Source organism: Coptis chinensis, chromosome 2 (genome assembly GCF_015680905.1).
Source record: "Coptis chinensis isolate HL-2020 chromosome 2, ASM1568090v1, whole genome shotgun sequence".
Lineage (NCBI taxonomy): Eukaryota > Viridiplantae > Streptophyta > Magnoliopsida > Ranunculales > Ranunculaceae > Coptis > Coptis chinensis.
This window is the reverse complement of record NC_141457.1, coordinates 91708506-91779906: the sequence shown is the minus strand read 5'-3', so window position 1 is coordinate 91779906 and position 71401 is coordinate 91708506. Positions and strand designations below refer to the sequence as shown.

The following is a 71401-nucleotide window of genomic DNA, read 5'->3' as shown; positions in this document are numbered from 1 at the left end:
TGTACACAATATCCCCTATAAAGAAAACAGTTAAAAGAAATAAAAAATTAGACCTATCACGTAAACACCCTAATCACACACGGATAAGTTGTTCTTACTCCCTATCCAGCACATAGAACCAACAACACCTAATTACAAAGTCACGAACTCAAGTGGGCTCTTCTTTGAACCCAATTTTTCCAAAACCTATCACACGGTTGAGAAAAGAAATATATATAAAGTAAGTACTATCAACAATGCTAACATTGCTAATGAGGCCTCCACAATCGGGTACCACTTTGCTAACATAGCTCCCTGCCGCTTCAACCGCTTGTGGTTCAGGAGTTGGCTGTAAAAACTTCGGTGTAATGAAATTCGACTGAAGTCGATGGTGAAGAGGTGTGGAGTCCATCAGCCCCTTCTTGATATCAACCTGCAATTCTCTAATTGGGATAGCAGACCAGAATTTTTGATATACTCCTTGCATGATTCCTTCCCTACACATTACCTCTTCTTCCCCTCCATTTTTCCCAATTCCTCCGGCTTGGCCACTGGTTGCTTTATTCTTGGCGTTTCTTTTAGGTTGTTGGTTGCTGGACCTGCCCATTCCTCCCCTAGAATCAAGCATCTGTCTCCGATCTGCACCAGTTTTCCCTTCTAACAATTGTGTTTCACTGGGCAGTCTACAGATGGTTGTCTCCCTATCGAATTTGAGGATGTAAGCCTGGTCGCACCCTTCATATAGTCTCTCACCCAGTGTGTCAATAAAAAAAGGAAAAACCAAATGGCTTATTAGGGAGGAGTGGAGGACAAAGTAGAGTGTTACCTTGCGATCATCGGCAAAGCGAGAACAATAGAAGATGCTTAAGAAGGAGATTAGAATAAAATAGTGATGTTAACTCTCTTGATTGACTACAAATCTCTTTAATATCCATAAATAGTGGTTGAAATGGCTAATGTACCTTCACGAATTTCTCGGTAGCAAGCATTATCGACCATAGCTATGAGAAGTAAAAGCGGTCCGTTGTAGACACAACTCTAGCCTTGCATTGCCATATCTTGATCATCCGCCAAGGACTTGATGATTTGGAATGCTCAGACCGATCCCGCCCAACGCCTCACAGCTTGACATATGTGTTTTTTTGTGTGTATTTGAGGGAGACCACGCTAATTTCCCATCTAGTGGGGGCGGAATCCTAATTGGCTCTCATGTGTGTGTGTGTGTGTGTGTGTGTGTGTGTGAGTGTGTGTTAATACTACTTAACCCATAAAAAAAAGCTCCTCGTAGACATACATTCAATCCATGATCCAAAACATTCCAATTAGCACTCTTTGTAGGGCATCAATAGATTTCCATAAAATGATATTCATTGAGTAAAAACGAATGGAATTATACCCGAATCAGCAGAGTACTCGAAAAACTTTCCTTTAGTTGAGAAAACAATCAAAGAAGAACTGAGATCTCATGAGCTTTCTTTAGTAACCCGGACCTTCTTTTTGATCGAAAACATAACTTGTCTCCGTTAATCTTGTTCTCAATCCTCTTCAAACCTGAACCCTACCTTTTCCCATACTTATTTTGTTTTTCTCTGCAAGAAATCGAGAAAGGTAGATTGATTGATTTGTAGTACTTAACAATTTCCTATTATTTGGATTGGAAAATAAATTTCAAAACACATGACAAGTTGAAAATTGGATTTACAATAGATTTCGGGTTGTAATATAAAAATCACTTCTAATGAAACAATGAAATGGCTAGAGGTATAACAATCACATATTGTGGATAGTCATAAATACTAATATCTATGGAGCTGATAAATTACACCATGAGAAAAATAACGTGAATTTGGTAGGCACTTTACCTTGGTTATTTAAGTGGATTTACAATAGATTTCAGGATGTAACACAAAAACTACTTCTCATGAAACAAAGACAATGGCTAATGGTATAACAATCACAGAATCTGGATAATCCAACCACATTAATATCTAACGGCCTGAAAATAAGTTACGTCAGGAGATAAAGAACATGAATTTGGTAGGCACTTTAATTACCTTGGTTATCTTGCGTGTTAAGCTCTAATGGACGTCTCTGATCCATTGTTTACCTCAGTTATATTTTATATCACACGGCCGGACTCCGTGGACATCTCGACCCATTGTTAAACACGCATATCCGATAAATATTAAATAATCTCGACAGGAAATATTTATTGCATGAAAATGCCGTTCAGGTTGGATTTATTTAGACTAATTAATTCGAAGGTTTACTATTATGTTGAATTACCAAATAAATAAATATATTCAGATGCACATATGGAATTTCCGATAAACTAAAAGGTATATCATTCATGTACTAAGTGAGGAAAGATTTAACATGGTGTGTAGAACCATTTGAGTAAATGGGTGAAGGAGGGTGTCCTCTTGGTAATGGTATCTGCCGAGATTTTTAGAGCAAATTAATATTTACTCTAAAGTGAACCATTGAGCATGTTAGGTACTGCTTGAAGTTTTTGCAAGCTCAATAGTGTGTATGAACTCTGGAGTAGTGATAGATGCACTATATTCAGTGTAATGTGTTTTATCACCAACAATGAACTTATGAACCACCTCATCATCCACCTCAACAAAACAACACCCCGGGGAATTCTTAACTCCTCTCTTCTTCATGGTTTTTCTCAATGTCTTGGTATCTTCCCATCGTCTGGCTATGTACCTTCGGTGGTAGGAGCACTATTTGCAAGCCTAAACTAAGAGTCATATATAGCTCATGTTTCCTACTGAAAATTTTTCTTTCTAAAAGAAATTTTGATATACATAAAAACTATCATAAATGCCGCAATAAACAATGAACTAAACCATCTAACTGTGAAAGGAGAAGAAAACACAGTAAAAATGCCTCACCTATGTTAATTGAAAAGATAAAAGCATCTCGCAGCCACCAAAGAGGAGTGACGAATCATTCCATTGGACGATAATTTGTCAATTTCGACATTCTTAACCTTGCAAGTTGCTGCATACCTAACACCTAAATAAGAAATTAAAATTACAAAACCCAAGTCCTACCAACATGTTCTGTTATTTCTATATTTATGAATTTTATTAAATGAATTATAACAACATATGTTTTAATAAATCAATGTCTCAAATTAAATCCATAATGGAAATAATTATTTAAATGTAAAATCTAAACAACCAGCGATAAATAATTATCGAGTAAGATAAGTTTTAAACGTATTTAGTGGCACACCACTTCTCACTTCAAGAACAGGGCATCTAGCATTTGAGCTGTTTTCATCCGTGGTGTGTTGGGTTGCACATTAAAGAAGAGAAGAGCATTCCCTTTAAGTGGTTTGACGGCATAATCTGTCCTTGCACACACTCAGACCATGTATCTTCCTTCGGTTGGCTGTTTGTAGATGTGAGAATATATGATTGTGTCATTCAGAAATTATAATTGGAATAATAGCTAATAAGTAAATAGTAGTGTTGAGGAATATCCTTCCAATCACATACCTCTGATTCTGGGAAGAAAGTCTTGCCACCATGAGAGACATTTGATAGATACAAGACTACTTGTTGCCATCAATGACTTGTCAAATCCCAGTCTAGCTATATCGCCATAGTAATCAAGATGCTCTCTAGTATCTTCATGAACATAATGCATAATTTGCACAGGCTCACTATTCTCGTAAAAGTATACTTAACATCTTTTCATATGTACATGTACACGATCAAAGGCAACAACGATATAACAAAATGAAATTGAGGCCTAGAATCTAAAAAGAGAGAGACGTAAGCACAATACCCTTAGGAAGAAAAGTCCACCCTGAAATACGGTCCTCAATCCTCGCTACAATATCATCCTTGACAACGAGAATAAAATTAAATAGTCTATCAATTAAAAATGTGATACTGAAAACGCAAAGAGTGTATAAGAACTTGATAATCCAAGAAGCAAACACTACGTTTAAAAACACAAAACCAATGGAAATATAAGTTCGAACGAATAAGATGTCAAATTGTCTTATACCATAGTAATTGGTTGTTTCTCTTTACTTTGTTCATCTATTTTTCAGTATAAGAAGACAAAGTATATTTTTTTAGTATTGATTAAAAACGACTAAATAAAGGACCAATCGGCCTATAACACATAGGAGGGAAGATACCAAAATGAAGGTCGATCAAACAATCACTAATTCACTATAGTCCAAGTGAAGTTCTTACAGATGGATATTCATTTGATTACTTCGTGCAAGAGGTGAAAAACTAAACACAGGTAAGCAAGTTCAATTCTCTTGGAATCCAAAGTAGAATTTTAGAATCTAAAATATGAATCCATTATAACAGATACTACATCGTAATAGGCAGTTAAGACATGACATACCTAGAACTTTTACGTTCAGCTACCACTAAAAAGGCTACTCCTAGTAGAAGTGGTAGAATTATTCCAAGTATTTCCGCTGGAACAGCTATGTACGTTTTCGATTTTCTATTCACTCATGATCGGGCCTGATAGGTGGGGAATTGAGTTCGACAATTTTCCGTTTTTTTTTTTTTTTTTTTGACTTTGTGAGAGAGTTTGGGGTTTTTGTTGGGGTTTGATTCGGGCACAAAAAAAAAAGTAGATGAATTTTTTTTAGCTCTCCCTATTTTATCGTAATTAGTTTTGCCCACGTGGACACTCTCAAAACTCTTCCTCAATTGATGAGGGGAGAGCTATAAATATATATATATATATATATATATATATATATATATATATAATGATAGAAATGACATACGCAATCTAAAAGCAGACTTGCAGATTGCTTTAAGGGTTGATTTTTGATAGATATTATCTCTCTACCATGGATAGTATCTCTACAAAAAAATCAGGCCAATCGGATGTGTCTAATCTTGTCAAAAGAGTGTTAAAATTCAGGACCGTCGGATAAATTTCGAACTTGAACTCAATTTTTTGTAGGGTTATCAATTGTATCAATTACCCAAACTCCAATCCTTCATGCGAAAGTTGAATGGGATATGAAAGGGATATTTAGTAGTCGAATGTTTTGTTTTTTTATTAGGTTTTGGTAGTTTGAAGTCGACGGGTTTTTTTTTAAGAATCAATATTTTGTGTTTGTATTGATTTAGATTACAATTACTATTAAATTGAAATCAATTTTAAATATCAGTATATATAGATCTCAAATATTACCAGGCAAGTTGCGGGTGCGTTGCGGAAATGCGGAATGGAGCTCTTATCCTTTTCCAAGGAATCCGAGTTCGAGACAGTATACATGCTCACCAAAAAAATAAAATTGTAACTGACACGATTCGAACCCACAACCTTCATTGACAGGAATGGTTGGACTCAACCGGACTGACAAATACACTTAAGCGCTTGAACCATGATCTAGTATATCTAATAACAAGTGAGACGAAGTACAAAGCAAAAATTAAAAAGTAATTAAAATAGGCTACATAAGAAGCAATTTTTTGTCTTCTCAAAAAGCTATATTTTTGTCTTTCTAGCTTTATGTTTTTTTAACTTCAGGAGAATGGCAAATGTGCTTTTTGCTTTTGTCCTTCTAAAAAGTCAGGAAGTGGCTTTTGGAGGTGTTGCCAAACTCCCCCTAAATCAGAATCGGAATTTGAAGCTTTATCATACATGTTTTTTTTTTTTACTTTATGCAGTCAGCTACACGAACCCAACAGAGCAATTGAAGTGTAAGATATGGGAGAAACAATATATGACAGTATTGTCTGAATTGAAGTATATGAGAGGATGAATCATAATAATAACCAAATGAACCTGTCATCCAAATACATACTAAGAAAACCAAATTTATAAGGAATAGACTTCCAAACTAAAACTAGCCATGCAGCCCAACCTATGGTCGGGACTACTATTTTTAAACCCATCAGAAGGGCCTGTTAATTTTTCAATTTTTTTTTTTTTTTTTTGGATTGGGCTTTTGTTCACTTATAAATTTAAGGCCAATTAATTTGGGTCTCTTTAATTTTTAAAAACTTTTGTTGGGCTTTTGTTAATGAATTTAGATTACGTAAAAATGTAAGTGCGTACCACTTAAGAGTTCGGGACTTTTTTCTGTGAACAATTAATCATTTCATACCCAATATGTCATCCAAAAGCATCTCCCAATGCTGATCACACGATCCAACTGTGTCAGATACTTGACAAAATAGTAAAATCGTAACAAATAACTGGTGCAATGATCTACTGTTAGACCATTTTTATGCTTCTTTAATCGTCGAGTGCCATTCACTGTTACATGGTAGCAATCCACGCGCATGACATGCTGATTTGAAGTCTGCATAAGTTTTACCATTCACAGTCCTTATATCTTCAAAACTCTGTGGACATTTTACTATATTGAGAAGTATTCGCAAGTAAAACCTTTCACCTTGCGTTGGTTGTGCATAATATATCCTGCCAATCTTGATGCCATTATGAGCTCTTTCTGTCCAAATCTGCAAAAAAATATGACAATGTTAAAGATTACTTTAATTTTTGTTTCCGATCTATCAAAATTATAACTCATACCTTTGTATCTTTGTGCCACACAAATTCTAATGGGAAGTCATCATAAGTTAACTGTCGAGCTTTTTCACTTTTCTGATTAGTAAGCATCCATTAATGGCTGTAACACATCATTCACAAAACTGTGCCAAAGATTTTCACAATAGTTTCCTTCCTTTCGTTACCTTCTCTACAATGGTTGGCCGATCGAGTTGCATACTTGCATGCATGATCTTAAAAGAGCATGTGTAGTGCGTACTTGATTTTTACACTTTGTTATCACGCTTTTCTCGAACTCTAATTATTATGCTCATAGATGATATATCTTTTAATTTGGCGATGATTCCATGTGGAATGGATGAATGGTGTCCACTTGAATATGGTACATGTGAAGAAAGTATTGCGTCCGTCACCAATAACGAAGGGGATCAAAACTGTTGGAAGGGTGAATGTATGTACACTGGGATCAACATATATAACGAACGGTTGTTTATGGTATGTGGCCCTATCCCTACTTTCAATTCAATCCATCAATTTCTCAATCGTCCTTCATGTCTTAATCGATTCAATACATCAATTTCTCAATCGTCTTTCATGTCTCAATTAAGAAGAACCAATTCTACCTATAGTGTCATACAAACTACTAAACTTTCACATACACTAACGCATTGTATGTATGTAGTGCAACTTATAATAAACAGAGAAACGTGTTTCTTAGATTTAGTTGAGCTTCTCTTTCGGCCAACTGATTTCTAAATGCAGACGTCTTAACGCCTGGCATCAAACATAGAGTACAAATGATTGCTTGTTGTTTAGCATACACACTTGGAGCCTCCACCACTAAGTTCCTCTTTCAAGATATTTTACCTCATATGGTAGGTTAATCAATTTCAATCTATTTTCCATGATTTTTTGACAATCTTTGTCCCATACTATTCTTATATATCACTAAATACTTAGGGACTCTACAATTGAGTTCTTCATATAAATATTATATATGTTCACCATCCCATTATTCCATTTCTTGTTAACATGGCTTAACGATGTCCGTGACCAGTCCTATTGCGGCAATAATAAAAGTACACATACTCCATATATGTTTCAAGTGAGCATACCCTACACTTGTAAGGAGGTGACAAACTGACAATGAAAGTGGTCTTAAAAGGTACCTGAGAACCCTTCAAAGTTTTGTCACAAGACTCTATCCATTTAGTGATCTAACTTCCAACAGAACTATATTGTACATAAAAACACATAACAATATACATATAGATTGCCTATGCTCTAATTCTAGTGAATTCATAGTGTGCATGTTCAGGCTTGTAAATACCACTTTAGTGGACTAATAGTACGTTACGTACCTCAGATTGTACATTCACTCTATAGTCCTAATTGAATCGAGATTTGGTGTTAATAGTCCAATGTATTTTCCTCCAACAATTCTTGTCACACGCACCTGCAAGCAATTTCTAAGCATTAGTTTGATCCTTTCTAAAGACCAATATCCTGAATATCAAGAAATTCATCATCAACTATTGAACTCAATAAAAAAAAAACTGAAATAGTCAGTAGCAATTAAACTCTAATTACTCAATTCAATCCAAAAAAATAAAAGAAGAGAGAGAGAGAGAGAGAGAGAGAGAGACCATTATGACATGCCGAAGATCGCTATCTCTTCTCAGTAACCCCAATCAAACACTTTACTCAAACCGATATACAATATCTAGTAGTCTGTACTAAACTTAATTATGTGTAAGCTACTGCAACACGCAGGAATTTGTTTAAATATGAACGAAGTGAGTAAACATGAAGATGCAAGTAAACATCCTAAGTATGAACACTACTACAGATAAGCACATTAGCCACGGTTGATAAAATGGTATATACCACTGTTTTGCCAAAAACAGTGGCTAATAGGCACTTACCACGGTAAAGATGGCTGATCTAATTTTGGTATAAGCATATACCACTAGTATTGCGAAACAGTGGTATATATTATGCCATATACCACGGAACAAGCTAATATAGTTAAATTTTGGTTTTGATATTCGTATACCCCACCGTTTCTAAAAAATAGGTGGTTAATATTTTGCCCAAAAAAAGTATTCCGTGGATAAAGCCAATATACCATAACCCCACTCGCTAAAAAAAATAAAAATTGGAAGAAGTTGAAAAAATCGTCTCGCGCTGAAACTCACTCTTTTCAACTTCGTTCAAGATCTCTTTTCTAACTTTTATCGGTCTCTTTTCAATTAGCTAGGGTTTATCAAGTATTGATATCTCTCTCCCCAATTTTGGCTCAAAGGTATTTGCTATTCTCAAGTATGGTAGCTGGTCATTCAATTTATACTAGTAGTAGTTGTATAAATAAATATATTTGTACCAAAAGCATGTAATTGAAATATTCACCGTGTTATATTATTATTATTATTATTATTATTATTATTATTATTATTATTATTATTATTATTATTATTATTATTATTTAATTGATTAGTAGGAAATTATGTTGGAGTTTCGTGCCGGTAAAATGATTATGGACGGAACTAGAGTTGTTCCTGATACTCGTAAAGGTCTTGTTTGCATAGCAAGGGTACGTTTTTTTTTTTTTTTTGGGTTAGTTGAAATGTAGTCCGTGGTTTGTATTTGTAAACTATTTGTGTTTGTAATCTGAGGGTGAGGAAGGGTTGGTGCATTTTCAATGGCTTGATCGGACACTAAATGTAGTTGAGGATGTATCCTTTTTTCAAGTCCCCAAACACATGGCATTCACACACTAAAACTATAGGAGCATATGGGAAGCACAGATTGAAGTAAGGATGGTGATCGGAACTTTAGCTATCACCATGACTCACTTTTGCTCCTTTATTTGGGATAACTCAGTAGATGTTGAACTATATATATATATATATTCTTTTAGTTTATAGTAGAGCTATTTAGTTTGCCTTGATGTAAAAATGTCCGCGAGGATCGGATCATATTTCGATGAAGCGGTTTTGAAAAGGTATTCCGCTTGTTGAAAATTTCTTAATTAGTCATTTACTTACTCTTATCTGTGGCTTTTCATCTTTGCAATTTCCAAATGTGCTTTTTATTCAGATCGATTGAATCATCCGGGAGGGTATTTCTTTTGAAGTTCAACACGCATAATAGGAGGTTCTTCTTTTGGATGCAAGTAAGTTGTGTTGGGTCATATTGCTTCGTTCATACATTTGTATTTGTATTGCCCTTTTTGTACCTTTTGAGATTCTCAACCGCCTTGTTTTGTTTGTCCATTGAGTAAATCAGAGCCAAAAAGCCGATGGTGATCACCAAATTTGCGTCTCGATTAACCATCACATGAATCAACCATTAGGTAGATGGTATTTATATCTCTTCTAGTAATTTGAAGCTTTCATACTTTTAAGTTCATGCTTATCTATTGGCAATTTTGAAAAAAAAAAAAACTGTTTATGTGATGTAGTGGTGAAGGAGAGCACGAGGCTTCAAAGGTGCCTCTACCGAATTGTCGGATGGCGTGGTGAAGATGACATATCCTCGAGGTATTCTCATTGACATATATGTCTATGTGATGTGAGTGATTGTTGGTTTGGAGAAACTTACTTGTTTGCGGTTAGAAGCTTGAATAAGCATCGATAGTTCTATTTTTGATGGGTTAATTGTTGACGTTTGTTGTTTAGGTCATCTGCAAGACTGCAAAGAATATTGCAAAGCCCATTATAGCTGAGCAAATTCCAAAATATAAAATTGATTCAGTGGAGTTTGAAGAACTTACTTTGGGCTGCCTGCCTCCAACTTTTCAAGGTTAGTGATGCTACTCTTTAATTGGTAGTTTCTGCTGATAAATCATCTTATTTGTATTGGGTTTTATGATGGGTCATCGTGAATGCTAGTTTGGGCTCTCAAATTAGAGTGTGGGTTGAATTAGAATATGGGTTGAATTAGGAGTAAATACCATAAGAGCGTGCACTACCTTAAGATATGATAAAACCACCAAAACCACAGCCCCAAGAAGAGCTTTTGGAAATATCCGGCTTGGATTTTGTACCTCCCCTGCCAATGTACTTGCTTTATCCCAGTAATTTAAGTTCCAAAACATACTATTAAAGTATCTCCTCCAATCCACCTTACTGAAATCAACAACTAGCCATTTTTTAGGCCTTATTCGAGGAATTGAAAGAAGTCCCATTACTAAAAATGGCAAAAGCGAGAAGGCGGCAAGGGAAACAGCTGTAAACCCAACAATATTGAGTCCTCTGTAATTCAATACTAATTATTTCCCCATTGTTATCCACTTTTTGTGTGATTGTTTTGCTGATATTTGATTCAACAGGTTGCATTTATTCCTTATATTACAGCTGGGGATCCCAATCTAAAGACAACAGCAGAAGCACTCAAAGTGTTGGACTCATGTGGTTCTGATATAATTGAACTAGGAGTGCCATACTCTGATCCTTTGGCAGACGGTCCAGTTATTCAGGTTTTATTTTTTTATTTTTTTTCCTTTTATGTTATCATTTGTAAGATTTTTTTTTTTTAAAATTGTTTACTAGGCTGCTGCAACGCGTGCTTTAGCGAAAGGGACCAATCTTAATGCAATATTTTTCATGTTAAAAGAGGTAAGTACATACGTTTGTATTCCGAAGGGTTTTAATGTGTTTGGTTTCAGTTTAGTAATTCTTGATATGTCCATTAAACTTCTATTCAACGAGTATGACTGCTTTGCTGTGATGTTCTAATATGGTGATGTAGCTGCCTCCCCCTCGTCATCTCTCTCGTCTACAAATTTTAATGCATGTTCAATCCAAAGGTCTCTCGCTCCTTCTATTTAATATGCCACTTTATCAATTTCATTTTGTTTAGAATCAAAGCAGCGACGTCATCGTTTTGAGATGTGTTTGGTCACCACTTGCTTTGAACCGTTTGATTTCTGTAAAGGTAAAATAGTTCTTGTATGTTCCTTCAAAGGATTTTATTCAAGGTTAGTTATTTTTGTTTAGCTATCATGAATGGAGAAACTGACTTCTAGGTTTCCTTAAATCTTTGGATTGAAGTGAATATATGTATAATTTTTTTTTTGTTTATCCGAATTGAAGCAAAATGCCATAACGTTCCAATAACTCGACCTAGGTTTTTTGTGAATTGGATTGGGATTTGGTTATGCAATGAATTATTGGTATACAACTTTGTGATTATTTTGAACTTAATTGGAATGTGATTTAGTAAGATTCTTTTTCCACATCTACTTCTTTGTCTCTTATCTGTTTCTAATGCTCACCATCTTTATGATAAAAAGTCCTATTAGTCATAGTTATTTTGCTTTGCTTGCTTTTCAACACTAATACTTACAAAAATAAACACACAATCATATCCACTGGCAATTATATATATATACAAAGAGTTTGTTCTTGTTCTTTTAATTGGTAGCTAGGCCAATGATTGTAATTGGGTATAATTTGCCTATTGTATGTTAAGGTAGTTTTAATGACTTTGTATGTAGCAGATGAAAGTGTTTTGTATAATTACTGTAGATTTGTTGATTTAGATTCAAAATTTAAGGTTTATAGTTTTAAGAATCGAAGATGCACCTTGCGTACTTTTTCATTCTTTATATTAGAGTTTCCACTTTGCCTCAATTTCTAAATTGGTTTTTTTGTTGCTGCATCAAGCTTCTCAACTCTCTAGTCTTTTTCGTTAAATTCTTCTATGAAAATGTCAATGATATGAACTGTTTGTTTGTCTATTTTGTTGCTTTTACTTAGTGCTATGACCTGTTTTTTGTTCTTTTCTAAGTACCTAATGTTGTGTTCCATATTGCAATTACAAGAATCACTTTTCGGATGGTAGAGTTACTTTATTTTGGCTATATATTGCACGTGTTAGCTGATATTCTTCATTTGATGGTATTCCATGAATTTGACACTTTGAATATGATACATATTAAACCCCACATAAACCTCTATGGCTCTATGACCATATAATATCTACTCTTTAGCAAGTTACATAACTAATTAGAAGTGAGCCACTATTTTGCCCATCATCTGACACAATTAGAGGATCTATTTTCAAGAATTGTTAACAACATGAGTAACATGGTTGGGCGTGTTCAGGTTGTCCAAGGTTCACACCATCAGAAGTGCTTGTTGGTGTGGCTTAGGAAGTATGAGGATTACTATTATGATGTTGTTGGTCAATGCTAAGGAGATGAATGTGTTTAAGGTATTGTCATTTTCCTCAAATACTCGAAACATTTTATCTGAATCTTAGATTCTTAGTTATGCATCCAATTGGCAGAATTTCTCTACTTATTTATGAACTGTACATTCTATTATTATTATGAGCGTGGTTCAGTTCACATGATATTTAATTGCAGATTACAGAGGCAATCTTTTAAAGCACGAGGCTAGTTATACTTGTTTTTTTCTTTCTATATTTCGATATTTCCATTGTACATTTACTTCACTTTAGTGTTTGTGTTTCTTTTAGTTATTATGTCATTATGAAACTTGGCATTCAACTTATCGACGAAGACATTTGATAGGAAAAAGGTTGAGTTTTACTCTTGGTGTCCGAGTTTACGCCAATCTAATTAATCGATAACAAGCCATATTTAGTTTTTGGTCTATGCTTTGGTAGAAAAAAGTGATATCCCCATTGATCCTTTTGTTTTTGTGTGGAATTATAGCATGCATTTATTGTTGACAGGTAGTAGTATGTATGGTTGTCTTCTTTTAGTTTTCTTTTGGGTTGTTGGATTTCTTAGTATCTAAGTATTTCAAAGCACAGAAGTAAGCTCCAATGGACCTTTGATTTCATAAGGTAATCTATCTACTTGGGGTACTGCAAGAGCTGAATTTGGAAAACTTATTGGGTGTTTATTTAACATGGGATCAGTTTGTTTGTAACAAACCTTGCTCACTTAGGACTAATAACTTTGGCTGATTTATATTGTTTAGGAATACGTTTGTATTTTAATTTCTTTTGTTGGCAGCTTTGTTGGTTGTTCGTGAACATTTGGATGTGGACAAAATGGTTATGGTAAATTATTGTTTACTTCTATTTTGGTGACCTATTTACTTTATTTTGTTTAAACTAATGTTGCATTGGGTTGGTATGTTTTTCAGGTGGCTCAAGTTCAACTCAGTGGAGCATACTCTTTCAGTTGTCAGGTGTTGGATAACCTACATCATAAAGGTTAGTTTATATATACATGTCCTAGTGTTGCTCATAATTCTTACCCAATCAAAGACTGACTTTGCTAGAAGCTTATAACTACTTCAGTCGCTTAAGTATTTAACTCATAGCTGATTGGTCATTGGTAGTGTGTTAGTTCTCTGATTTATGGTGGTATTTCTAGTTCAGTTTTTTTTGTACCAAGGAGATATTCATTTTCTTTGTGTTTTCATTTTTCAACACTTCCACAATTTACAAGTGCCTTTACAAGTAAGTTCCCCATCATATTTGACAAGTGTTGTTTTTTTTATTACTTGTCTTCCTTTCTCTTGCATATATATTTGAGAAATTTCATAAAAAAAAACATTCTATATGGCCATTATGTACAATGTACTGAAGGTGAGGTTTGTACTGGGCATGGTTACTTAGAGCTCCTTAAGATTGATAAGCGACTACACCTTAGTTGTTTCGTTCTTACTTTTCAGTTATGACCTTTGATGGGATCATGTTTTGTACATGTGGACAATCACTTGTACTGCATTTGCGTTTAAACTAAGGTTCACTAATTCACTTGTATGTATATCTTAATTGGACTTATTACATGGGATAGATGGTTGCGCAAACGAAGTGCTCTCTCTCTCTCTCTCCCCATATACATGTTCCCCTTATAAAGGTATTAGTGACCCATGCCAAGCACTACAGACATTGTATTTTAGTCCAAATAGGACAATATATTTCTTTATACATTTCAACCTTGAGATGGAGTAGACTATTGCGAAGTACTAGTGCAAGGTTGCATATTGAGGTGGTAGTTGCATTATTTTTCATTACATTACTTGTCGATTACATAGGGCACGCATTACCCCCCGGTGATCTGAGAGTGGGTATTATGTAACGAAGTTTATGACGACGGAAATAATGGAAGCTTGTTTAGATAAATTTTTTTAGGGTATTTTAGACTTTGGTCCTACGCATAGTTGGTTTATTATCTCTATTTTGTGTTACTCTTTATTATTTAGTTATTATATACTTTTTTATCTTTGATCGTGCAGATGACAAATCTATCACTCAAAGATACATACACACAAGAGGAACTTGATGTTGTTCGACTTAAAATTCTTAGATTCATCCAGCATAATGGAGCGTTCGAGACAAGTGTCGAGTCTTAGCTAGGTTTTGACCCTTTTCCAGTTAAGGTGTGGTGCTTGGTCTCACCATTTTTTTTTTTTTTTTTTTTTTTTGATATTTTAGATAGAACAAATAGATTGTTTTTTTTTATTGATGCAACAAGTTAGGTCATTATTATTTTGATATAACAAGTAAATTTGGATGTTTCTTTCATTATTGATGACTCAAAAAAGTTCAAAATTCTTTTAGCAATTCAATGTCTTTGTGTTAGATGTGTAAATTTATTTCTTTTGTTTGTGTTGCACTATGAATTGTTTATTTGAGCAATGTGTTTTTAAATCCAATTGTGGATATATATGGTGAAAATGGGCAGGTGCGAGGTTGAATGAATATGATTAGAATCAAATAATTAGGAGTTTTTATTTAAAAAAAAAAAAAAAAAAAAACTATAAACCACGGTTTGATAAGAACCGAGGTATAAGCAATTTATATAACCCACGGTTTGTAATGACTATACACCACGGTTTGATAAGAACCGAGGTATAATCAGTTTATATAACCCACGGTTTGTATCCAACCGTCGTATCTATCATCACTATTTCCCACGGTTTGTAAATATAAGAGCAAACTTTTCGGACTATTAACCACGGTTTGTAAATCCTAATACCACTGTTTTACTCAAAACTGTGGTATATAAGAGCTACTTTCCCCACGGTTTTGTTAGAAGTATTTGTCACGGTGGTTGTTACCACGGTATGAAAACAGTGGCTAAAGGCTTTTTACCACTTAAGAATAAAAATATGATTGGTATATTCTTCAGTAGTAGTGGAATTTAATCTAAATTCATCATATGAACCATCTGATTAGCATTTTATGTTTCTTTTGGTCATCAATAGAACATGGTTCATACATAGCATAATAATACAACATTTAGCATTTGAGCACTTAATATAAGATATGATGATGTCTACGCATATAATTTCAGAGAGTACCTTTTTCCAAGACTCCCTTTTATACTGATTTGCATACCGTTGCACAATCCTCTGATGTACTATTTTTGCACCCAATCATCCCCTAACAAATTCTTAGCCTCTGCAAAAAAAAAAAGTTAAGAACCTTTATCTATAACATGTATTTATTATACAAACTCCTAAGTCAATTATCAATGACTGTCTCACACCTTCTCATAGATCTGACCTAACCATATAGTGAACAATTGGGTCAAGGCTGGATCTCTATATTGCTTAGAGTTTCCATCAAGATTAGTCTGAAGAGCATGCATTATCCTTATTGTTACCTATGCCAATTGGGATTTCTTTTCACCTCACTTTTCAAACTCTTGGAAAAGTTGCTTCAGCGTTGATTGATAGCTGCACACATTTAATGTAAGGTCAGTTACATCATGCATGATATCTCATACCTAACAAACTCCCACCAGAAAGATGTAAATCTACTTGAGAATGCAAGAACATAATAACATGAAGGAGAGATAAAAAGCTTTTGTAATGAAGGATTATAAGCTCCCGGCCTTGATCTTTCTCTTTCCTCATAAAATAAACCATCAAAATATAAAAAGAAATACAAACACAGTAGATATCATGTTGTATTGTAGTGACCAAAGTTTTCCATATTAAGGCAAACATGAGCTAGATGTTCATAAAAAATAAAATTATATTAGCCTAAACCTTCAATGCAGATTGCCATTTCGTAATGAAACTATAAAAAGAGACATGCTAAATCATGAAACATCAACCATGTATTTGCATTAAATGACACATGATGAGATGAAAGATTTTGCCAACGGAACATTTAGTATAGTACTCCAATCAAACTTATACTCAAACAGAAACTTCACATAATTAATGACATAGCTTGTCAAAGGATGTACAGTCCCATCAAGAACAACAATTTTTGTACCATCTTTCTCAACTGCTTCTTCAAAATCCCTAAAGGTCTCTTGGGCTGTCTGTGCTAACTTCTTTGTCTAATAAAATTACATTTGAATATTTATTTCAAATATATTTTCTTCCATTTTTAGTAGAAGCACGTCATTCATGAAAATCATTGGATCAAATCGCAACAACACGGTCAAAACAAAACTTATTGAGACAATTTTTAGTTGAGGAAAAAAAATGTAACACTGAAAAGAACAAAATCAAAATTTTGTTTGACGTTGAACAAAAAAATTAAAAACAAATTGGGAGTTTAACATAATCTTTGGCTTCCTAGACACTGCATCTTCCTGGACTGCAAACAACATTTTCATAAACACCACTGTATCTTCTTGGACCTTCAAGAACTGTGGGTGTGGATTATCTCAATAGAGTAGAATTCAGTTGAACACGTTGCACAACCTATGAAGTGAGAAGTTCTGTATCCTAATGTATTTTGTGAGCTTATATAAACTTTATAATTTTTATTGCTAGTCTAGGCCAATCATTCTCCCCTACAGAACCCAAGGTTTAGACAGCTCCAATTGGGAATAACACCTAGAATGCATCGAACACATAACACAACTCTTTAAATCAGTTGTGATTTTTCTTCAAAAATTCATCTCTTGCAGCAATTTCATCGTCAGGCTCTTTGAAAATGCTCCCATATATGGAGTTTAGGTGAAAAGTATTGTTTGAATGTAATGCACTCACATAATCAATTAAGATTCAAGTGTGATTAGCTATTTAATCCATCAATCAAAAACTCTACAGAATATTCCACTCCAAAATCAAAAGTTATTCTATGAAAGGTGCAGTTGGAATTCGATAACAATACTAAATAAAAACATTTGAATTTAAAAACCCAACATGCAAATTTGAAGATACAAATAAAATTACGATAGTAGTAATAATAAAAACATAGAATTATGGGGATTTACCTGTTGAAGATGGAGCAAAAAGATAGATTGTAAGTTTACTTATAAATTTTGGGGATTTACCTGTTGTTTCGTTCTAAAACTCCCGGATCCCTAAATAATAGCACTTTCTAATCCCTACAATCATTCTCTTTCATCAGTTTTCCATTTTATTTATCAGTATCATGTATTCATGCATTAAAGTGAGAAAGAAATTTGATGATGTTCCTTGAAAGCTTCCATAAACTGTCTCCGGATCCAACATCATCATCCCCCTTCTATCTCTCGAATGTGCTCACTCACCAAGGGTTTCTTTTATTGTTTTTTTCTTTGGTTTTTAATTACTTGCTTACCCCTGATGTACAATTCAAAAAAGGCGTGTATTTGTGGTTTTTTTTTAACACACGTGAAAAAACAAAATAGATTTGTTTAAAATTACAAAATATAGACCAATTTCAGGGGTATTTTGGTAAACAAGAAAGTAAATATTTTCTAAATACGGGTTTTTTTTAAAAATATGCTAACGTGGCTCACTATGAGCATCCTGGGAGAATGGATATTAATGTAGGTAGGATTTTAAGTAATAAAAATATTTTTGTTCACGTCTTTAATTTTTGTAAAGTCCTGAATTATTATTAAGGGTATTTTTGTAAATTTCATATTAAATCTAGGGTCGTTTATGTAAATTGGTCGTCGGGTTTATATTTTAAATGTACGTAACTTACTGAAACTTAACTCCGACTGATAAGTCACGTTAGGTAAGCGACCCATATGCGAAAATTTGACAAAATGCCGGTTAGCGGTTTTCGCGCTGCGTTCGGGCACGAGTTAACTAATGCCTTTACACGCATGAGTGGAGTTATTGTTATAGCCTGCGGTGAGATAGAATGTAGGAAATTAAATTTAAGCGGAAGGGGCCGGAAAAATAATCACGACGCGAAGTCTAATTATGCTTTAAGCCTAATTGGGATATATTGGGCTTGAGCCTTAATAACTTAAACAAAAAATTGGCCCAACCAAACAAATCGCACCAAACAAACAAAAATCACACAAACCCAATTCTCCTTCTTCCCCAATTTCGCTATTACTGAAAACCTAGGAGAGAGAAAATTCATTCTCCCAAATTCGATCGATCCAAACAAAAAAATTCAAACACCCAATCACTAACAACACTCAAATCAAGTGTGGGGATTCAAAATTTAGTGGAATTTGCGTCGTAATTTCGCGAAAGGTGAGTTTAAATTCGTTTCAAATAAATAGTTAGATTCAATTTCGATAGCTTGAGGGTGTATTGCTGAAATTGATGTATTGGAGTAATAGTTACCTTAAACCTTTTGTGGATATGTGTATATACATCTCGGTTGTTTAGAAAGTGGATTTTGTATATATATATGGTTGTTGGAAGGGTATTATGAAATGTCCAGGTTTTATGACAGGTTTTAGGGTTTACGAATGTCGATTAAACAAAGGAAACTCTGCCGAAATTTCGGTAGAATTGGGATAGCGACCGCCTTGAGATTCACTCCTAGTCTTCGGAATGTGTGTTGGGTCTCGGGGTGTGACAAATTTTTTTTCCTGAAATAGAAAGGAAAATGAGGAGCACACCTCAAAGCTTAAAATTATGTTACTCAATCTAGTATTGGTTTTTGGGTTTTATTATTGTTTTTTTATTTATGCGATGAATAAGAATTAGTTAGATTTTTAGAGACTTGTTGTTGCTTTTATTATTTTGGGTTTTATGTTCTTTTTAGTTTGAGTACTCTTAGTAATTTTAATTATAGTTTACTTAAGTAATAAAATTGGATGTGGTCAATATGAAAACCCTTAACTAAAAAGTAAGACTTGAAAAAAATAAAATAAAATAAATAAATAAAAAATAAAAAGAATGCTTTGAATCTCTAGGCCAGGCTCAAAAGTCAAAACATCCACAAAGGTTGATGTCAAACGTTGGCAAAAAAAATCAAACAGTTGTCCCTCGTTTAGAGTTTTAGAAAGAGAATGGACAAACTTGTCTACAAACATCAACTTTTCATTGGTCCAATCAATTTTTAGGCAGAAAAACACATTTTTCGGACCGCAAAACTACCAATCAAGAATTTATGTTTTATGGACAGCAAACTGTTGTCTGTCTACAAATTTGTTCTGTTTTAAGAACACTTGAATGATTATTATAATTATCAATTTATCATAAGTAAGCAAACTTGATTAAAGTCGTTAAAATGTGTAAAGAGAAATAAGTGTTGCACGATAACTGTGTTGATAAATTAAGGTTTTCATACCTACCTAAGAAATTGATAGGTGCATTGTATAAAGTAGAAACACATTTCCAGCACACCTATATATCTGTGATCACATTGGATTCTTTATAAACTCCAAATCTCCAATATATGATTGTAGGGCTGGAAACATGATGATACAATCTTTAAAAGTGGTATTTTTAAGTATAATTTCTCTCATGCCGACCAATCTTAAATCTTCAAAGTATATCATTGGTGTCTCAGTTTTCAATTGCTGGTGCACTTTTGGGCTTTTGGCAATGAAATTCAAGCCCAATCGGACGGGTTCTAGACCCGGTCCGGCCCATGTTTAGCCTAATGTTCTCTCTCTTTCTTCTCCATCACTTTCAGTCCTTTCCTCTTTTCTCACTTCCATCACCAAAAAGTTTCAATCTTTCACTTTCCATAACACCTTCAATGGAAGCACAGACGTTAAACTGCATGTTTTCTTCAAACCAAACAAGACCATTGTTCCAAACACTCACGAAATCATCAAACCAGTGTTCATTCCAATCTCAAAACCGTGTTTTCTACAAGCCCTTTTGTTCAAAGCTTGTTTCACAAAGGGTAGGTGTTCAAAATATTAGAGTACAACAGTGTAGAAACAATGTTGGAAATTTTGACAATGGTGTTTCTTTTGATGGAGTTAGGAGAAAGAGGTTAGCTGTTTTTGTTTCTGGTGGTGGATCAAACTTCAAGTCTATTCATGAGGGTTGTGTTGAGGGATTAGTTCATGGTCATGTTGCTGTTTTGGTCACTAACAAACCTGGTAACTTTATTGGAGTTTGTTGTTTTTGTTCATGGACTACTACTGCTTAATTTTGGAATGCTGTCGTTTTGTTATAGGGATCCCTTGTTATATTGGAAAAAAAATTTATAAGAAGCAGCTCTTAATTGAAAGAGTTGTATATCTAGCACCCGATTAGAAGACACTTTTAGGTATCATTCCATCAAGTTCACTGTTTAAGTTTTCCAAGGCAAAAAATGTTTACGGATGCCACTTTTTCAGAGTTGTCCTTTTGCATATCTCGTATTGATGAATGAGGTTGATATGAATGTTTTTTGTTTTGTAGTGTATAATCTTTCAGTTACTTCTGTGATCTAGGATTCAATCTGACATAGGGATCTTGTAGTATCATATAAGGTAGTCTACGACTCTGAGAGGGGAGCAGGTTTAATAGTTTAGCTTGGTGAATGTGGCTTACTAGTTGCTGCTTATTATACTTTGGCTGTTCTTTGATAAGTGGAAAAAGAAGCTGATTTCCCCTTTTTATTCATAATTTCCACCATATGGAGAAACCAATATCAGACATATCTGTTGAGAAGAGACAACTTTTACTCAAATATTTTTGTCGTTTGCAATTTGCACATGTTTGAACCAAATATTGGTTATTGCACAATGTGCTAGAAGATAGAAACCTAATTAAATAAAGGGTTATTTATCCATTTTCCTGAATGCAGTCTTGTTCTACCCATGTTTGATGTAAATCTGAATGGTTTATGGGTTTTTTTCATTGGAAATTTAGTTTCATGATTTTTACTGATAATTTGACTGATGAATATTGATAAGAGAGAAGGAAAAGAGGATCCTAACTGAAATTGCTTCCTGTGAGATAGTTTCCGTCATGGACTAGTTCTTTTTTGTTTAATGTTGAATTTATTTATTAAGTGGGCATTGTGTCAATGTCTTATTATCAGACTGCTAACTTGTATTGGTTGAATATTGAGGTATTATGATCATGTTGCTAATCAGAGTGGCATACAGATAATGTATGCATCTTATACTTTTTTATTGATAGATTTTAGTAGATGTCAATCTCCTATCACTTTACAAATGATGAATGGCATCTTCTAGCAACTTCACTGGCATGTGATGGATTTGATCAATTTAAGTTGAGGATCTATAGTTTGAACAATTTATAAAAAATAGGTGTTGTGGAGAAATGAGACAGGGTTGTTCCTGAATGATTTTTTCACATATATATTATCTCTGTTTAGTAGATCAATTGTCAAAATAATAATTTAAAGAAAAAATAAATAAACAAACAAACAAACATTAATGTTGCATTTTTGGCTTTGTTGTTATAACTTAGTTGTGTACTATGAATTTAAATGCAATACAATATAAACAACAGGGAGTCAGGGATTATATAAGGTGATAGGTTATATATATATATATATATATATATATATATAGATAATAAAGGAGGGGCAGATGGGACAACACTTCTGATTTATGTTTTCACTACAGATTGTGGAGGTGCTGAGTATGCAAGACAAAATGGTATCCCAGTTATCTCCTTTCCCAAAACCTCCAGTGTACCTATGGGCCTATCTTCAGTTGACCTTGTGACTGCTCTGAGGTGAGCTTCCTCTCTTGTGAATAAGATTTCATTTGGTTTGCTTCTATCTGTGTTTGCATCTCTGAAGTCTGAAGATGAGCTTCTGATATTAACTATAACTTCTAAAATATCATTGAATAAAACGTAAGGATGAGCTTCTGATATTAACTATAACTTCTAAAATATCATTGAATAAAACGTAAGGTTTGTGTTACACTCTATAGGTATATGACATCCAAGACTGAACTCCAGAGAAAACATCAAAATTTGATTAGATGAGAGTTGGTTATATTCAGAAAAATAAAATTGCATGTTCCAGATAAAGCTTCAAAACATTTTTTTTGGCTTGATATATTTATTGATTAGTGGATACTTTCATTGAGTTGTGCTCCCCCCACCCACACACACACACAATTTTTTGTCATCCTCCCAAAGGGTGCATTTCCTCTTCTAGGGAGAAACTCTCCTCTTTCAGCTTTGGCCTTGTTTTGTCTTTTGTTTTTTAGTAAGAAGCTAGGGGTTAGGCAGACCCCAACCTGTGTTGATCAAAGTACTCAATTACATGTTTGCCAAGTCTTCCTCTATTACATTGTTTAACTTTAGGTCTAAAGGGACTGGAAATACAAAGTGAAATCCTCACTACTATTACATATTCTAGGCAAATAGTCTGCCTGGCTGCCGGCCTTCTCTAAGTGTGTAGTTGTTGTTGTTGCTGCTGCTGCTGCTGCTGTTCCTTTGCAATAAATTCTTTACTTGTCAAAACAAGACATTTAGATGTTTTGATACTTATCATTTAGTAGCTGATCTTTTTGAGATGACTCCTTATCTTCTTCTGTAAATAGGAGCTTTGAGGTTGATATTATTCTACTAGCTGGATTCTTGAAGCTCTTGCCAGTTGAGTTAATTCGAGCCTATCCGAGATCCATATTAAATATTCATCCTTCTCTTCTTCCGGCATTTGGGGGTAAAGGCTACTATGGTATGAAGGTGCATAAGTCTGTTATTGCCTCTGGAGCTAGGTATAGCGAAATCATTTATATTTTTATTAGCTTACACCCTTATTATCTTTATCTCTGTTCAGTTGTCTATGCAAATGGTGTTTTCTTTGTCAATTTAGAAATAGCTCTGAAGGTGTTGGTCGCTATTCACTAGGAAATAGACTGAGTGAGCGTCTTAATGTCACCAGCTAAGTGGGAATTCGGGTCTGGATAAGCGAAATTTTAATGTTTTGAAACTTATCTTTGAAAATTAATATAAGTGGAACATTCGATCTTGCACTTTGTTTCCTCTCTAGATGGCACATATTTTGTAATTGGAGAAGTTAAATGCTAGATATTACAGGTTAACTGTCCTAGGTTATTCGAAGACCTTCAGTAGCCACTTTGTTCTAAGATAAGAGAGAATTATGTCAATTTATCTCTCGTGCCAATGTTTATTTTGCATGGAAGTTGGGGTTTAAAAGCAGCATATTATTGTTGAATGTATATTTTCCTGCTGTTACTCTTTTTACCAGCATGAAAGTTTCCGGTTAATTTAATGTTTTTTAGTGCTTTTAGTGAAAGTATGATATAGCCTTTGTCCGTAATAGTTGAGCGCCTGATTGTTGAAACTTAATGGTTTTGATCAGAAAACTTCCAATTTTATACTCTCATTTAAATTCCTGGTGTCGATGCCACATACTGTGCTGCGCAACGTAGAAGTTGGACATGCATCAGATATCAATTTTGTGGCAAACTGGCAATGATGATGCAGTAGAAAAAATAACCTACTACAGAGCTAAGTTTCATTGACACGGATACGCGTGTCCATGTCTGACACGGTGAAATACCATAAATTAAGGTATACCACATACAATATGTGTGTGTCGTGTCCATGTAAGATCGCTATGGAGAGAATGACTGAAAAATAAATTATGCCCCCCCCCCTCCGGTGTTTCGAGTAACAGAGAGCAGGTAGATGTAGATATTCTTGTGCATTGCAAGGGTAATCTTGCAGTATTATTTCATCACTCCAAGAAAGTTTTGAGAGTAGAGAGAAAATCAGCATTCCTTCGTCCAGAATTCTTATTCTACTTATGTCTTTATGGTATATCTTGTGAAATGTCTTACTTCATTTCAATTTTTCATGACATTCCATGCCCTATTCAATTGGTCCTTTCTGTTTTTTCCTGTGAAACTGTTTCTTTCTGTTTTCCTTTTCGTCCTTTCTATTTTTCTTTTCTTTTTTCACTAAAGATTTCATCAGTTTACTTTATGGCCATCACCTCTTAGAATAGAACCAAACACACTCAGAAATTTTGTGACAAAGTTTTATTGGGTTGTCTTATATCTAGAGATCACTCATCATGAAATATTTGAATGAGATTTGGAGTGATTTTATAGAAATTGAAATGACTTGTAGATAAATAAGAAATTCTTTTGCTAAATAATGCCATTCAAAGTAATGTTTTCCTTTATAGATAGGTTTTTATATTGCATAATACTAAGAATAAACCTTATAAATCATTGGTGGAAAGAAGGTTTGACTGCAGCAGATGAAGAAATTCAAATCCTGGGATTCGGAAATTGTTTGGGGGTCAGTATCGATCCTCATCAAGGGTGTGGTTGATCTTTTGTAGGACCTTGTTACTGGCCTGGTGGCAGTGCCTTGGTTTTGTGTTGTTTTTTTTATTTTCTTTCTTCGCTTATTTTTCACCTGTCTATTTGCTGGTATGATAGGATTATGTATTGTAATAGGCTATATAGGCGTCCTAGGGTATATGGGTCTTGGTCCTTGGAAATTAGTTTCTGGCTAATCTTCATGGTGTAATTTGTGTTGATGTAATTTAATCATTTATATTAATTGAATATATTTTATTGATTATAAAAAAATCATATATTAACTGTTCAAATTAGAGGCTTTGATTAACTCTAGACTAAATTGCGAGTCACCCTACCCTGTTTTACCCTTTTTTCTCATTTCCTGTATAATTTAATTTTAAACTTGTGATAGAACAAAAAACTGTGATAATGATAGATACTTATAAGTTACTCTGGCTGTTCTTTTTCGTTATCTGTACCTAAAGATGGCTACATCACATTTTGTCAGGTATTCAGGTCCAACCATCCACTTTGTGGATGAACATTATGATACTGGCCGTATCCTTGCTCAAAGTGTTGTACCAGTGCTTGCACATGACACTGCAGAAGAGTTGGCTGCGAGGGTCCTACACGAGGTAATAGGTTTGCTTATGATAAGTTTATAACCAGTCATTTGGTAGTTAAAACGAAGTTATCAGTATGATTGTTGAATATGCAATAGAAATGTGAGTCATTGGCTGATTAAAGTGACTAACAAGTGCAACTGTGTTGCTTAGAAAGCCAACTGGCTACTTTAGTAAGATGCACAGCCCAGAGATGGTAATTTGAACTTTTTGAAGTATTTTGTATACTTATTTTGGTCCATGAAAAAATATTCTTTTAGGAACATCGATTGTATGTGGAGGTGACTTCAGCTTTATGCGAAGAACGTATAGTTTGGAGAGAAGACGGGGTACCTCTCATCCAAAGCAAAGCAAATCCAAAGCAGTACTACTGATTCAGTGTCTGCAACTTGTCTGTGAGCATAGATCAATCTTGTCACCTTGAGTTTCCTGCTGATATTCAAGTGGTTGTGCAACTGCCTCGATTGAATCACTTGGTGCTTGAAGACTATGACAAACCTTTCAGCCAGAGGAGTACTGAGCTTGTTAGGAACACCCAGTTGGGCTGTTTGCCTACTTGAAGATGTCTGAATTCAACATGAGTAGAAAATCCAAGTCTGCATTTTGCGTGCTGACCGTTATTATCCTTCAGTACCACGAGCAGCTTAGCCATCTAATTAGTTGGGTTAATTTTCCCTCATTGCCATGTTGGATTATTTTACTTGCTGACGATTTTCATCTCCGAAGTTCAAGATCCCCACAGTTCTGCATCAAGCTGCTCTCGAGTAATTGTTCTGCTCCTTTGAATTACTTGGTTAAGACACCTCACCGTCTTTCTCTACTATATTACGAATCAGGAAAAGATTGAAGATACGAATTACTGTTCTTATCTATATAAGCTTGTATTAGTATGGTTCTGCACCAATGAATTTTGCCCTTAATTTAATTGGCTTGAGAATGAAACTTTTTTTCCTATTTGAATTTTTTTAAGAGTTAAGACCCACATGAATTGTTACAATTGGTGAAAATTGATCAGATGTAGATAAACCGTTTTCTTCTTTTTATTCTTTTATGTGTGTTTGTGTTCAGTTTGAATTTTCAAGTAGTTGAGTTTATTTGTTCTTATTTTTCAGTAAGGTTGTATGAGGTTAAGGGCTACCCTTTGTATACAATAAACTGCAAGGAGTTGTACAACTCTAATAGGTTCCTGGGTAACAAATATACTAGGCTACTTTTTATCGCTTGCGTCTAAAGTCTACACGAAAAAGTTTATCTTTTATTGAAGGCAGAATGGTAAGGGCATCCCAACGCGGTGTAACATTTACAGGCCGTCTTCAAAAACCCTCGCCCAATGGGGATGTTAGACTACGTATGCGACAGTTTTCAATTTCAATTTTTTTTTATGAGAATTATGCTTTCGGTTTACACATTCACTTGATAAAACACTTGCTACCGGAAGAGTGTAAACCAACACACAAAAGGCTTTATGTGGAGCCTGTGTAGAGGTTTAAACCAAAAATAAAGCGGAGATGGTTTAACCCCCTGCCCTTTTGAAAAAAAAAAAAATTCCATTCGTTTTTTGGGGAAAATTATGTTGAAACCGATAAAGCGGTTTCGGGTTTAATTTCCAGATACATTCGATTCGATTCGGGTTGAAAAAATTATGTTGATGTAGTTAAGTTACTTATTGCTTTTGAAATTTAAAGACTGCTTAAAACTGACCTAGCCCGGATCGTGTTATAAGTTTTTAGTGCTAGATGACTTCTTTTTAGACTTTTATCAATCCAAAGTTTGTAAGCTACAAAAGCAAGTAAATCATGATTATTCTACATTATTGATCACATAATTAACCTAACACAAAAGGATCGTATACGGATTTGAGTGATTATCAACACCCCCCCTACCCTTAGGTGCCTTTTTAGTGTGCCTTTTTTCATGTAGTTGATTCTTTAATGATATCCCGCCCAATTTTGAATATTTACGTGTGAAAACCTTTTGGTATAATTCTTTACCTATTAATTAGTTCCAATTATGTTATTATGTTTTTTTTACTATGGACAAATTTTTATTAAACTACATACTCTACTAAGTACAATTTATATAGGAAAACAAACGTGCTTATCTCTATAAATAGTTTTAATCAAATATCAACATACAACCATTTCATAATATTCTTCCACCCAAACAAAAAAATAAAACCCCAAATCACTTAGTTACCCGAAGAAAAAATTAACCCCCAAATTCATATCTCGTAGCAATGACGATCATCTCTGGTAATCTCTTTTTCTAACTAATTTTTTATTTTTAATTAATCTTTTATTTTTCTAATTTTTTCTTTCATCTTTAGTCAACACAAACAACAAATATAAAAATGTCAAATATGGGTGCAAAAAACATTTAAGACTTTGGAATCGTGCACTACACGTGAAAGAAATTGTGCAAAGCAAATAAAGATGGAGGAGGGAAAAAAGGAGGAGAGGAAGAAAAATTCCAAAAACAAAAAGATAGATTATATATTTAAAAACTCGAGAGATCTTATTTCATAAACCCATAGAAAAGGTGGAAATAATGGGAAAAAGGAGGCAAAGAAAGGAAGATAAGAAATGAGATTCAAGATGAATGATAAACCATATTTCACAATTTGTTTTCATCTTAATAATAATGTTTTGTCATATAAACTCTTTTTCATTGTAATCATTTAATTTTAAACTATTTGCGAGCTAATCAATAACAAATATATACTTTGATACTTTTGTTTTTGGTTTTCGTTTGACAATTTGTACACGCAAATATGGATTAACTTGTTCAAATTGATATTATAAAAACCTCTCATCCAAATATAATTTTCAATTGAAGCATGCCTGTGCGGCACAACAATGCTTATTCTTTTCAACCTCTCTAGTTATCTTACTATTATCCAAGCAAACATATATTGTATTTAAAGATTCAAATATATAATTATATAAAATATCAAGATAATTTAAGAAATGTGAGGTCGAAAGATTCCTCTCAACTCTCAAATGTTATTGAAGTATTCGTCTTGTTTTATTGGAAATAGAGGTTCCATAATCTAATCCATTCCTCGATGTAGCAGTTTTCAATATGAGAGAGTGGTGGAAAAAAGAAATGATAAATGATATCTTTTTTGGAAGTCCATAACATTACAATTTGTATATTGCAAATATGAACTTTAGCAATTATCAATTAGATTTATTTTACATAATGGGTTTAATACAATTAATTTAGTCCAAAAATAATGGTACTTGCTATGGGCACAACCTATTTTGTGTTGGGCGGACTCAAAAAAAAAATTATTATTTTACAAAATTGTCATTGACAAAAAAATTTGTAATTTGTGTTGGGCACCCCCCATCTACCTCAAAGGTAACTTGTTGCAACCTCCTATTGTCCTTATCCTAAAAGACCCCACTTCCAAAAAAATAAACTAACACGGGTTAAATCCAGTTATCAATGACCCATCCTTCAGATGTTACCATTGTTTGTATTAGTTTTCTATTGAACTCTACTTCAAATAAAGAGTTTGCTGGAATGTAGAAATATTCATGCTTTTTTGTTTTCCATCTTGTCACGCCCATGATGTGATATGATGTTGATGTAAGACAAAGTAACTAATAAAAACACAGTTTTAAGTTCAAGAACTCTCACAACTTTCACCTCTTTCACGTAAGTATATTCACCCATTACACCATAGGCTCTATTTATAATGATCAACCATTTCTAGAGTCACGTTGATTTTAGAAATCCGAACTAGAGTTAGAAACAACTTCCAAAACACACTTGACTTTGGGTTATAGCTCCAGATTACTAATTTGAATTTGGGCGGTAACTGTTTCTCAAAATAATAAGACTGAGAAGAGTCCTCGAGATACAAGTGATAACAATTAGAAAAGGAAGTCGCCAAGAAAATAAGTACAGTATCCAGGTTTCTAAAATCATCCTTTAAGAAAAATCTAGTGACAATGTTTTCTCTCGATTTTATGAAAGACTAATGATACACGTAATATTCACTATCCAAAAAAAAGATATATGTATTACACGTTTTTCAATTAGGGAAACAAATATATATATATATATATATATATATATATATATATATATATATATATATATATATATATATATATATATATATACAATCCCGATCTTAGAAGTACGTACTTAACTTAGTAATTAACGGACTAAACCTTACAGAATATCCACGAGATTTAGTAATCCAAAAACACTGAAAAAACCCCACCGTAATCTCTCTCTCTTATTTCTCGAAATCTCTCTTTCCAAAATTTATCTCTTTCCAAAATTTCTCTCACATACTTTTCTCTCTCCATTAACTATTCTCACTCTCGACCAAATTAAATAAACAATAAAAAATGTCTCGTTATCCTCTCTCACTTCAATACCTCTTGTTACTCTTTACCTCACTTCTATTTTTTTTTTTCCTCTCCTTGAAGTAGAAACAACCTCTGAGTTGAGTAACAATGGAGATTGCGCGAACAGTAAAAAACATGTCACCTCATGAGTTCATCAAAGCTTATTCTTCTCACCTCAAGAGATCCGGCAAGGTATCTATCTATATACTATTTTCTTTTAATTTTATACTCAAGTAGCTTCCGAAAGATCTATGGTGGACGCAAGAGGAATGGAAGCCATCCACCACATTTCTGCAAGAGCAGCAGTGGGATTACTCGTCACATCCTGCAAGAGCTTGAGAAGATGAAAATTGTTGATGTTGATCCTAAGGGGTGAGTTATTTGATCACACCTTCCTTTTATTTTTATTTTTATTTTTTTTTTTCTGTTTATTCAGGGTAAAAGGGAAAAGTATGTTAGGAAGGATTCTCTTCACAAATTTGATGGGCCCTACATGGAATGTAGTTCCCTCAGATATACACTTAAAATTCGAGTGACTATGGTCGTGGCCTCGTTCTAAGGTTACTAAATCATTTAAGATCAAACTAAATTGTTGAGATAAATAACTATCTTCATTGGTAAGGAGCTACTCCTGCATTAGGAAGCATTTATCGACTTGTAAACAAGGTTTGCATTGCCTTTTTAAGAAATTCAAGAACCCATGTATGTTGAGAGGATGGATTGTACCTCTTTAACTCCTTAACTTAGCATTTGATTGCAGCTCGTATTTTTTGTTTTCCTTTTAATGGTCATGGTTTGGAATACGCATCAGACTTAGAAGCGTTCAAAGCAAAGTGTATCTTTAAGTAGACATCCTATGCCAATTGAACCTTTTAGACTTTTAGCACTATTGAAAAACTAATATTGGTCATTGATTTTTTTGGTAACAGTGGGAGGAGAATCACTTCTAGCGGACGTCGTGATCTTGACCAAGTTGCAGGGAGGATTGTTGTTGCTCCAGCTCCTTGAGCAATTCATCTTAGTTACTATCATCAAGAATGGTGTTTTAATACTTTGAGTTTCAGATTTTATTGTCGAATGAAAATGTGAGTCTAGAAACTTGATTGCTTTCTCTTGTAGTAAACACACTAGAAGAAATTGTTTTTTTGGCTTGACATAATTGATTTAAAGTGATGAAAATAGAGGTAAATGTAAGAAAATAGGTATAATTTGAAGAGGGGGTACACTATGATCTATTTTGCTGTCATAAACAGATCATAGTCCTTGCACGAGGACAAGGTCAACTTATGCACCAGTTAGATAATCTCAGCAATTTTGTTCATGAGAGCTGGGGTGAAAGAAACTAGGAAGTAAGAACAGACAGGAGAAGCAGAATAGCTGATTTTGAATTCATTGGAATTCCTTTTATTCTAACATTAGCAGTTGGTGGGGTGGGAATGTTACTATATAAGAGTTGAGCTCTCTTGCAATAGCAGTTGAATATCTCTTCGCTTGTAATGAAGAATGTATTCAATTGCATTTTTGTAGTTTTTGTATTTCATTTTAGATATTTTTTCCCAAGTCAAAATCTGCTTGGGAACTATATCGATTGTTTGTGATTTTGAAAGACAAATCACATCTCTTGCAACCATTGCAACCCTGTAAATTCATCCATTAAAGAAAGCAAGTTACAGACCATCTTTTCAACAAGTCACAGACCATCTTTTCAGCAAGTCACATGACTAACCACTTCACATACGTTCAATTACAACCCTTGAATGAAATAAATGTACGAGACTAGTTACATTGGCCTCTCAAAATAAAATTGCAGTTGCAATCATCCATTACTAAAAAAAAAAGATAACAATATCTATTACGACTAGCGCGGTTTTCTTGAAATCTGCTACTAACTTCTGGTGTCATTAAAGTTCCTCGTATGAAATATATACCACCACCATCGTGAGTACTTCATGCATATCAATGCAAAGCTCCATCACCTAATATCAAACAAAAATTCAACAGCTAAGATATACAACACTAAAAGGTAAAAAAACAATTCAAAAAATCGGTGTTTACCCGAGCCAGAATAAGAACCATCGTTACTATTAGAATTTGTATTAGTTTCATCATCGTCGTCACATGAAGAAGTTTGTGAAGTTTTTTCGCTGCAAGGCAATTAACATTACAAAGAATATGTGAAATGCACTTTTAGAATTAAAAATAAAGGAAAAATAAAGTGGACAATTACTTACCCATTATTAAGCATTGGACAATTCCTTTTGTCATGAGACACTCCAACCTTATTACAACCATTGCATCGCCTACCTTTATTCTGTTTTCCCTTCCTAAGTGCTTTCTCTTTTCCCCTTTTAATCCTTTTTCTGCACACTTTTGCCCTTGCTTGACTCGGTTCCTTGTAATTGTTTTCCAAATTCGAACTCTTATTTTCATAAAGACTACATTTATCACGTGTTGCTGCTACACTTGTGCCACAATCAACTAACTTCTTAATCTCTTCAAGTGCACCATCTAAAGCATCAGTATATACTTTAATTGCTTCTTTACTTCTAAGAGCTTTATCAACTACAACGGTAGACATTTGAATAAGTTCATTCCTCTTCATGAGGTATAGTTTATCATCTTGTATCTCCATTCCACCATCATCAATGACTGTCTCTGATTTTCCAACTTTACACCATCTCTTTAAAATGTATTGGTTCGGCAATTTATCAAAATCATGCATTTTGTTCAAATATCCCAATACATGTCTACAAATGACCCCCGAGCTTTCAAACATCTTGCAACTGCATGAAGCAAAATCCAAATTTTTTTTATAACAAATTTCCAGCACTCTATACTTTTCCACCATTTTCTTCCCCAAGATTTTCCTTTCAACTTTATAAATACAACAACTGTCATTGTCACCAAGAAGCTCAAATCTATAATTCAAGCTCTCCCACAACTCATCTTGAAATTTAAAAAATATCTCAAGTGTATAAACATCAGCCATGTGTACCAAAAAATTATGGGGCATTTTCAATTTAGGTTTCTCAATCATATCTTTGTTATATGCCATTAATTCTTCATGGCGTTGGTGCATAAGTCCCCTACCAAACTGAATCATAAAATCTACTAAAGAATTTTCCTTGGAAACATACCTCTTGTAGAATGAATGAGCGCTTTCCGCTCGTTGACTACTTGACATACCAGCAGAGAAAATATGATTCACATATGCAGGCACCCATTGTGAACGAATATCGTACAATGACTGTAACCATTTATTTTCATGTAAACCACTCCTCTCAACAAGATCAGTCCATTTGGAGTCAAACTCGTCCTTTGTCTTACATCTCCATATGCAACTTGAGAACTCACTGTAGTACTCAATATACTTAATTGTATCTAATCTCTTTGAGAATTTTGTCAATATGTGTCAATTGCAATACCTGTGACACAATACCCATATTTAATATGCCAAAAGAAAGAAAAATAAAACAAAACAAAAATTACAATACCTGTGATAAGTATTTGGAAGAGCTAAAGAAATGGCTTTTGTCATTGCTGTATCCTGATCTGTTATAATCATCTTCAGCGCATCACTCGGCATAGCTTTTAAAAATTGGTCGAATAACCAACCAAACGTAACTGCAGTCTCATCACATAAAAATGCACAAGCAAATAAAACGGTCTGGCCATGATTATTAACCCCATATAATGGTGCGAAAATCAATCCATATCGATTGGTTTTATACGTAGTATCAAAAATAACCACGTCTCCAAAAAACTTGTATGCTCGCCTAGAGGTTGCATCTGTCCAAAAACAATGAGTAATCCTTTGTTCAACATCTGCCTCAATTTTAAAAGTGAAATAAGGATTCTTTGCTTGTTCCAATTTTAAGTACTCGTGAAACATATCTCCATCGTGGCCCTTCACCGCATTACGCTTGTTCCTTTTCTGGTTATATAAATCCCTCTGTATAAAACCAATGTTTTCTATCCCACCTGACTGCACACCAAGCAAGTTGAATTGTTGATGTTGTGGTATATTAACCATGGCAAGTTGTTGCGTTAAACATTTTTGGGCAGTAGAAAAGCCACGGTGAGATCTTAGAAAGTGTACTCTACTCGGTGTTGACAACGAGTGAGTATGCCCCTCAATAAATACACTAACTACAAATGCACCAGATTTTGTCTTTGTTACTGCTATTTTTGCCTTACAATCTTCTTTTGTATTACCCGACACATTTTTTTTTTCCCAACATCCGCTACTAGTGAACTTTTTTCCTTGTTTATAACAAACATATTCCTTTCTTATTGTTGCACCATCCTTCTTCTGCTGAGACCAACTACGTACACTAAACCCAGCTATTTTTGCATATTCATTGTAAAAGTTGTAAACATTATCCAATGATTCAAACTCCTGACCTACTTTTGGCTTCACGTCGTTTAATACTTGAGGAGTGTAAATCTCAATATTTTCAGTACCTAAGCTCCCACTGTCTACATCGACTTCCGGATTCTCCATTTCACTATAACCTGACACCAAAAAAAAATTAAACTCACTACCAAAAAGCACTATATATGCAATAATAATTAATTATTATTTTAGCACGTATAGTACCTACTAATAAGTACAATAAACAAATGGAGATAATGCGTAAATAGTGTAGTGTGTGTAGTTAGTGGCATCTGTAAAGTATTGTTTATACTATGCATTTGCATCCAAGTAAGGACAAGTCCCCTCTCCCATCTCTATAGAATGCAATTACCACTCTTCCTTCACTATCTTTGATGGCTCCTCCATGCCCATTCCCTGCATGCATCTATCATTTAAAGCGTCATTCAATTTAAAACTTCCTTCTATGGGTGTAATCTAACAGCACATCTTGTCAACTGATGGCCCACTTGAAGACCATCTGAATGCCAATAAGCTTACCAAGATTGCTTGATTCGTCACCCAACTAAGCATTTTTATTTTTTGTTTGCACGGTCACCCAACTTAGTGCTCACACATATAGACAATTTCAATATGCATGACCGTTGCCAGTTATTCTGTAGCATGGTCTTTTGCGGCACTGTGGTACTATGGTAGTATGTGATAATTGAAAAATGAAGAATCAAAGAGTGTGACATTCATTTTTTATTTTAATTTCAGTAGTTACGAAACAACACCAATGCCAAAGTAGTACCAATTTATTTTTGAACTATACATTGTAATTCTTTGAGTTATACACCGTAAGTAATAAACACTTCAACTCCAAACCACTCTCTTAAATTTAAAATTATTTAAAATCAATATAATGTTAAACTAAAGCACAGGTCATACTACAACTACTAGAAATACAATATATTCCATCGGGAAAAAAAAGAGACTATATGCAAAATATTCTAGTTCTACTTCAATATGATATTGTTAAAAAAACATAAGTAGCACCAAATACCTTCAAACAATAGTGAAATTGTCCTTGTTTACCGAAGAAAAAGTACTAGAAGGAGAATATGAATGGGTTTTTTTTTTTTTGGCTGGAAGAGAGAAAAGAAAAAGATAAGTCGTGAGAAAAGAGAGCGAATCGTGAGGGAGAGGAAGAGGGAGAGAGAGAGAGTCACGTAATGGGGGAGAGAAAATAGAGAGGGAAAGAGAGAAATAAGAGAGAGATTACGGTGGGGTTTTTTAGTGTTTTTGGATTACTAAATCTCGTTGATATTCTGTAAGGTTTAGTCCGTTAATTACTAAGTTAAGTACGTACTTCTAAGATCGGGACTGTATATATATATTAGCAGTCTTTATTAATTACTACTATACATTCCATGCTCACTCTTTCACCTTCTACAGTGTTGACGTCTTTTACTGCATAAGGTGTAGAAACAATGCTTTTTTCATTACTACAGTCTATAGAGAATTGTTAGTTAACATTAAAGATTTTCGTGGTTTTTTCTTCCATTTTACCTAGAAGTCGAAGACCTATATGGGGCACTCTCCTACATGAACTATGCATCATCGCAACCTCTATATAAGATCACAACTTCCTCCTTGAGCTCAGTGCATCTCTCTCCTAACATCTGGAAATGTCTCTGATAACTCAAGCATCTGGTCTTCCAACTTGGCCTGACTAGTGATCTCACGAACCGTCTCACCAGATGGCAGAGGAGTGTTTGTGCGTCCAGTCACCGCCACAAAATCATGGATGACTCCATCAACTTGGATCCAGCTTCAACCAGAGCGCTTCTTCACACCTATCTCAACCATTTTCTGTCTCACTCTCGCAATTTCCGCCCAACATTTGGCAGAAGCATACACATTCAACAAGAGCACAAGGTACCTTGAAGTTTGATCTGGGTGAAGGTCTATCGGTCATTGAGGAGCCGCGGTAGCTTGCAACTTGTATATTCTTGTAAATCATGCAACCACCTAGCAAGCCCCCCAAATGGCATAATTAGGCTTCATTGGCATGGTCTCTATGAGCTTCTATGCTTCGTCTAATTGACCGGAGCGGCTTAACATATCAACCATACACCCATAGTGCTCAATCATAGGCTGGATTCCATATGATTGAGTCATGTACTCGAAGTAACGACGACCCTACTCTACCATCCCTGAGTGGATGCAGGCACATAGCACCCCAAGGAAGGTTCTCTCATATGGCCTCACTTGATTATCTCCCTCATTTTGCATCCAACGGAATACACCAAGAGCTTTCTCACCGTGTCCTTGCTTAGCAAGACCAGTGATCATGGTTGTCCAAGAAACAACACTTCTACACCTCATCTCATTGAACACTCCGTACGCTTCATCAATGAGTCCACAACTTGCATACATGTGTATTAGTGCATTATTGAGAGACCGGGCTGCGGTTGATTCTCAAGCGTAAATTTTTGTCAACAAAGGAATGAATCCAACTCCCGGTTTTCAAGTCCCCTAATTCAAACTGCAGCCCGACAATCTTCTTTGCCAATGCTACCCCATCCACTTGTACGCCAACTCTTCACATATTACGGAACAAAGCTAACGCTTGCTTACACCTCCCATTATGAGCAAAACTATCAATCATAGTCGTCCACGACATAACATTCCTTTCCGGCATGTCATCAAAAACTTTCCACACTTCATCCACAAACCCACATCTCAAATACCCAGCAAGCATAGTATTCCAAGTCACGACACTCCGTTCAGTCATTTCATCAAACACCCTATGCGCCTTTACGTCCCCTCCACTCAAAGCATACATATTAACCAAATTAGTTTGCACAAAAACATCTGAACACACACCCTTACACAAAATCCTCCCATGTACCTGCTCCCCTTCTCTCAAAAACCCTAGTTTCGCACACGCATTTAGAACAAACGAGTACGTAAACCCATCAAATTCCGCCTCTTCCACTCTACCCAGTTGATTAAACAACTTAAAGGAGAGTAGGAGATGAATCTTTAATTTAACGGGAGACCGAATTAATTTTTGGTTTTTGGTTTTGGTAGGTTTTTGGTGAATTCGCGGAGATGAAGGGTGGTGGTAACTGGTTATTTCGGGTTTGGTGACGGGGTCTGCCCAACACTCTCTGTTGCGCCCAACACAATTACAGACCCCAAATTGGACCGGAGTCTGCCCAACATAAAATGGGGTCTGTCAATAAAAGGACCCATAATAATTGGGATATATTTTTTCAAGTCAAACTGAAAATTAACCAAGATTTTGATATTTTACAAAACATATGGGCAAAATTACACTAGAAATTTCACTATTATTTCGAGAATTTCGACCAAATTGAAGTTTCCTTTTTTTCTCCGATGGTCCTGTCAGCTAGGATGCCACGTATGAAATCCCTGTATTTTTAATAACTATCCTCAAAACTCATGAGTCAGTCGTACGAGAACCACTTATACTCAACTCTCGTTCTCTCGTGTGTAACAAAACCTCAAACCCTCCATTGCAAAGCAGATTTATTGAAATGGTAATTATCTCTTATTATTATTATTATTATTATTATCTCTGTTGTTTATGTATTGACTCGAAACACATGTTTAAAATCAGGTTTTAATTCGTTATAATTTAGCTTTTGTTTAGATATATGACTTTTATTACCAGCTACTTTATTTATTTAGCTCGATTAGGTGTTTAGTTCTCTAATTGACTCTTTAATCATTTTATATTTAAATTATTAAAAGGGTATTTTGGTGGAGGTGTATTTAGTTATCTGAAAATGGGCAACATCTGTCAATGTAGTTTATGTATAGATCCTTTTCAGGAAACCAGGTGAACAAATACTAAAAGCCCATTTAAATAGAGTCAGGCTCACTTGATTATCTCCCTCATTTTGCATCCAACGGAATACACCAAGAGCTTTCTCACCGTGTCCTTGCTTAGCAAGACCAGTGATCATGGTTGTCCAAGAAACAACACTTCTACACCTCATCTCATTGAACACTCCGTACGCTTCATCAATGAGTCCACAACTTGCATACATGTGTATTAGTGCATTATTCAGAGAGACAGGCTGTGGTTGATTCCTGAAGCATAAATTCTTGTCAACAAAGGAATGAATCCAACTCCCAGTGTTTTCAAGTCCCCTAATTCAGCACACGCTGACAATGCTGCTACCAATGCTACCCCATCCACTTGTACGCCAACTCTTCATATATTACAGAACAAAGCTAACGCTTGCTTACACCTCCCATTATGAGCAAAACTATCAATCATAGTCGTCCACGACACAACATTCCTTTCCGGCATGTCATCAAAAACTTTCCACACTTCATCCACAAACCCACATCTCAAATACCCAGCAAGCATAGTATTCCAAGTCACGACACTCCGTTCAGTCATTTCATCAAACACCCTATGTGCCTTTACGACACCATCATCCCCTCCACTCAAAGCATACATATTAACCAAATTAGTTTGCACAAAAACATCTGAACACACATCCTTACACAAAATCCTCCCATGTACCTGCTCCCCTTCTCTCAAAAACCCTAGTTTCGCACACGCATTTAGAACAAACGAGTACGTAAACCCATCAAATTCCGCCTCTTCCACTCTACCCAGTTGATTAAACAACTTAAAGGAGAGTAGGAGATAAATCTTTAATTTGGCGGGAGACCGAATTAATTTTTGGTTTTTGGTTTTGGTAGGTTTTTAGTGAATTCGCGGAGATGAAGGGTGGTAACTGGTTATTTCGGGTTTGGTGACGGGGTCTGCCCAACACTCTCTGTTGCGCCCAACACAATTACAGACCCCAAATTGGACCGGAGTCTGCCCAACATAAAATGGGGTCTGTCAATAAAAGGACCCATAATAATTGGGATATATTTTTTCAAGTCAAACTGAAAATTAACCAAGATTTTGATATTTTACAAAACATATGGGCAAAATTACACTAGAAATTTCACTGTTATTTCGAGAATTCCGACCAAATTGAAGTTTCCTTTTTTTCTCCGATGGTACTGTCAGCTAGGATGCCATGTATGAAATCCCTATATTTTTAATAACTATCCTCAAAACTCATGAGTCAGTCGTACGAGAACCACTTATACTCAACTCTCGTTCTCTCGTGTGTAACAAAACCTCAAACCCTCCATTGCAAAGCAGATTTATTGAAATGGTAATTACCTATTATTATTATTATTATTATTATTATTATTATTATTATTATTATCTGTTGTTTATGTATTGACTCGAAACACATGTTTAAAATCAGGTTTTAATTCGTTATAATTTAGCTTTTGTTTAAATATATGACTTTTATTACCAGCTACTTTATTTATTTAGCTGGATTAGGTGTTTAGTTCTCTAATTGACTCTTTAATCATTTTATATTTAAATTATTAAAAGGGTATTTTGGTGGAGGTGTATTTAGTTATCTGAAAATGGGCAACATCTGTGATCTGTCAATGTACTAGGCGAACAAATACTAAAAGCCCATTTAATCGAAAGCCCGCATTGCTTATTAAAAAAGCCCACTTTTTAATTTAATTGTCATAGAAAGAAACCCTAGATCTGGGTGGTTGCAGCCGCCATGGAAGAAGTTGGTGCACTCCGCCACTCGACTAATTATCGGGTCAGTCTTCGTTCTTTCTTCATCTTCTTTTTATTTGTGAAAATCAATTCCTTTTATAAACTCCAGATTGTCTGATATCTGTTTTGGTAATTATGCAGGCTAATAGTGACAAGCACACCATTATTCTGATGCAATCGTCTCATCACAGAGCAACTAGAACATTTATGGACTACAACTCTATTAGTCAGGCTATGGATGGTATATACTGAAATTGTCAATGCATTAATTCGTTTTTTTTATTTATTAATGTCCGTTTGTGTTTATGATGTCTGAAGGTATCTGTGGGCTGTACGAAAGGAAGCTTAAGGAGCTTAATCCAACCATCCGACACATCAGTTATGACATTACTGATCTCTACAATTTTATCGATGGCCTTGGTGACTTGAGTGCATTAGTGTATGTCTTGTATACTGTTCTTTTTAAATCCCTTGAGCATTATTGGATGTAACTAAAACTGATATTGCCTTTATTCATTGCAGTTACGATCCCAACCTTCAGGCATACCTTCCATACGATCGACAATGGATTAAGCAGCGTACATTCAATCATTTAAAGAAATTGGCATCAACCTCCACTCGGTAGTAATTAGCTCAGGCTGGACTCACGAAGTGATAAGCATGGGAATTTTAGCTAGCTTTGGTTTGGGATATGGATTCTGTTCCAAGTTTGTGAAAATAACAGGAAAGCTTATTGAGTTTCTCCCACCTGCACCTATGTAGTACAATCTGTATAATTTTATTTGACATGGATGACAACGATATATATGTTTGTATTTTGCAGCTATAAGTTTTGATAGTCTTGTAGGATGTAAAACGTATGATGAAAGATTTGCCTGTGACATTATGTTACTTTTATATTCTATCTTTCCAAGATGGTTATATATTCGGGGTTTTGTATTTCATTCATCTATTTGTTTTCTGTGGTAATCCTGTCTGTCAATGCTCTCAAGTCTTAACATGTTTCTTTGGCAGTTTCCCATTACACATCCAATTACTGCATTTTACCCTATTGTATTCCCATAAAGAAACTGGTGGATGTGCCATTTGTCTTGTCTGATCTTTACAACCTCAGTTGGCAAATCAACCTATACTCTTTTGCATTGAGATCTCAATTGTCCAGAGCTCTTCTTGCAGCATCCCTGGTTCTCTCTTGGACATTTTGTGGAGGTTCTGTGCTTTGTTTTGGTTCTTAAAATACCAGTTTTAATAGAAAATTAATTTCCCGAGAACTCTCTCTCTTCTCTTGTTCGTGTCACATTGTCGCATCTCTTTACACTCTCTTCATGAGATTTCTCCCTCTTTTCTTGTTCATATTCACAAGTAGTCGTCTTTTTATTGGTAAACCATACTAGTAGTTGAAACTTGAAAGTACTTTTGGAGATTGGATCATCTGCACCCAGTAGCATCAATTGGTAATTTGGTATCACTGTAACAACTTATCATCCTCCACGCTGACTCATCAACGCCACAATCTATCTAATAAAAAACAACGGTGTGGAGCCCACAGAGACTCTATCCAATGGTTGCTATTGTCTTTTCTAAGTTGTGACATGGCAGATCCAAGTGTTTGGAGAGTTTGTGTAATTTTGTTAAGTGTAATCAATACTATGGGATCTATCTAAAAATCAATCAAAAGTCAACAATGCGGTTTGACTTATAAATTGTTGCAATTTTTCCATAAAAGCGTTAGCGCCTCCAATTGATTTGGGCTTATAGATAATGGGTAATTGGGATGGCATGGGTCGTATTTATAAATTGAGTTGTTTCGATGGTCTTGTCTTGGGTCAATATTTCACGCTAAGATCGTGTAACGCCTTGCGGAAGTAGCGATGAGTTGTCGGGTAATGTCCAGCGAAGTCGAGGTCTCATGTCGTAGTAACGCGCATACCCTAGTTTTGAGCAATTTTAAGAATGACTCTTGTTTGAGAGAGTCCAACTAATTTGGACATTTATTACGGCCCAAAGACAAAGTGCACTTTGATTTTTAATTTCGCTATAAGTCCCAGACAGGGCTAATGTCATTATTTTTCAATTTTAATTTCGTCGTAAGTTCATATTATCAAGTGAGAGCAAACATTCTGGGCCAAAATGTCATTTGGTTGGTTTTTGTCTGTTCTCATCTCAATTTCTCCCTCTCCCTCTCAATGCATTTCCAATTATCCGCTCATGCCCCAACTACTATGCAGTATACTAGTGTAAATTTAAATTGGTTTATGTCTGTCTTCATTCTCGAGCAATTTCTCCTCTCCCTCCTTCCTTCTCAACCAAACCCAACTCTCTCTCTTCTCACCACAAACCCATCTTTCCCTCTCTCTTCTCCACCTCTGGTTGCAGTTATCTAGTATAGAACTTAGGTTGAAAATATTTGGGAAAACATACCAATTATTTATTGTTTAATTGGGCCTATGATGGGCCATGCACATACCCGGCCCACAAACCCCCACCCAAAAAAAAACAACTAAACCATCGCAAAATTTGCTAAAAACTCCCTTCACCTCAAAACCTTGGCAGACCAAAAACATTCGCAACCCTAAACCTGAAATAATCTCTGAGTTGTGAAATATAATCGGTATGTTTTGTTTAGCATGTTATTTATTTAGTTTGTGGGGAGTAGGGTGTTATTGATGTGATGTAGTTATTATTGGGTATTGTAGAAAAGTTATGCGAAGATGAATTCGTTTTCGGTTACTCGAAAGAAAACCCCTTTTCAGAAACACAGAGAAGAAGAAGAAGCTAAGAAAAAGGTGTGCATTTGTTCCACCATTCATTGTTATTGTTAGACTCATTGTATTGAAGAATTTGTTGGTTTTGCAGAGAGTGGAAGATGAAACTGCTAGATTATATGCAGAATTTCTAGAGTCATTTCAAGGTGATGACAAGCCGGGGTCCAAGACTTTTGTTAGAGGAGAAACAATTGATCCTAATGGGAGGATGAAGTCCGATTCCGAAGGTTAATAATCAACTTTCACATTATTTTCTTTGAATTTATTTTTTTTTTTTTTTAAAATTTTAATGTTCTTTTTGTTAGGGATATACATATATGTGTTTTTGTTTTTTCTCTTATGAGGGCACGTTAATAAAAATATGGAGATTTTATTCGTTCGACTATCGCAGGTGGAAATTCCAAAGATGGTGTGTCTGTTCCAAAGAAGGGCAGTAGGTAACTAATTGTTCTTGATTTTCTAAGATGGAGCTTTGGTGCCAACCATGTTCCATGTTCAGGACTGCCATGCATACTTGATGCTTCATGATTTTTAATTACTCGGAACAATGTTGAACGAAGTAAAGTGAATAGGTGTTTAAAGCATGTGTCATCTATATTTTTTCATACTACCTTTCATTTCAAGATGAAAACTAAAGCGCCAAATTATGATACGTGTCATGATGTTTTGTGGAATTTATTGCCATGTATGGGACTACTTGAGAATAAGAAACCAAAAAAAGTGAAATGGCAAAGTGCACTATATTTTAAAAGTTATGATTTTGATTGTTTGTGTATGGTGTCAGTTTGTTTATGAGTGGGCATGTGTGTGTATAGAAGTATTGACGTATATACATAATTAATCACTCACAAAGTATATATGACTTGGTATTATTTTCTCCTGGCGAAATGAAATTCTTGATTTTGTTAATCACAATTGTTCTTTAAGGGTGTGTAACCACGATTGTTAAATGATGTTTTTGTTTTGCTGCATATCTGTGTTTATGGCTAAATAGTTGAAAGTTGCATTTCTCATTGAATACATTACAAAAAGACTTTCTTAAAAACAAACAAACAGAGTTTAAGTTACTTAATGAAATGATATAGGTATCAGAATAAGTTTCTTAATTTGTTGTCAGTGTTAACCGTTTTTTTTTGTTGTTGGATAGTTGGAACTTTATTCTCCCTTAAATTCCCTTTTACCGTGAAGGTGGGAATTGAACTTGGGACCTTAGGCCTCCACCAGTAGTCGCTCAACATTTTACTGCTAAAGTGAACTTAGCTAATGATCCAAAATATATGAATTGATTAATATACTGCTATTAGTATGTTAGGGAGCAGAAAATAAATAGACAAATGAATTGTGTTAACCAACAAAGTTGGGACCTTCAGTCTACCTAGAGGCTTGTCCATGAACAAATGGGCTTGAATACTTTATTCTTATATTTGGCCTGTGAGGCTAGGATAAGTTTAATTTTGGAATTACGGAGGGCGGTGATGATTCTTTTAAGGTGACTTGGCCAACACGATATATAGAAGATGTCTGTTATCCCAGTAAATCCAGAATATAATTGTGCTGTTACTACTGCTTCTTGGAAAGACTTGCATGGGGTAAGAGGTATGCACCCATTGGTTAGGTGTCAATGTGCAGAGCTATTGAGTTTTACATAATGGAAAATATCCGATTGTATTGCTAGTTATAGGATAGGTAAGAGCAAGTCCAATGGGGGGCCATATGGGCTGCTAAAGGCAAATATAGCACCCCAACCACAAAAATGTCATTCTAATGGGGCTGCTAAAAGGGTCTTAAATTTGGAGGGAGTAAAAAACCCAGCCAAAGTTAAGACCTTCGTTAGCAGCTGCTATATTAAGTTCGGGAGATGGACGGCATAGTTTTTTGACGGACGGCAGAAACTGTGCCGTCCGTCCAAAAAAAATTCAACTTAAGTTACAAAATAATGGACGGACGGCAGAAACTATGCCTTCCGTATCATTTAGCACTTCAAAACAGAAAACGCGATTGGAGTGGTTTTTTGATTTTGGGGTGCCAAATTAGGCTGGGCAAGCTAAAAAGCCTATGTGGCATCTTTTAGCAGCTCTCCATTGGACTTGCTCTAAGTAGCGTTTTGGGCCAGAAATGCAAGAAGGACGAGAAAGTGACATCTTTCTTAATTTGAAGGTCAGTCTAGCAGGAGGTAAAGAACTCTTCTTTTTAGATATAGCTTGAATATGTAACTGTAAGCTGTATGGTGCACATATAGCACATCAAAATAGTTAGGTTTCATAACGTTGAATAGAAAGATTATAAGACTTGCAAAAAAACGATTTTGGTATTTTTCTCAAGAGTGCTTCTCTTATGTAATGTACATCTGTAGGTTCTGAACTAGTGTGTAACTGGTTTTTAAAAGTGTTTACTTTATGATTGGAGATATTTTTATCAACGATCTTGTTTGCACTGATAACGTAATTATTCATTGAGGAATATAAAATTATAAATAAGTTTCATTTGATAGGATGTGTAAGGACATTTGGTGCTTTAGGTTCTTTTTGTAATTAGATCATCGCGACAGATTCATGGAAGTGAACTTTGTGTCATGTGGAACGCATCTAAGCTCACTGTTCATAATTGTGAATCAGATTCTTGAGGGTTGATTTTGCAACTATAGGGGTGAGTAGAGTTCTCTTCACATTTATGGGTCTACAGGGTAGTTTTGTTTTAGAAGCGATGATAGAAGATTGTATCAGTTACCTTTGAGAGGAGATGTAAGTCTTGAAAACTATGATATTGTGGCCAAATATGGTAAAGATCATAGTTGTCAATATTGGACGATACGTGATATGTATCGGAAGCCAAATGATACGTATTACACAACTATATTGAAAATTTAAATTATCGCACAGTGTGGAATGCATATCATATGATACAACATGTGATACATACATCGGGCAATACACTTTAACATATGAACTCATGCAAATATTTATCCGTAAAGCAATTTCTTTTCAGCCATTGAATTTTTCGTTCTCTTTTCTAAGCTTAGGAATTCCATCTTAGGTTTTAGGTTTTAGGTTTGATAAACAACAACCCTATCCAAAGCAATATTTACTTCCACAATTAAGAGCTAGCTTAGCCCTTTATGTATGATGTTATAATACTAATTTGGTTATAGTGGTTGAAAAATGGTGTCATTTTTTACCATACATTTGTAGTATTGTACAAGATAAAACTTTATTTGTGTATCTTTGTATACGAAACTTAGATGTACATGGACAACCAAATATAAAACTATAAAAATATACTTTAAGCTTGTTATAGGATACATGATATGATTCGATACTCGATATGTTACAAATGAAAAATGATATATGATATTTGATAGCTATGGGAAAAAAGATGAGAGGAGGTGATATATAAAGAAGGGATCCGTTACTACTTGTGTCGAGGCCTTTTGTGTAAAACCTCAGATCCATGATTGCCAAGGTTTGGGCTTGGGCATTTGGGGGACTACGTGGGGACAATATCGACTCTCGGTATGTGGTGGGTTATTAGAAATTTGGTTTTAGATTTGGTATGTGGTTAGGAGGTTGTCTTGGTTCTTGGATAAATGGTAAAATTTGAGTGGAGCTTCTTACTCAAAATTAGCTGTCAATGAGTGGATCGGCCACATAAACTTATATAATTTAAACTTTTTTAGTGTGATGCACTGCTTCAAATGCTCTCTGGGTGTGTCCTTTCACTTGTTTAGGTTGGTTATATGAACTCCACCTTATAGGGACTCCAAACTTACTCCACTCTTAAAAGTGGGACTTTAAAGATGACTTTGAGGGCTAATGTTTTTTGTGGAAGTATACATCACATGATGGAGAACACCCATACAAAAAATCAGCTCAATTGAATATGTTTAACCTTGTCAAAAGTTATTAAATTTTTTTTGGGCCGTTGGATAATTTTATAACATTCTAAATGATTTTTGATGAGGTTGTACATCTTCAAATAAATTGATTTTTTGTGAGAATGATCTCTATTGTGTAGAGAACATCACCAAAAATTAGTTTCTAATTCATTGATTTTAGTGGTGGAGTTCATTTGGAGTTCATTTTGGTTGAGTTCATATAACCATATATATATATATATTAGTAAAATGCTATGTTACATGGACACGCCATATTTCAAAGAGAATCCGTATCGGATACATATGCACGTGTCCGTGTTAGACAGACACGGACACATTGTATGTGATATTTCTCAAGTTTTGTTATTTTGCTGACACTTCGTATCCGTGTTGGATACGGACACACGTATCTGTGTCATATATATATATATATATATATTCAGAATTATAAAGTCAACTTTGTAGGATTAGATATGCTACTCAGATGCAACAAATGGAAACACAGACATGAGCAATACAGAAAAGCAAATGAGAAAAACTAAGCCAAAAAGTGGACTAATTGCAGTAGATGTCGTGCAACACGTGGGGCGTTGGTGTAAACACAAGGCTTGCTTTGGTAACGTTTTATATATGAAGTATCACACCTAAAACCAATTTGAAATGACTGGTAGAGAGCCCTAGGAAGTAGGAACTTATATATTGTAATGCAATGCTTGAAAGTGGGGGTATATGGCTTGAATGAAATAGGAGACTTTTTTCATGGAATTGTAGTGCCTATGGAGGAGATCATTGTGTATCAAAGCCGTTTTAGTTCAGTGGGTTAAGGCTTTTAAGGAGTTTGGAAATTGTTCTTTTGAGCCTTTCATGTTTAGATGGGAGTATGGGACCATTTACTAGGTTTGCAGATAGTGTGATTAATGTTGCGGTCGTTTAAATGTAATGCATTTCTATTGTAATGTAGACGTTTTTGGCTTACTTTTTATTCATTAGTGATAATTAATTTTACCGAGCCGAAAAAAAAGGCTTAAAAGTGCTGATGTGGGAGTGTGGGACTATACATTTCATTATTACAGCACTACCAACCAATGTTTTGAAGGTGTTTTAGTTGTACACAAAGGTGTTTTTGAAGTGTACGCTTCAGTAGCATGGCATAGCCTCCATCGCAAAAAATTTAGACCATGTTTTTTTTATGGAGTAGACATTCAACTTTAGGTAGTTTTGATGAACCCTTATATCTATTAACATTTAGGTAGTTTTGATGAACCCATATATCTATTAACATTTTGTAAGTGCTTCAACTTTTATCTTTCTGTAATTGTAATCTATGTATAGTTTCTTGTAGTACAAAATGGAGTGTAACTATTAACTAAATAAAACTATGAATTAGTCTCAACTTTATGAATGTGTATAATGTTTTATTACATAGTGATTTTACTTCACTTTATTGATGTTTTTTTGGGTTACGTTTAATAATTAGTATGACTTAGAACTTTATATTAATATAATCGGATTTTTTTTTGGAATTATTAAAACTGTCATGCGTTTGAGGTTTACACCTTACATCTCAAGGCTAGACAAACGCCTCGAGCTGCACTTTCGCGTTTTAAAACTTTGCTACTAACAGACCAAATATCATGTTAATTTACTTATTTATTTAGGAAACATGAAGAACTTAGCATTATCCATGTCTACGCTTTATTTGGTGGGATAGTTACAGATGAACTTGAGATGATCCACGTCTCTGACTTCTGTTTGGCATGTTTGTATAAAAATGTTACAGTGGGAAAATACTGAATAGATTGGGGTGTAATGTTCCTATCTTGTGGATTATAGTGGACGTTGTGCCATTTTCAAAGATGTCTTAGATCTGAAGCACATGTTCGTTTGTAATTAGCTTTCAAATTTCTATTCTGACGGAAAATTTTGATACTATAAGCGTTCATCTTTTACTTTTTTCTCTACAGATATGTTCCATCTTTCATACCACCGCCTTCGGCAAACAGAGGGAAAGAACACGAGAAGAAGGTAAGTTTGTCCAGTAATGCAATTGATTTAGTCAAAGGTGGGCTTGCTCGTCTTCATGAACAAACATATTCCCATTTCTTTTTCGTACATGCAGAAGGAGGATGAGAAGCCAAGGGAAAAAGAGAAAGGGAAGTCGAGGAATATAGATCATTTTATGGAAGAATTGAAGCATGAGCAAGAGCTGAGGGAGAGACGCAATCAAGAGCGTGACCAATGGCGTGAGGGTAACCATGTTGAAAATTCTGTAGTAAGTATCTGATATGAATCTGGTCTTGTTAGGAAAACTAGTAAACTTGGACAAATTTACCATTTTATTGCTAGGCTTCAAGGGTCCTCTGCTGTTTATATTTGCACTGTCTTTGTTGTTTCTTTGTAAGTTGACAAACATTATATGATTCTATAATGTTTACCTCTACAAATACGAGTATGTATCCTTCATGTCATTTTTGTTTTGTATGTATTTGGTCACACTTCATATCACCTGTTGTTATATAGCTTAGATTAATGAAGATTCACCATTTTGCCATGTGCTCTCTCTCTCTCTCTGCCTGTCTATCGATCTATGTATATATGTTGCTCTCTCCTCTTTCATTTTGTTGCAAAATTTTGATTGCTATTGTGAGCTTTAATATATCCTTGGTTGAGGATCTTCGATCACAAGGAGAGGGGTGCACACAATATAAGATGGAGCGTAAGGATAGATTTTTTGATTGAGCATGTGCTTGTCCTAGTTTACAGGGATGAACTTTTGTTGGTTTTATGTGTAATTGGGATTCTATTGGAAGCAAAAATGATTTAAGGTTGAGTTGGTTAGTGAGAAAATTAAGGTAAAGTGATGGTTTGGACTTTGGACATATACAAGGAAGACCTTTTGATGCACCGGGTCGAAGAGGAAGACGTCTGCAGATTAACTTGACATAAGGGGACAAAGGGAGATTAAATCAACACGGCATGAAGCTGTTAGAAACAATCTTAAATAGTAAAATAATAGGTTAAGATGGATTGTACTATAAAATAATGGAAAAAGAGAATTCATGTGACCATTGTTGGTTTTATGTGTAATTGGGATTCTATTGGAAGCAAAAATGATTTAAGGTTGAGTTGGTTAGTGAGAAAATTAAGGTAAAGTGATGGTTTGGACTTTGGACATATACAAGGAAGACCTTTTGATGCACCGGGTCGAAGAGGAAGACGTCTGCAGATTAACTTGACATAAGGGGACAAAGGGAGATTAAATCAACACGGCATGAAGCTGTTAGAAACAATCTTAAATAGTAAAATAATAGGTTAAGATGGATTGTACTATAAAATAATGGAAAAAGAGAATTCATGTGACCATTCTGTACGTATGAGATTATGGCAAGGATGACGATAATGTTCTTAAATCTTAGTTTTCCTCCCCTCCTACAGATATGTCTGTGCATCATTCTTGTCACTTTGTTGGTCAAGAAGTATTGGTCACACTTCATTTCATATGCTTCATAGTTCACCTTAAGGCATATACGTCATCTGCTATCTATGTCCATCCTTTTGCTGTACTTATAATCCTCTGCAGGCACCTAGCCGATTCGATGAGCTACCTGATGATTTTGATCCGACTGGGAAGCTTCCTGGATTATTTGATGATGTTGATCCTCAAACTACTAATCTGTATGTCGGAAATCTCTCGCCACAGGTAAACATATTATCCGAACTCCTTACTTTTAGTGCTTTTAATTTGTCAAATTTCCTGTCAAAAGAAACTTTCTTACATGATATGATTTAATGCAATATTTAGGTGGATGAAAATTTTCTTTTGAGGACATTTGGAAGATTTGGTCCTATTGCTAGCGTAAAGATAATGTGGCCACGGACAGAAGAGGAGCGTAGGCGGCAAAGGAACTGTGGTTTTGTCGCTTTTATGAATAGATCCGATGGACAAGATGCAATGGATGAAATGCAAGGTTTGAGAAATTTCTACCTATAGATTGTGAAGAAGGCCTATTTTTCTCCGATTTATTTATTTTTTTGTTTGAAAAACACGGTTGCAGTATTCTTTCGTAGTCCAGATACATCTTATTATGTAACAAAGATATGTACACTGTACTGTAGTGTCTAATATATACTTCAATTACTTCATAGTTGTTCATGCATATACAGTACTCTGTGTAATCTTATTGGATATGAACTTGACTGACTACGTTAGTTCACACTACAAACGCAAGTACGTACAGACAATGGAACAGGAAGGCGTTGCATCTTCCCATCTCACCATGAGATCTTCAATACGAATACCCCTTACAGTGGTTATATGAGATACTCAAGACCAAATGGTCGCTTTAGCATTACATATGACATGTTCAAAAATCGACGCTATGTCTTCAAAGATCCGCTCGTTCCTTTTCATCTACAGAGCATGAAACAACACTTTCTGCAAAGATGTCCTATAGGGGACAAACTAGAATATGAACAGAAGCTGATGACCTCCTTAATAGTTAATACCGCTAACAAATACTATATTGCATCTAACTGAATCTTGAAAACAGTTCCGTAACTCCTTTACAAAGTGGCAGTTCTGGAATAAATGCTGGATGGATTTACCCTCCATACTGCCCATGATGTTGGTATAGTTTTACCTTTCTTCCTAAGTTGTCAGATATGACTTATTTTTTCATCGAAAAAAAGATGACTCCTTGTGATTTGTTATGTCATTATGTTACTACTTATGTTAATGAATTTTTTTCCGAGCAATCATTTAAGGAGAAAGAAAAATGTTTGTGCTTCTGGTTGTATTTGCAGTTGATCCATGACTATGTAGTTGGTTAGACGGGACCAATCTTGTATTTAACTATATAAAATTTTCTCAGTACCTCATTTATAGTGCGGTGGATGCTCTAATAATGGAATTTTTATTCATGTTTTCTCAGGGGTTGTTGTTTATGAGTATGAATTGAAGATAGGTTGGGGTAAGTCAGTCTCCCTCCCTGGGCAAGCCCTACCTGCTCCCCACCTGGACAGATGGCCATCAGAAGTAAAGAGGTATGTCTCAACATCTCTTCTCATACTTGTTTTTCTTCTTTATTGGTAGGTGTGAATATCCTCTGCATCTCTATTTTGAGTTCTATATTCCAAGGAATATTCGTTTAGTAATATTGCAGTTAAGTTTTTTGTCCTCCTTTTTTACTCTTTTCGTGAAGAAATTTAATATTTTCCCATGCAAAATTCATTCAATATACTAAAGGGAATTGAATGTTCTGAATGACAGGGTGCGACTGTGATCTTGTCTGGTCCTACTGGCCCTCCAGTAACTTCTGTGACGAATCAGGGCTCTGAACTGGTTGGTATTCTCAACTCTTTTGTTCTTTGTTAGTGTCATATGGGTATGAACCATGACGTATTCTGCATAAGTCTAGGGAATATGAACTGACATGGATCTTGTCCTTTTCTTGGGTATTGCATAATTGAGCTACTTTGACCTTTGCCAAGCCCTGCTTCAACATTTAATTCTGCTGAGAACAGTTTCCCCCCTGAGGGTCCCTCGTGAAAATTATTGATGGGCGTGTTTTGATTATATCTTATGATTAGCTTTATCAAAACATCTGTATGGACTTAAGTATGAGTTCTTTTGATACTTCGCTAAACTGATGCAGCTAAATTATCATAACATATCAAGTTTTGGCTTCGATTTTAAGTAAGTGATTGTGTAATTTCTTTATTTGGTTCCATGTGGAGATCAATAATCGCTTATCTTCTACTGGTCTCTTAAGTGAAGTTTGTCCTCACCAAAAATTAGCTTTTAGTCCCCTTCTACCAATCTTGTTAGGTTGGTAACTTGGTATCGTTTTGGTTGCGAGTGCAGCAAAATTATCATATGTTGTGGAGACTGTATGACATGGCTAGAAATGTCAACTACGATGTTTTCTAAAGTTGATCCCGATAATCATCTTTGCTAAGTCAACCTTGGACCACCTCTTCATGTGTATCTCTTGATTGTGTTTTTTCATTATAAATAATGTTGTCAACTCCTGAATCGAACGGGAATCGTTTTCCATTTTTACTGAATCATAAATCATATCGAGTAAGTAAATCGTAAGATTCAAGGCCATATTTTATATTGGTGTTGTAAATTTTTATATACATGTATATACCATAAGAAAATTACTAATCACTTGTTTTATCAATGATATAGCAAGCTTTTAGAGTACAAGAAACCCCCAAGAGAAATCCTCAATTCTTCATGACTAGAGTTTGTTTGTGATTTATGGCTTTGAAAGGTATATAAGTGTGGAGTGGAGCAATAATGGTCGACATTTCAGAAAAAAAGGACTGAAATTGGTTGAATATGAGTGAAATTGGTTGAAAATGAGTGAAATTGGTCTAATTTTTGGAATATATGGTCTGGGCTAAAGTTATATGGATCTGACCCAGGTCTTATTAGGTTGGGTTGGACTTGACCCAGGTCCATATAGCCTTTATAACCCTTCGTAACTAAAAAAGAATTGAGGAGGTGATTCAGATGTACGAGAGAAGAAGAAACTGATCGGAAAAAAAGAGGAATTAAGAGGGGATCAAACTGATCAAAACAAAGAAAGGAGAATAGAAGAAGAGTTAGAAGTAGTAGAAGAAGAATTAGAAGTAGTTAGAATCGTTATTATTTCTGATTCCTATGATTTTCCGATTTGAATCCTGATTTTGTACCGATTCCTGTCATCAAAGATTTACTAGTACTATTCTGATCTATTGAGTTACGACTCGACTCGAGTCGCACGATTCAAGTCGAGAATCGTATGACTTTGATAACACTGCATATAATGTCTTGCAAATTTCTGGTTTGTTTCATAGACCAATCTACCCAAGTTATCTTCTGAATTCCATACTATCAAAGAAGGTTAATGATTTCTCAACATAAGATCAACAAAATAGGATAAGCGGAAATGTTTCCTGTCTTGGTTAAAAGTTAAGAAAGAAGGAATAGTGTAAGAGAGCATATTAGCTAGTATGGAACTGAATAAAGGAAGTTTTGCTCCAAGTTTCTCTTAATTGACCTTGGCCTTTTGTACAAGCTGATGAATTTAGAATGGGATGTGGTTTTATGTGGATTACTTGTGGTCTTGGTCCAACGTGAGTTGCGTCCAAGTTTCCTTTTATTTTTCTTCTCACAAAAGGTTAGTTTTTCAGTTCAATTCATGAGTGCAATCCTAACTCTTGATTTTCTTCTAATGGCTTAGGTTCTTACTCCAAATGTCCCTGATATTATGGTGGTTCTGCCTGTGGATGATCATCTTCGGCATGTCATTGATACAATGGCTTTGTATGTTCTCGATGGAGGATGTGCTTTTGAACAAGCTATAATGGAGAGAGGCCGTGGAAATTCTCTATTTAGCTTCTTGTTTGAGCTTGGTTCAAAAGAACATACTTACTATGTCTGGAGGCTTTATTCCTTTGCTCAGGTATTCCCTGTTACAAGTTTTGAATGGACATGCATAGTTTATGATTCAAACGCTAGGGTACCTGGGTACTTTTATATGGCCAAAGTTTCTATATGTGTGGAATAGAACACGAGTTGATTTTGAAGTTCTGGTATGAGGAAGATGCAAATTTGAAACCTTACATTTTATTCCTAAAAGATATCCAGAAATTTTGTTATTGAAAACACTTTCTGAATTCTCTAACATTTCATAAAATACCATGTAAAGCATTTCGTAAGACTTATTTGGGTCAGACGCTTTTACTTTCTGTCTTTGTAGTGTCTCTGCAATGTACTCTTCTAAATTCTCTTTGTTCATAAGTATGTAGGTACGTGTGTCTGTGTCTGTGTCTGTGTCTGTGTCTGCATCTGTATCCGGGTAGTATAGGATACAAGAGTCAGTTTTGCAATTTGATGGGTTGTGTTTGCAGGGTGATACTCTTCAAAGGTGGCGAACAGAACCCTTCATCATGATCACTGGGAGTGGGAGGTAACTTGTTTTTCCTACTATGACAAAAAAAAAAAAAATCACAGAAGGCTACGTTACTTATGGGGTTTAGATGACGCATTGAAACTGAACCACTTAATGATCAATATTTTCATGTTGTTCAGATGGATGCGCCCTCTCTCTGCCCCAGCAAAGAGCTTTGAGCATGAGAAAGAGTCTGGCAGCACATTTGCAGCAGGAAAAAGCAGGGTATGTATTGTTAATAATAGGTTAGGTTCTTGATGTATATGTACGAGTTTCAATGGCCCAGGCATAGGTCATCATAAGATGCTTTCAGTGCAATGGCTGGCCCGATACTGCTAATTGTTAAATAGGTTCAAACCTTGATTGCCCTTGTAAATATATTCTTTCAGTGGAATAAGCAATTCCCGTTCTGAAAAGCATGTGGTGTCTTCAAGAAAAGTTCTTATATTTCTTTTTCTCATTTGGACAGCGTGTGGATATGGAAAGAACACTAACTGATCCGCAGAGAGATGAGTTCGAAGATATGCTGCGGGCTTTGACATTGGAGAGGAGACAGATAAAAGAAGCAATGGGCTTTGGCTTAGATAATGCTGATGCAGCAGGGGAGGTAAGGTTGATGTTTCAGTGCATTTATGCTTTCTCCGTTTTTCTTCCTGGGTGAAATAAGTAATTACTAATGCTTGTAATTTAACGACACATTAATTATTTGCATTATGAGCGACTGGTTAATATTTTCTTGCATTTACATTCTATTTTTTGTCACGGTTTGCTGGAAAGACATTATCTTCATTCTTTTGTAAAGAATAGGTTGAACTCTGCTGCTGCATTCCTCATCTTTGGCTTCTAGTCTACAATATCTGTGTTACTGAAAAATTATTTTACTTTTGTATTTGCAGATAGTTGAGATTCTTACTGAATCTTTGACTCTTAAAGAAACATTAATACCCACTAAAGTTGCCAGGCTCATGCTTGTTTCTGATATCCTCCACAATAGTAGTGCTCCTGTAAGAAATGCTTCTGCATACCGAACAAAATTTGAAGCCACATTACCTGACATTATGGAGAGCTTCAATGACTTGTACTGTAGTGTCACTGGAAGGATCACTGCCCAGGCCCTCAAGGTAAGATATCTTTGGTTTTCCTGCTAGACTCCTCTCTGTGAACATTCGAACCTGCCTTGACATGATCTTAATTTGGATGCTTTCAGGAACGGGTTCTGAAGGTTCTCCAAGTATGGGCAGATTGGTTTCTGTTTTCAGATGCATATGTGAATGGGCTACGAGCTACTTTTCTTCGATCTGGAAGCTCTGGTGTGACCCCTTTCCATTCTATATGTGGGGATGCACCAGAAATTGAAAACCGGTCAAGCTCTGGAGATATCACTGAAGGGGTTAAGCTCGACCAAGATTATGCAATGGCAATGGGAAGGGGAGCCATGAAGGAGTTGTCAAATCTTCCCTTGTCTGATCTGGAACGACGTTGTAGACATAATGGGCTATCACTTGTTGGTGGTAGAGAAATGATGGTTGCAAGACTGCTTAGTCTGGAAGAGAATGAAACAGAAAAGTCTTACGAGCCTGATAATGAAATGAGATATGGACAGTTACATTCACGTTCAGCTAGTCATTTGAAGGATGCTAGTGGCTGGAGCGCAAGTGACATCGGTGATAGAGATGCAAACCATGAGATTGAGCCATTGATGTCCTCCGGATGGAAACGTAATGGGGTTGATGCAAAGGGGTTGCAAGGTAAAAGTTCTGCTTCCTTGGCCCCAACGTTGCCTATTCCACAGCCTGAACTGAAAGCCTTTACATTGAAAGGAAAATCTGATCCTGTCTTGCCTGTCTCTAAGTGGGCTCGAGAGGATGATGGTAGTGATGAAGAAAATAAGAGGAGTGCCCAGGGTTTGGCATTAAGTTATTCATCTTCTGGAAGTGAAATTGGTACAAGTGGTCCTAATAAGGGTGATGATGTGGAGGTTACAACTGAAGTTGGCACACTGTCACAACCTGACAGTGGCATGAATGAAGAACAAAGGTGTTACAATATTGTATTGGCAACTGACTTTCAATTTATATATACAGTGTAAAATTTATGCTATCTGTAAAATTTACACTTTCGTACCATGTTGTATGCTGTAGGCAAAAGTTGAGGCGTCTTGAAGTTGCTGTGATGGAATACCGTGAGTCTCTTGAAGACAGAGGAATGAAGAGCCTAGAGGAAATAGAGAGGAAAGTTGCTTATCAGCGAAGAAGACTACAATCTGAATTTGGATTATCAGATCCCAATGAAGACGTCTTGGGGAGAAGTAAGATCTTTTGTCTCAAAAGGTTAAAAGCCAATATTTCTGTCTCCTTTGTCTGACTAATCCCCAGTACTGAAAAAATAAATTTGTTAGGTGAATCCAAGTTTAGAATTTCTCTCAATTGACTTAACTTGTACTTAAGAGAAGAACCTGCATGTTAATGTATGACATGGGTATTGAGGCTGTTGTGCAATTTTATGCAATATTTTATTGTTTGAATAACTCTGTATCATGTTAAAGTCTTACTTTCATTTTAAAGATGGATGAATAACACTACATATACAATTAGTGTGACAGTATTTTTGTTTTCACCTGAATTTGTTGGTGTTATTCATTATGTGCTTTATACTGCAGGGATGCCATCTCAGGAGATTAGAGAGAGACGAGATGAATCTCGTGATTCTTCGAGAAAACGTAGTCGCAGTCACAGCCAAAGCCAGAGTCCACAACGTAAGTCATCAACCAGACACAAGGATAAGGACACTGATGTGGACCGGAGTCGGGAGAGACGCCGTGACAGAGACAGCTCTCATGAGCTGGAAAGACAGAGGGGAAGTGAGAGTAAGAAGAGAGGAAGCAGAGAGAGAGACGGACACGATAGGGATAAGCACAGAGAAAGGGAAATGGATAGGAGGAAAAAAGGGAAGTGATTTTTTTGAAGCAAATTTTTATCTCCCAATCAAAAGATGTCCCCGGGAAAGTCATGGGACCTAAGTTGCGCTCATGGAGTGCTCAGTGGTAGTTGAGTGCAATTAGCAGTTGCTGGGAACCTGTTCTGTAAACTTAAATATTTTTGAAGATGAAGAGAGGATATGGTAAGGAAGCTACAAGAAATATTGGTTTGTTAGCAGCACTGTGGTGAAACTATCTGCATTTGATTGGCACCGAATATTAGATTTCAACTAAAAAAACTCAGCAAGACAATCTTGCCTTTGTTTTACCCTTTTTTGACTCTCCGGTCAGATCGTCTTTACCTAAAGATTTCATCTGCCATTCGGTTTAAAGTGGTGAAAGAAGTTAGAATGTTACGACTGCAGTGTATTGTGTCTGCTGTGTGAAGGCGTCAAACCACAAGTTACTTTCATGTATGAGAGTGAGTTGTTGCAACTGTCTGTAGTTTTTCCGTTTTTCAGGTTTGTCTGCTTTTGACTGGTCATAGTTTTGGAGGGTACTCCTACATATAAGAAGATAATTGCAGAAATCCCCCACTAATATAAATCGACAGGACTTGTAATATACAAATCCTCATGATTCAAACTTAAAATTTGTTGTCAAAATGTTGTAGTTAATCATGTTCAAATGTTTACCCCAAATTTGCAGGTGCGCAACTTTAGGATGTCTTGATTGGAAGAATGGCTTCTTAATTGCTGAAGTATAGAGATCAGATTTATTTCTACTTTGGGATTTTAGAAGTCTATGTTTGTCTAAGCAAGCTAAAATGATAAGTTGCTTTCCTAAAGTCTCCCGCTTGCTATTTATTGAGGGTTTGGGGCAGCTAATTTTTGTATTTTACTTTGAAATATCCAAGTGAAAACCTCTGTTGGATATATCATTTTGTTGTGGGCGCCGGATATATATACTCGTAGCAATGGTCTAATTTCAGTTCAGGTAGTAGGTTTCTGTCGGAGAGGTACGCTGATGAAAACAATATCAAGTCGTAACTCCAATTTATGATATCTTACTCTTTGGCGTTAGTGTTGGAATTGGTGCGCTTATATCCCACAATGACCAAATGATGTGTACCATGTGAAGCACAGTTCTTACATATTTTGGTAATCCATGTTTTTTAGGGTACGCGAAGCATCATATTGATCTAGTATTTGTAAGATTTTGTGAAATCACGGTACCACAGTATAATATGCATCTATGTCTTCAGCTGAATCTGGACTCTACTGTCTACTGTGAGTCCTGGAGGATTGGTTCTGAATTTCAGATAGTTATGAACCTAGAACTCAAGCTCATTCTACACTTCTCCCGGGTGAATAAATTCACTCAGTGATGTGAATGTACAAGTGAATAACTACCATATGACCAAATGAATGCTTTGAAGCAACAAGGATCAGATTTTTTCGTTGCAAAAATATTTTCGATGTGAAGGACATCACGGATATACACAGATCCTCAGTTTCAATGTTCTTACTGATAGTTCATTACAAGTTTTTCGTGACAAAATTACTTTAGTATCAAGGTAAAAAACTGAAGGTAGAAGAGAAAAATCAATAATCACTAATCTATGGTAATAGAGAAGGCATTGGATTTCCCGACAGAAACGACTTGAAGAGCACAAGAGCTAGCTTGGGTTTGGTCGCAGGGACCCTATGACCTGCTCCTCTTATTGCTACAAAGTTCAGACCAACGTACTGTTCAGTCCACCCTCCCACCTGCGTAAAACACAAGGATCATGTTTAAGAAAATTACTCGGGCAATATGACAAAATCAACCGGTTCACAAATATATTGTTTGACTAGCGGCGATTCTGCCATTTGATACTTTTATGAAGAAAATCCATTGAAACTTTGGATGAATAGCTATTGTTAACCGATCAGTGTTTGAAACTTTCAATCATAAGCAATTCTCTTCAGTCACATGAGAGAAATATAAAGAGTGGTCATCTTGACAAGCACACATAGGAGGGAGAAAGAAAAGATAGTGAAATGGATAGCTATCTAAGTTGATCTAGCGCATACCTGTCCATCATCATACCAAGCACGCCAAGGAGATGCAAGTGGAAGTCGGAGAGCATCTATATCGTAGCGGGTGGATGTAACTGGGATTACACCGTCTGTATCACCACTTTCAGACATAAAAGGGAGAGGCGATTATCAGGTCATAATAATGCTTTCAAAGTATACCAAATAATTTACTCAACAAAATCATCTGCGCATAACACTGTCATTTACGAACATCACAACCAAGCCACTGCTATGAAGATAACATGATAGTGTGACCTACCTGAACATCCAAATACGAAGCCCTGATGCTATAAGCTCTTGGTAAATGTCTAGAACCGAAGTAGCAGAATCTTTCCAGGAAGTATATATAGCAGGCCTGAAAAGAACATATATCATAACCCGATTGTCATTTACCTTGAGGTAATAATCATTGTATGTAAAGAAATGGTATGTCAAACCCATCACCAACAAGCGGCTTTCATAATAAAGGTCATGTTGTAATTTTTAGTTGCTATCTACTTGTACTTGATAGTTTTACCTGCAAAACTCCCATTTAGCGGGATTCACATGAAGTGCTTTCTGAACCTCCGGTAAATTAAAGTATATTCCTGAGTACTGTAGGGTGCACGGGTCATACTCCTCATTGATGTTTCCAACCTTTTGTGGAAAAGAACAAAAGAAATATCATATTCAGTCATTGGTAATTAAGAGACAACATGGAAACATGGAGACACACAAGCATACACACTGAAAGAACAAAAATGCACACCGGCCACATGTCATGTTGCTAGATATATACAGACATAAAAATCAGTTTAGATGCTGGAATGAAATTGGTCATACTTGCATCATTTGATGTTTTTGTTGGCTACCACCTACCTGTATATTATGTTTTTCTGGGAATATATAAGTGAACTTAGCTGTGAGTTAAACATATTACGGTATGAATTAGAATTCGATCTCAGGAAGAATTACTTACATATCGCCTTTTCGGGGGTATATCCGAATCACTGACATTGCTAGTGCAGGTAGGAGTATAGATGCTATATATATCGATGTTCCCAAGCTCAAGAGTAATTACATCAGAAATCTTACTACAATTCTCTGGGCTGTGCACGAAGGAAGCATGGCTACAGAAAGTGTTGCGAAGCTTGTAGGTTTGATCAGAAATCAAACCAGTGGCCCTAAAAATTCTGAACGTCCTAATTGGTCATTGAAATCATCGGTTAGAGCATTTCCCACCTGCATTACATATGTTTCTTCTTTCAACTGTTTGAATGTTCCCATGGTGCACAATCAAGAGATAAGAATAAAAAGGAACTGAGTACATACCATGTAGCCCTTGAGATTGATTGGTTTTTGCCCTGTAGACGACTGATACCTCACAATGGCTTGGGCAAGCTGAGGAATGTAGTGTCCTATGACAAAACAAAATATGCCAATATTTAATGGAATAGTAGAAAAATAATCAATCATGTTAGTTAAACGTTTCCTTTCTATTTACTTAATGATTCAATTGGGGTTACAAAATGGTCAGATATTGATAACGCAACGACTCTATGTTTCTAATGAAAATGACACGCTAGTGCTGTGGTGTGGTTTTCTGTTTTCCATCTGAAGACATTAAGGGATCAAGTCTCCACGCTAGAGAGACTATGCCATTTGGAGTCCTGCCATCACAAAAGCAATTGTGATCTGCCTTAAACCACTCTCTATTACCAAAAAAAGTATGGTATTCTTTTCCAAAACAGAGTCCGCTTCATTATGACAGCTAGGCCACCTTGACTTGACAAAAGGGATTCCAGTCTATAAGACACTTTGATCTTTGTTCTACCAACATCTTTTCATGATTTTATGATTGATTAATTAGTTAAATTACCCAGGGGTAATCAAATACAGTTACTTAGCTTACTTGTGTGCCAAGACTTACTGTTTTAGAATAAAACTACCAGTTAAACTTTTCATTACCTGCATAGCTTTCGCCGGTTATATAGAAATCCCTTCCTTTATATTGAGGAAATCTCTCAAACCACTTGAGTAAGAATACTAACGAGTCATCAGCTGTAAACAGTAAGAGAGATTATGTTAGTTTAAAGTCCTATATATAGCATTTTCAGGTCTAAATTATTTGGACTCATACCAGTCCTTTTATCTCCATTTGTCAGATATTCAGATGGATTGCTGGAATAGGAGAACCCTGTACCAACAGGTGATTCAAGGAATATGATGTTGGCCACTGCAAAAAAGATGCATTGGATTCACAGTAAGAATTGCATAAGAGAGTTTGTGGGATGATAATTAAACTAGGTATGATTTTCCTAATTGCAATGGTTTCAAATTTGATTGGTAAGAAAACCCAAAGCACACCATTCTGTTGGCATCCTTGATCAGATATGTAGCTGTACTAACTTACAGCTAATGGCGGAGAGAACATCCACCAGTTTAAGGAAATTAAACACCATTCTTTAAGAAAAAAAGTTGTCTTCCCAAAAATAGATACCCTTAGAAGGGAAAAAAACAGTCGAATTTCAAAGTAATCTACCCGCAATTACCATTTTCGTCTTCTCTGTTACAAAACTACACATCAAACACGGCCTTTAGCCTTATATACAATCAAAGGAAAGCTTGAAGAACATGATGAATGAATTTGACTGGAGAGAAGTTCATCAAGATCTCTTAGATAGAATGAAAGAAAAGCCTGAAGAAGTTCCAGAGCAGATGGTACACAAAAATAACCAGTCGACAAACGACCATCTTTGAAAATACTAACCAAATCTTAGTGAACTATACGAAAAGTGCTTACCTTGATTCCAAGAATAAGGATTGAGATAGAGGGTCTTTCCATCAGGATTAATACTAAAAGGGCCTATTCTCTCTGCTTCGGAACCAACTGACGAACACCCAGGTCCTAAAGATTAGAATCTTCTTGGATCAGAACCAAAAATAATATACGGAAGATAGTAGGTACAATGCACAACAGATAATTGTGAGGAAATTTACGTAAACATAATTGGTAGTATGTTTTAGGTAGGTCTAGAAATGCTGTTCAGGAAAATGACCTATACTTGTACTGCAGAGACTAAAAGAATAAGAAAGCAAGTTTAAGCTGTGCATTTTAGTTTTCTGATCCATCTCATTTAATCACCTAAGATTTTCCACCATAGTGCATGATCACAGAAATTATAACAGTATAGAAGAGCAAAAAAAACAGACCTCCTTCGAGCCAAATAACAAGAGGTTTTGAAGAAGGGTCCTCAACAGCTTCTAAGAACCAATAAAACAGATTCCTCCCAGACTCTTCGTTCACTGTGACAAATCCTGAATAATGTTCAAAGCTCACATTTACAGACAACCCTGGTAGCTCAAGTACTCTGTCTTTCTCTTGTTGTTGATAAGCTGGTTCTGAATCAAAACTACAACTAGTACTACTACTTGTTTGAAGCTTAACAAGGAGAAAGAAGAGATGAAAAAACAAAAGCCGTCTCTTCATTTCCATTGTTTTCTTGATATTTGTTCTTGGTTGAATTTGCTAGCAAGGTGGTTGGTGGAAGGAGTGATTGGAATACTAAGTCTATAAGTCTTTACTTATGAGTTGTGATTTTTATATTGAGAGAAAGAGAGGGGAGGTCGGCTCCTTCTGTGGCGGCAAGTAAACTTTGAATTGCTTAGCTGTAATGCAGACAAAGGTGATTTTTATAATGCAGTATAAGTCTTTACGTATGTTTACTCAAGGCCCAAAATTTCGATATCGTTTAATATATCGGTGTACCCAAAAACCGAGATATATCGGATATATCGGATATCTCGGTTTTTTTGGTGACCAGTCCAAAGTTTCTAAAATATCGGATATCTCACCGATATATCTCGGATATCTCGCCGATATATCTCGGATATATCGGATATTTCGGAAATTTCAATATTAAATTATTAAAAATTGGTTAAAAAGTCAACCGATATATATCGATTATATCGGAAATATCGATTATATCGGCGATATAAACTTTCATATCGGAAATTCCGATATATCTCGGAAAAAAAGGGATTTAATATTCGGTGGATATATCTCGGAAATATCGATCTCGGTGTACCAATTTACCGAGATATATCGGTGAGATATCGGATATCTCGGCGATATTTTGGGCCATGTGTTTACTTATCTTATGATCAAGACTCAAGAGAAACAAATGATATTACAATTTTGCAAGAAAAAGTGTCCAATTTGCTGCTTAGTCGTGGATCTCTTATAGAAATCAACTTTGTCTGCATTATAAAAACCACCTTTGTATTTGTCTGCATTATTAGCTAAGCAATTCAAAGTTTACTTGACACAGAAGGAACCGTTACATCAAATTTCTCTTTTAAAGTAGGCTCTAGTTACTATGGAACTGTCTACAGAGGTCAGTTTCCTAATGATATGCAAATAGCAGTCAAGGTTGTGACAGAGAGTGAATTTAATATTTTTTATTAGTAATTGAAAAAATTCAATTGGATTTCACATCATTACTCATTTGTTTCTTTTTTCTGGACTATGTCACGAATAATCTATAATTCAAGTAGCCTTTCAAAATATTCTATTTTCTGACATAGTTTCCAAACTATGTTAGAACAATATACTTAAAAGTCCCACCTATTAAATTGTCGTACAATAACACAAATTTAAGAATTCCAAAAAACATATTAACAAAATAAGTCTAAAACAAACAAAATAAGTCTAAAACAACCAAACATCACAAGACATTACTAAGACTAAAATCAAATTAGTTGTACATCAACCTCGTTTTTTATCCATTTATAATTTTTTTTTTATAGTCTCCTCTGTAATTTCAACATTAAATCATATCTCCACATTATACCTGTAAAACATCATCCAAAAACATAATACATACAACAAACTAAGATGTATAACACTATTCAAAATTTTGACAAAGCCTCCTCTGTAATTTCAACATTAAATCATATCTCCACATTATATTTGTAAAACACCATCCAAAAACATAATACATACAACAAATTAAGATGTACAACACCATCCAAAATTTTGACAGAGCCTCCTCTATAATTTCAACATTAAATCATATCTCCACGTCATACCTGCTTTGGACTTTTACAAAAAACTAAGATGTACAACACCATCCAAAAACAAAAATATATAACAATTTACATCCTATAAGTTCAATAAGATAATACATACAACAAAATACATGTAAGACTTTACAAATTGTTTTATTACAGAGCTCTCACTCTGCAGTTGCACCTAAACATATGCAGCAAGTGTTAAAAAATGTTCTTCATGGTTGGCATTTGCCGAGTCCCTACACAGATTAAAAAAAAAACAAAAAACATCAACTTTATCAAAGTAATAAAAAAAAAAAACATTCTTCAAGGTAATGACATAGACATTACTTCAAAAGTAAAAACAAGATAATTGCAGGCTTAACCACAAATGTAAAATTGAACTTAAGCAAATATAATATACATATTGCTTATCTAACTAGATAACAAGAAACATTGTAGGTGCAAACTAGCAAAGTTGGTAAAATTTTTGGGTGATGATACTAGAGGTTTGGGGTTCGAACCCCACCGCATCAATGAGTTACTGTTCTCGTTTAAAAACAGGCTTGCCAATAAAAAAAAAAGATAATAAAAAACATTAGGAAACACATTAGTAAGTGTCAAACTATGGAAAACCAATATGCGTCACCTCCCACTTAAGATTCAATTATGATATTATAAGAAACATATTTTGTGTAACTTTAGGCATTAGTTTAAAGGTACATATAGATGAATCAACTATAAGATGCAATCATGAATTAACATAACGAGAATATAAACAAAATCTCAAGATAAGTGTAGTTTCAACTAATGTTTGTAGTTGACATGTGGAGCAAACGACTCTCCTCTTGCAATCGGCCTTTAAGACCAACACATCTTCCAATTCTTTGCAGTCTATCTAAAGTGAACATAGGGCTAAATGCTAGATCACACAACTTTCTGGTAAGTGACAAAGCAACAAATGTCAAACTGGGCTTTCTTTTTCACCAATATCTACCATAACCTGATCAAGAGTGAGCCCTTGACTTTTATGAATTGTTATAGCTCAACACAAACTAGAGAAATCTGAGTTCTTTGGCATGAAGTATCATTTGTCTTTCAATGAGTTGTTTGTGGAGCAATTGGTATTATATTAGAATCTAGACGGAACTTAGGACCACGGTAATTATCAAAGTCTACCATGACCGTAAGAGGAATATCTTCTAGTGATTTGCAACCATTTGCATAGACAATGTCCACAATAATTCCCATTGCACCATTAACCAGACTATTGTGTGTGGCAATGTTTGATCGAAGCATAACATGTGCACCAACTGATAAACACAAAACTTTTTCCAAGCCTTTCGCATCATCAGACAAATCCCTGGAAGCAGTATCACAATTAATTTTTGATACAATTCGAGCAACAGGTTTTCCAAGCTCAATTAGTCCATTGAGATTGTAATCATGTGCAGCTTGCTTGGTCAGAAATAGACGCAAAGTATATTTGAAGGTGTTAATTTCTTCCGCACTGAGCGAGGAAAAGTCTCTAGTCAGAAATAATTTCCAGTCATCTGTAACGCCCCAAAATCAATAAAGATTACAAGGCGTTAATAAGATTACTTTCAACATTAAAATTTAAATAAACCCTCATATATATATATTTTTTATACAAAAATCCGGCAGAGTTTCCTTTGTATATTCAACATTTCATAAACCTAAACCTGTCATAACCTGAAAAATCAAAATAACCTAATATTCATATATCAACCCTTCCAAGTTATATAACTTTACATAGTTTGAAAACCAAAACATATCTATATACAACGCGAACTAAATATATACAACCCCATCAAAACATATACACAACACCTTCCAAAAGATAAAGTATTGACTACACTACAACATATACATACAGGGAAATAAAATGTTAACTATAAACAGCTTCACTCCAAAGCTTCTACTCCTCGTGCTGCTCTACATACTCCACTAAACTCGTACTGACATCTTCGACAATTATATCTGAAAAAGGGAGATAGGGGGGGTGAACAAAAGTCCAGTAGGAAGATACAACTGCTATTAATCATCATAAAAACATTTTACGCATATATATAATATTCTAGTATAAACTTAAACATTTAAATAACCAATTTAACCTTCATAGCAATATCTACCACAACCTGAGTACATTCCACAAATCAAACCACATTCTAATTAATCTACAAAGATAAATGGATGCCCAGAAAAGTATGTGGGATTTCCCGGATTACGTTAAGAATGTTTTCATCTATTAGAAACCCCATAACCGCTAAGAGATGTATTCCTTAACCATCCAATATAATTCTTTGTTGCCGGACGAATACAAAGAATTATATATAAGGAGTCGCAACCAACCCTCTTCCAAACATCCCAGAGTATCGATATACAAGTATTTAGAATAAACTATGGCCCGCGACCTATTTAAACAAGAAGCCCACGGCTAATATTAAATGACAAAGCCCGCGGCCAATTTAAATGACAATGGCCCGCGGCCTATTTAAACGACAATGGCCCACGACCTATTAAAATGACAAGCCCGCGGCTAATTTAAATGACAAAGCCCGCGGCCAATTTAAATGACAATGGCCCGCGGCCTATTTAAACAACAATGGCCCACGACCTATTAAAACGACAAGCCCGCGGCTAATTTAAATTACTTACACCCTTAATCAATACTTACCATTCTTCAATCCTGTAATCATAACTGATAACTCAATAATATAGTAAGTTACCCTATCAACTAACTTCCATCTCTAAAACCAATACCATACATAGTCAATCATTCTACAGCACAACCAATAAATCACACGCATCACATCAAAATATCATACAATATATATTTTTCATAAATGACTAAGAGAAGTAATATCCACATACCTTCTACTCGCAACCACTAGTTCTCTTCCATTCCAAACCACTGAAATAAATATTGGTAACTTATATTAATCATTAAGTCATACTCTAAACTTACAAGAATTCTCCAGTTTCTAACCATAACACCAAACACTACTACACTCTACATGATTTAAAATTCATCGACGACAATCGAAATACACTCCACTATTACTGTTCATATCCTCCATTCAATATAATCAACTAACACAATGAAAATTACAACTACTCAGCTTCAAATTCGTGTTTCTACAAATACCTAACAAAAACCCATGAAAAATCATGTCTAAACACTTAAAAACTAAAGAATATAGTATGGTTCTCATAGCATAATGATAGGGTAGTATTTAAATCATAAATTTCTACTCAAAATACGATTCTAAATGATAAAAAAAGAAGAAGAAGCAAAGAGGACTAAAAATCAGCAAACTTACCACTTAAAAGCTTTAAATTCGTCACCCAAATCAATACCAAAACCACCCTAATCACCTAGAGAACTCAATTCAATCATTTCTAAACAAAATCCCTCTAAATTTTGTTTGAAAACGCAAGCTTTCTTTGAATATTGAATATGCTTTCTTTTAAAACTAAAAAAACTCTGTTTCTGTAAAAGGTTTTATATTTATCTACTAAACTCTTAAACAAATAACATATTTATTATAAAGCCCTCCCTTTATTCCAACTTAAGCAAATAAGCCCTCCCTTCTTTCTACTTAAAAAAAAAACCCTTTTTCTATACTAACACTTTATTAAAAAATAATATATATATATATACCTAACTAATGCTAACACTCTAAATAAATTAATATTATATTAACAACTAATATCAATAGTAATTAAGATTAATCCACCCATAAACCTTGCATCATTACATCATCGATCGTGGATGTTCCATCACTGAGTCTCATCAATGCCTCCCGGAACAATGCTTGCCTATCCCCTGCTTGTTGAAATATATGAGACAACCGAACACATTTATCAAAAAAAGTGTACAAAAGTTCACCATATAGTTGCTGAGGACTCCCACCTCCTTTATACAATGCCCTATCACATACAGGAGGTAACTGACGCATATCACCAACAATGAGAATAGAGACATTACCAAATGGCTCATTAGGCCTAAAAATATCTCGACAACGACGGTCAATATTTGCAAGCATAGATGTTCCGACCATACTATATTCATCAATAATGATGAGTTTGGTGTTTTTAAAGTCCTCTTGCATACGCTGACATTGATCACCTTCAAAAGATTTAATTTTTTTTTAAGTATTTCGTTCAGTTCTGATGGCGAGTTCATGGTGTATGGTTGCACCTCCAATATTAAAAGCAGCGACTCCAGTTGGAGCCATGACATGTACTGCTTTAGCTGATCTAAAAAATCCAGTAATTGAATGCACAATTGCATTTATGAGAGTGGACTTCCCGTGCCTGCACCACCACAAACTATCATACGAATGTATGCTCGACATTCTAGTGCTCAAATAACCATATCATGTGCCACTCTTTGTTCAAGAGACAGTTCATCAAGGGTTACAATAAGAGGTTCAATGTTAACTTCTTCTCCACCGCGCAAAGTATGCACAAATTTTCTTTCACTCTCCATGTTTGGATATCGATATAAACCTTCTGCCCAATTGTGTGAAGTATCAAAGTCTCGCCTTCCTAATTCGACATTCTCCCAAGGGACAAACAAGGGCCCCATTGCAGCTGCCATCATCCATTCATCTCGAAACATGTCTTCCATATCATTCTCTATCTCAATATCATCTTTGAATTCTTCATCAACAGGTTCAGGAAGAATTATTGATTGGTGTTCTCCGAAGCCTAAGTCCATGTACCTTTCTGACCATAGTATGAAATCCCCTTTTGCTTCTTCTAGAGTCCGAAAAGGGTGATGAATCAAGACTTGTTGACGACAAAATGATTCTAATTTTTCAGTATTTGGTAGGATGTCACCATCCAGTTGTGGAACCAAACGCACAATTGCATTAGCTCGAGAAGTGTGCCAACCCTTCCGATCAAAGTAGTGTATTTTCGCTATATCGTGGAGGGATGTATTTTCATAGCAAGGAGGTCATTGCGTATATCTTCCTACAAAACTTAAGTCTATTCCAACAATCTCTTCATCTTCATCCCCTCTTCTACGACATAAAGTTGATACTAACATGCTCTTTTCACTTACATTTAAAAGGACAAACTTCCTTGATGATCATACCAATGGGTACCCCATTAACAAATGACTTACTTCTTAGGAAGAAATATCTCTTTCGGATACACTTTTCATAAGCAATCGCTTGAAACCAGATTTTACATTCTGACATGGACGACAAAAATCTTCAACAATTTCTCATAAAATTTCTGTGAAACTCTTTGATGTAGGCTCAAATTTTGAAGCATACTTAGCAATGTAATTTACTACAGACTGCACCGAAAGGATGGGCGACCAATCAATGTTTGCACGCCATGTCTGCAAAAAAATTCTATTATGGGAGCAGACTAACTCATCATCCTGACGCCCCATAAACCGAAACATATTACTGTTAGGCGGTTCCTTCAACAATCTCCGACTGATCAAGTATATTAAATGGATATCTAAAGCGGCATCCCATCTGTTTCGTTGTTTTATGTATATGTAAGCAATGGCTTCCACATATACTGTGTCGCATGACCCAATTAACCAATAAAGCATAGTTATCTTCGTCTGTATCAAGATTCAACTCGAGTGACAAAGTATGCACGCGCACAAGGATGCTCTTGCATATTTCTCTATCCATGCTAGGATCTGGATTTACAGTGGAAACAAGACTATCAAAATATTCAATGACATTTGCTCTAACCTCTGCGCTTGTACCTATCCCACTAACATCTGGAGCACCTCTTAGCCAAAGAAATCCATGAATATGACCATTGCCACGATTCTGCCACTCAAACCGGTACCAATGATCAACCACAGAAAACTCATTGCTTAAATATTCCTGAAAGAAATTAGATACCCTGGCCTGAAAGAACCATGCGACGACACTTGGATTTTCGTTAACCAACCTTGCACATCCCCTCCTTTTTTCTAAAGGAGACAACCTATAAGTCATATAATTCAACATGTCATACATGTAAAGATTCTCAAATAATTCCTAACTCATAGCCAAGATATATTAAAATGATGTACAACACCATCATTCAACATTAAAATGAGACAACCTTTCAAGTGCATTAGATGGATCCAAAATGTGAAATAGTTCTGGCCATTGCATATCAGCAACACTGAGTGTGAAGAATATCGTTGGTGGACCTAACTATTTCAATAATAAAATAAATAAAATGCATGTTTCAATTCAATATTAATTGGTATTATAATCAAAATGAATGATTTGTACAAGAAACACATAATAACATGTTGGTTCGGAGCTTGGACTATCTTATTTAGGTATTAGGTTCAGCTCCCCCACAATATCAATTTTTCAAAAAACAAATTATAATAAAGGTGGTTCAATTTTTATTGGTTTAGAACTGAATCGGTTCAACCACGATTTAGCTTAGACCGAGGGTCCGACCAAAAACTCTAGTTTTCACCAACCCCAACTGAAAATTTATCGGTTTCGGTCAGACTTCGGTTCAACCACCGGCCCAGTCCGGTTTTCTAAACATGATCACAACAACAAAATTTTAAATAATAAAATAAAAATAAAAATAACATTAAAAAAATTAGCGTTTTTCCTACACGCAATTGTTCACAAAATGTGTCAAGAAATTTTTTTCTTCTTCTTAGCTACCCATTGAAGGTTATATCTTTCCTATTACTTTACATTAGAGATTGATTTAAAAAAAAAATAATAATAAATTGTTTGTATGTTTTGATTTTTGACTGTTTTGTTGGAAGTTTAATTTTTTATTGATTATAAGTGAAAAATTAGACTTGGGGTTTTCACTGTGTATTTGTTTAGAATTTTCAGATGGAGATTTCAAAGTGCTCTTGTTGTATGTGGATGATATATTGATAGTCAGCCAAAATATCAACAAGATATCCAAGTTGAAGAAAAACTTGAGTAAGTCC

The 71401-nt window shown here is 35.2% G+C and overlaps 5 protein-coding genes, 4 long non-coding RNA genes and 3 pseudogenes across 15 annotated transcripts; 7 read left to right on the top strand and 5 right to left on the bottom strand.

The window, feature by feature from the left end:
* The first annotated feature begins 8573 nt into the window (after positions 1–8573).
* On the top strand, positions 8574–9430 carry LOC147518933 (uncharacterized). Its single transcript, XR_015214163.1, has 3 exons — positions 8574–8809; positions 9005–9097; positions 9180–9430. It is a non-coding gene; the product is annotated as an uncharacterized LOC147518933 (long non-coding RNA).
* Positions 9431–10105: 675 nt separating this feature from the next.
* Positions 10106–15057, top strand: LOC147518932 (uncharacterized). Of its 4 annotated transcripts, none has more exons than XR_015214160.1 (8): positions 10106–10308; positions 10838–10984; positions 11058–11123; positions 11257–11442; positions 12615–12723; positions 13496–13542; positions 13629–13698; positions 14730–15057. It is a non-coding gene; the product is annotated as an uncharacterized LOC147518932 (long non-coding RNA). The 4 variants fall into 4 exon arrangements; XR_015214159.1 differs by having other exon boundaries at positions 10108–10308; positions 11368–11442; XR_015214161.1 differs by lacking the exon at positions 11257–11442.
* Positions 15058–20044: 4987 nt separating this feature from the next.
* Positions 20045–26540, top strand: LOC147518930 (Formyl transferase). Its single transcript, XM_086590624.1, has 5 exons — positions 20045–20698; positions 22181–22292; positions 23114–23290; positions 25359–25485; positions 25734–26540. The coding sequence occupies exons 1-5, from the start codon at positions 20236–20238 to the stop codon at positions 25845–25847; spliced, it is 993 nt and encodes a 330-aa protein (XP_086446750.1). The 5' UTR covers positions 20045–20235; the 3' UTR covers positions 25848–26540.
* Positions 20705–21528, top strand: LOC147518931 (uncharacterized). The gene is made up of 2 exons (XR_015211929.1): positions 20705–20868; positions 21003–21528. It is a non-coding gene; the product is annotated as an uncharacterized LOC147518931 (long non-coding RNA).
* Positions 26541–29948: 3408 nt separating the features above from the next.
* LOC147518929 (small ribosomal subunit protein eS19z-like) lies at positions 29949–31019 on the top strand (annotated as a pseudogene). Its single transcript, XR_015214158.1, has 2 exons — positions 29949–30212; positions 30770–31019. The product of XR_015214158.1 is annotated as a small ribosomal subunit protein eS19z-like (transcript).
* Positions 31020–31796: 777 nt separating this feature from the next.
* LOC147518928 (protein FAR1-RELATED SEQUENCE 5-like) lies at positions 31797–34344 on the bottom strand. Its single transcript, XM_086594041.1, has 4 exons — positions 33335–34344; positions 32072–33193; positions 31896–31984; positions 31797–31816 (listed from the first exon to the last, which is right to left on the bottom strand). Exons 1-4 carry the CDS (start codon positions 34342–34344, stop codon positions 31797–31799), a joined length of 2241 nt encoding a protein of 746 aa, XP_086450167.1.
* Positions 34345–35707: 1363 nt separating this feature from the next.
* Positions 35708–39108, bottom strand: LOC147518927 (pentatricopeptide repeat-containing protein At2g20540-like; annotated as a pseudogene).
* Positions 39109–39715: 607 nt separating this feature from the next.
* Positions 39716–40773, top strand: LOC147518926 (enhancer of rudimentary homolog). The gene is made up of 4 exons (XM_086590623.1): positions 39716–39872; positions 39971–40070; positions 40148–40268; positions 40352–40773. The coding sequence occupies exons 1-4, from the start codon at positions 39831–39833 to the stop codon at positions 40452–40454; spliced, it is 366 nt and encodes a 121-aa protein (XP_086446749.1). The 5' UTR covers positions 39716–39830; the 3' UTR covers positions 40455–40773.
* Positions 40774–42308: 1535 nt separating this feature from the next.
* On the top strand, positions 42309–57977 carry LOC147518925 (protein RRC1-like). The gene is given in 19 exon segments (XM_086590621.1): positions 42309–42440; positions 42526–42615; positions 42686–42821; positions 42986–43031; positions 48430–48490; positions 48585–48737; positions 50046–50165; positions 50268–50433; positions 51397–51471; positions 51474–51508; positions 51735–51806; positions 53698–53919; positions 54368–54426; positions 54549–54633; positions 54878–55015; positions 55305–55529; positions 55616–56445; positions 56550–56716; positions 57068–57977. Coding segments are annotated over 18 exon segments (2961 nt in total). The 5' UTR covers positions 42309–42440; positions 42526–42540; the 3' UTR covers positions 57364–57977.
* Positions 57978–58756: 779 nt separating this feature from the next.
* LOC147518924 (serine carboxypeptidase II-2-like) lies at positions 58757–62941 on the bottom strand (annotated as a pseudogene). The gene is made up of 10 exons (XR_015211928.1): positions 62599–62941; positions 62189–62293; positions 61526–61621; positions 61354–61446; positions 60718–60803; positions 60365–60627; positions 59924–60042; positions 59666–59761; positions 59401–59506; positions 58757–59094 (listed from the first exon to the last, which is right to left on the bottom strand). The product of XR_015211928.1 is annotated as a serine carboxypeptidase II-2-like (transcript).
* Positions 62942–65535: 2594 nt separating this feature from the next.
* On the bottom strand, positions 65536–66048 carry LOC147518923 (uncharacterized). The gene is made up of 2 exons (XM_086594040.1): positions 66040–66048; positions 65536–65895 (listed from the first exon to the last, which is right to left on the bottom strand). Exons 1-2 carry the CDS (start codon positions 66046–66048, stop codon positions 65536–65538), a joined length of 369 nt encoding a protein of 122 aa, XP_086450166.1.
* Positions 66049–66053: 5 nt separating this feature from the next.
* LOC147518922 (uncharacterized) lies at positions 66054–67930 on the bottom strand. Of its 2 annotated transcripts, XR_015214157.1 has the most exons (3): positions 67782–67930; positions 67333–67372; positions 66054–66438 (listed from the first exon to the last, which is right to left on the bottom strand). It is a non-coding gene; the product is annotated as an uncharacterized LOC147518922 (long non-coding RNA). The 2 variants fall into 2 exon arrangements; XR_015214156.1 differs by lacking the exon at positions 67333–67372.
* Positions 67931–71401: the final 3471 nt, after the last annotated feature.

What these genes read in the sequence shown, in the direction of transcription:
- LOC147518930 (XM_086590624.1), top strand. Translation starts at nt 20,236, where the DNA reads ATGTTTAGCCTAATGTTCTCTCTCTTTCTTCTCCATCACTTTCAGTCC. An exon ending in GTTATTGCCTCTGGAGCTAG is followed by an intron (nt 23,291 to 25,358) that starts GTATAGCGAAAT and finishes ACATTTTGTCAG; the next exon opens with GTATTCAGGTCCAACCATCC. An exon ending in CTGCGAGGGTCCTACACGAG is followed by an intron (nt 25,486 to 25,733) that starts GTAATAGGTTTG and finishes ATATTCTTTTAG; the next exon opens with GAACATCGATTGTATGTGGA.
- LOC147518928 (XM_086594041.1), bottom strand. Translation starts at nt 34,344, where the DNA reads ATGGAGAATCCGGAAGTCGATGTAGACAGTGGGAGCTTAGGTACTGAA. An exon ending in CTTCCAAATACTTATCACAG is followed by an intron (nt 33,194 to 33,334) that starts GTATTGTAATTT and finishes TGAGTACTACAG; the next exon opens with TGAGTTCTCAAGTTGCATAT. An exon ending in TGGTTCTTATTCTGGCTCGG is followed by an intron (nt 31,817 to 31,895) that starts GTAAACACCGAT and finishes GTTTGATATTAG; the next exon opens with GTGATGGAGCTTTGCATTGA.
- LOC147518926 (XM_086590623.1), top strand. Translation starts at nt 39,831, where the DNA reads ATGGAAGAAGTTGGTGCACTCCGCCACTCGACTAATTATCGG. An exon ending in TATTAGTCAGGCTATGGATG is followed by an intron (nt 40,071 to 40,147) that starts GTATATACTGAA and finishes TGATGTCTGAAG; the next exon opens with GTATCTGTGGGCTGTACGAA. An exon ending in GGTGACTTGAGTGCATTAGT is followed by an intron (nt 40,269 to 40,351) that starts GTATGTCTTGTA and finishes TATTCATTGCAG; the next exon opens with TTACGATCCCAACCTTCAGG.